This window comes from Hypomesus nipponensis, chromosome 13, assembly GCF_054491055.1.
Source record: "Hypomesus nipponensis isolate SF chromosome 13, ASM5449105v1, whole genome shotgun sequence".
Classification (NCBI taxonomy): domain Eukaryota; kingdom Metazoa; phylum Chordata; class Actinopteri; order Osmeriformes; family Osmeridae; genus Hypomesus; species Hypomesus nipponensis.
In genome coordinates this window covers 3,923,892-3,995,980 of record NC_140373.1, presented here as the reverse complement: position 1 = coordinate 3,995,980, position 72,089 = coordinate 3,923,892, and the positions used below count along the sequence as shown (strand labels likewise).

General features: G+C 44.6%; 2 protein-coding genes across 2 annotated transcripts; both read right to left on the bottom strand.

The window, feature by feature from the left end:
• Positions 1 to 36,946: 36,946 nt before the first annotated feature.
• Positions 36,947 to 41,724, bottom strand: sost (sclerostin). Its single transcript, XM_084671170.1, has 2 exons — positions 41,381 to 41,724; positions 36,947 to 39,125 (listed from the first exon to the last, which is right to left on the bottom strand). Exons 1-2 carry the CDS (start codon positions 41,610 to 41,612, stop codon positions 38,707 to 38,709), a joined length of 651 nt encoding a protein of 216 aa, XP_084527296.1. The 5' UTR covers positions 41,613 to 41,724; the 3' UTR covers positions 36,947 to 38,706.
• A 10,328-nt stretch (positions 41,725 to 52,052) lies between these two features.
• Positions 52,053 to 62,919, bottom strand: dusp3a (dual specificity phosphatase 3a). The gene is made up of 3 exons (XM_084670260.1): positions 62,645 to 62,919; positions 57,219 to 57,451; positions 52,053 to 54,658 (listed from the first exon to the last, which is right to left on the bottom strand). The coding sequence occupies exons 1-3, from the start codon at positions 62,812 to 62,814 to the stop codon at positions 54,429 to 54,431; spliced, it is 633 nt and encodes a 210-aa protein (XP_084526386.1). The 5' UTR covers positions 62,815 to 62,919; the 3' UTR covers positions 52,053 to 54,428.
• Between the last annotated feature and the right edge of the window lie 9,170 nt (positions 62,920 to 72,089).

Genomic DNA, 72,089 nt, shown 5'->3' with positions numbered 1-72,089 from the left:
CTAACTGTGGACTGTTTGTGCCTGGGTTTGTCCACAGAAATGATTTATTAAGCAAATACCAAATTATTTGCCTCATAGTCAAATGTAAATATTAGTTAAATCTGTATGGCACTCTCTCAAAACTAACAAAGTTAAACAATGGGCCCAATAGCTTTATCAGACTGAACTTGTAGAAATGTCTAAGAAATCCTTCATACAAAGGGTTGTTGATGTTTCAGCCCTTTAACATTTACTGAACTGGGAAGACAGAAAACAAGACTGGTGAGAACACCAGTTCTGTAGTTTATGTTTCTTATTGAAATATGTACATAAATACCTCAAAATGATTACTGGGGAAGTGTGTGGAAATCAGTTTATGAGAACTCAATTAAGAGTGCCCGAGGATTAGCTTTCCTGTGTTTCTTAGAAGTCCCTAATGTTACTGGTCACTTGGGAGAGATGTGGAGAAACACATTGGTACAGAGAAGAAAGCGTTTCCTGGAAAGCCTGCATACCATTCTGAGTCACTTTCTGAGGCAATAACAGCAGCCCCATAATATGAATAACATTCTATGGCTTCAAGTGATGATACAGTTCTTATCTCATGTTTTGTTCTGACACTTAGGACTACATACAGGGTTGGAGAATGTAACTGGGGCCTGAACTGGGTCTGAGGCCGGGGCTGAGGCCAGGTGACAGACAGCGACTGGGGCAGAGGCCGTTGGGGCAGAGGCCGGGGCAGAGGCCGAGTCGGGCCCACGTCTATTCCTGTAGCATGCGTGTGCTCTGCGTGTGGAGCTGCAGTCACTGCAGCCTATGGGGGATTTAGCCATTCAGCCAAATCATGGCACACTTATCTCTTTCAGCTCTTTATCTCCTTACACTGTAATTGCTGACTTCCAATCATGCTGTTTACCCTGATGGGCAGCGAGCAGGGCCTTTTCTTTCATCTGGTTGGTTCATTGTTGTTTCCTCTGTTTAACCCCCATTCACCACATTGGCCTCAGTCTTTACCTAGACCTGGAGGAAGACATTAGACCTGGAGGAAGACCCTAGAGAGGAATACTGTCGATTCGCTCAGCTAGAAACCTGGTGTCTGATCACATATGACGATCAGACACTGCTGTGTTTCAGGGACACATGGATTGGATTTAGGATCAAGTGTGTTTGAGTTGCGCACTGCAGTATATACAGATCCCCGCCCCTTCTCTTTATCTGTCTTGCTGGTCTTGTTTGTGTGAAGAGGGACCACATTGTTAACTTACCATGTCCTTGGTGGGAATGGCAAACCCCCAACATAAAGACCATCAAATATGTCAATATTTCGTGTTCTCGTGTCTCTCTGTAACACATGGCGTCAGCCACCCAAGCCAGTGCTTCCCGGCGGCTCATGGTAGAGCCTTGGCTTCGCGTTGTTGTCGTGGTTACCCAACTGCCGCGCCACCTCAAAGGGGGCTGGAATAACGCAAACCATCTTGAACTAATTCTCTGGTGGAGGATCAAGCAGGGCCTAACAGGGCAGATTGATTACATTGGATCAACCAGGAATCTGCTGTGTTCAACCTGGGCTTGTCTCATAGGCAGTAGACCACAGCAGCCAAAGCTACAGTTACAATGTGAACATGTAGACCAAGGGCTCTGGAGTCAACTTTAGTTTTGGTCTGGTCTGTAACTACCGGCAATAGAAAAAAGCATATGTGTCTAGACAGATGACTAAAACATTTTAAGAAAAGCTGCTTAAGTCTGATATTGAATACTTTCATGGGATGATAGGAGTTCAAATGTGGGTTGCCAGCATTGTGATGTGGCAACAGCAAAACAAAAACAAAACTGTTGGTAGAAAAAACTGTCAGTTGGATGTTTTTGCCTCATTGTGTGGAGGAGAGTAGGTGGTGTTGGGAAGTAGGTGGAGTGAAGATGGGAAATTGGAATATCTTGTGGAATAGGTGAGCTCACGGCACACTGTGTGTGTGTGTGTGTGTGTGATTAGCTGGGCTGGATGTTGATACAGCCAGCCCTAACGAAGCCGGCTCTTGTCTGACAGTCAGTGTGTGTACGTGTGTGTTTGTGTCTGGGAAATAACAATGTGATGTGGCATCAGTTTGTCATTTGAAATTCTAACTGAAGTGAAGTGTGACCCAGCACCATGGTTTCAGAGTTACACCCAAAACAAACAAACAATAGCGCTTGGGTGGTGTGTGTCTGTCTGACTGTTTTGGAAATTCATTTATACTGATCAAGGAAGAGAGACTGAATGATTCTCAAGCGTAGACCTCTTCACTGCAAATGCAGTATCAAAAAGTTTAACTCAAATATGTTGTATTTTTTTCGTTTCTTTAGTCTTTAGGAAGTTCACATTTCTCAAGATCACATACGTCTTCTACTTCTGCTTTGATCTGTCTTGGCAGCATGCCAGATCCTGTCATCCCTGTCCGAATACACACATACGATGGCAAACATTTAGACTTCTACAAATACCCGCTAATTCACTTACTTACAGCAATAAACATTTAAATGTTATTTTCCATTACGACGTAAAACAAATTGAGAATCCCAGGGTAGTTTTACCTCTGTCACTCACCACAATATCCCCATCTCTTCTCTCTGTCTCTTCCACTGTTTTGATGGATGGATTTTCCTTCACAGAAACCGAGACGGCGCATAAGGAAACCCCCATGTGACTCACATGGAAATATACCTGCTTGCCAAATACCTAATATTCCACATCATGTCATCCTGGGTTTAATTTTCATTAAGGTGAGCATTGGATGACATGGGATTGTCAGTTAGGAAGGTTTTACAGAGAAAGGGTGTAACTGTTAGGGCAGAGTGTACATACCAGAAGGAATTGTCATTGTCACAGTGCCACTCCCTGAAAATGTTCCTTAGAAGACCTCATTTCTGGAACCTGCTTCTAGTTCCACTGTGTGGTCTCTCAGGTGATTGTGATGGAATTTGTTTATTTGTCATACACTGTTAACTGGACTGTGAACACGAGTGAAAAACATTTGTGTGTTTAGATCTGTAGTTTTTGCTTGGGTTGGGCGTTGGGACTGCTGCACTTGCTCCAGATTGTAGTCATCTAAGGTTTCGCGAGGTTAGCTCATTTGGAAAGCTGAATCCAGAGCTTGCTTCATCTCACATGGTTTCAATACGACCATCTCAGAGACCTCAGGCCCTCACAGCGGGACGCCCCAGACCAGGGCAGCCTGGCTAGCAAGGGAGTGAAGGAACAAGGGAGGAGAGGAAGGAAGTGGGAAAGAAGGTGGGGTGGAGGGGTGGGAAGGGCCGTAAATGAGTCTTCGCTCACCTCCCTCCTGGTCCTGTCAGTCCCCCCCCCCCCCGCCCCCCTCCTCTCCCCCCTCGCTTGTTTTTATTAAGACTTGCAAAATGACATGACGAATCACGAGGGAAGTTTTTAGCCTCACTCTCCTCTGGGCTGGGGCGCTCGATGAGAGAAGCTTTGCGTATTCTCCAAACAGCCCTCTCTCTCGTCTTTGTCTCGCTAAAGTTGGAGGACGACAGTCGTTTTTCCACTGGGGTCATTTCTATTCAGTGTGCCGGCAGGAAGAGGACATTTGACTTGTTTGTTTTCGTTTGATACCCAGAGTAGTGGAGAGGGAAGAAGCAGGAAGGCATCGGTGAGAACTGGCACGGAATGCATCCAGTGCATACCTTTGTAAACAAAGGGCTTTTCTCCTACTTCGAGTTGGTTGGAAGGAGCTTGTCTGTGAGGGATGCCCCCTGGGCTGGTGTCAGTGCTGGGATCTGTGGAGACCATGTGTGTTCACATGGATTCTGCAGAGAGGAGGGGCCTTATGGGGTCAGGCGGGGTCACTGACAGGCACTGCAGGAGGATGTGACTGCGATCCAAGCAGGTCTGCAGATGCGGGCTCACTGATTGTGTCTGTCAGTAGAGCTAGGCTCGGCCACTGACAGGTACGGTGGGACAGCTATACAGGAGACTAGCTACACACTGCTCGCTGTGTGAGGCACCAGAGCTGCGGGGTTCACCATGGTTAGTTTGGTCCTTGTCAGGACAAGTTCCCTGCTCCCTGTTTTCATTCCCGTTGAGGTGCAGAGTGTTATTTGGGTTAACATTTTGAGGGTATTTTTTTTAAACAGAGCTTCGGTTTTGTGGGAACCAACTGCAAGGCATTGTTTGGCCCCAGGAAAACACCCTCATTTTCAATACATTATTGTGTTTCTTTGCAAAATATAGTCCCCATGAATAATAAGCCGACGTGATTAGCTCGTAACCTTGAAAGTGCCCAATGAATCCTCACTTAGGGCAAATCTGCTAAGAAAACAGCACAGCATTCTCAACTGGGACGTGTATAATTTCAAGGGGAAAGCATTTACAGCACACGGGAGGAAGCAGAGAGTTAAAACAAACAACAACAAATTGTCTAACAACCAGACTCCAGAACCAGCGCTGAGTGGCCCAGGCTGGGCCGGCAGGGTGGCTACAGGACCGTGGTGGAGATAAGATCTGGAGCAGAGCTGCGTTCCACAACAAACATGCACCCCGATAAAGGAGTGGAGGGATGTTGTCCCGGCGCTGCAGACACACACAATCCCTCATGTGTGACGGAGGTCATTTACCTCAACCACCACTATTGGGCCTATTAGGGTTCAGTGCCTATGAATCCACAGGGCTTTCCCTGTTTGGCAGACTAGCCATGAGGGGAAAAGAACACTTCAATGACCATGTGGCTGACAGGAATGGCAACTGAGATAGCAGGAAAGTAGGAAACAGAGGTGGGGTTTCACCAAACAGCTCAGGAAATCTGTGTTTTACCTTTCTAAAAACGGCTCCTAAGTCGGCCAGAAAGCTAGAGTTGCAAGGCCAGTGTCAGGTTCTCAGGCATCGGTGTTATTGTTGGTTACTGGCATTTTTGACACAGATCCCCCACCTAGCTTAGCACTGATAAGACATCTGCTGTTACTCCCTCTCTGGGTCAGGTGAGTGAACTGTATACAGGTTCACTGTGATTGAATGTCATTGCCTCTTTGACGACGTTAGGCGACCCAGCTTGTATGGTCACATTTAAGGGATAGGTTTGCATGCAGAGAGATCCCGAGGCTAAATGTGTCCTCTTCCTTCACTTATTTGAGCCTCAGCTTGTCTAGCTTGGAGACTGTTTATGTTTATGTTCAAGTAGTCAAGCGCTCGGCAATGTTTTCTGAATTGTTTTATAAAGTCGTTTTTTAGGTGTGGTTGCTCTCATGTGCACTAACTATGTCCTGTTGTACTTACGCGAGTTCTCTAGCGCCAGATCTACTGGCAACAAGTAACAAAGGCGGTAGTCAGCTAGCTACTACTAGCCGATTAGCTAAATACTTCATTTGAGGCTGCCACATATCACCATTCCCTCTTGCAAGTATGTCGTTATTTAAAACATACAGACATCAGTTGTACAGTACACCCATGAACAATAGATTTGTCAGCGATATAATGAAAAAAATCTAAACTGCTCTAGCTGCTGCGGCCGCATGAACACCTCAGAATTTCCCCCGAAATCGCACCCTGTCTAGTTTGTATTATCTTTTTTGTCATCAGCAAGTTTACCTTCCGAATTCCATGCTATTTTACCGTAAATGCAATCCCACCGTGTTTTTACGCATGGCTGTGAAGCAGACACGGCTGTAGGCTGGTTTGGGAAGTGTGCCTGATTGCCAACGGCAGCAGGTCATCCTTGAAGGAGCCAGCCGCCACTTAATGAAGGCCCTCCACGCTGGCACCATTACAGGCTCAGACACAATTGAAATAATTAGAGGGGAAACTGCTCAGGAATTTCAAGGGTCATACCATCTTGCAAGACAACAGTGTAAAAGCATGGTTGAAACTGTTGGCCTAGACCACTTTTATTTTTTAAAAGGTAAACTATGTGAGGCAAATTATAATAATGCAGAAAATGTCCACATTACATACTACAAAAGATGACAATGATGATTTAGAATAACTACAATCTTTAAGTCTCTTATGACTAGCGTGTGTATTGTACCGACACATCGCGTATTTCGAATGTCACTTCTGTAATTTTACAAACGTGTAATGGTAAGTGTGACATCTCTGAAAGTCAACTCAAACAGAGGCTGCCACTCACAGTGTCTGTCTCGCTGCATCAGGCTCTGGGAAGACGGCAGTCTCTGTGGCCTCATGAAAAAAAAAAAAAAAAAAAAGAGAGTCTGCAGCCATGTTTTTTTTGTGGTTATGGTTTACAGATGTCACACTGCATAGCATTTGCTCCGAGTCATTCCCCACACTGCAGCGTCAGGGAGGGTGTTCTGTTGAGGTGCCCCAGAGAAGGAGGGGCGGACAACAGCATGACCTCCCAGAGGTTAGAGGGGGGTGCATCTGTGCAAGGTGAAAACACAGACACACACACACACACCTTGGAAGAGACATGTGTTCTGACAAGCACTTAACAGACACCTTTTCACACGTGCGCGCACACAAAGGGGACACACGCGCACACACACACACCCGCACACACACAAACCAATAATCGCATAGAAGATGAGCTCAGGGAAGCCTGTGCAGGATGACCACCAGGGGTAATATCCCGGCCGATCATCACACCAACCCCCTGACACCTGTCTTTACGTCTGCAGTGAGACAGCAGCTGGAACACATACAGTATGCTAACGACGTAGACCTCCAACTACAAATCCGATGGAAAGAACATCAAGCTGTCAGCCTTACGGGCCCCGCCCGCCCCACATGGACCCCCAGGCCCCAGATCTCCCTGACACACAGCTCTGGCTCTGCTTCTGATGGATGGGAGCCTGGATCCATGGGCCGGGGCCTCGAGCTAGAGGGGCCCACTCACTGATGTGAAAAAGTAGTCCCATCTGCCGCAAGTCTCTCCTCAGTCTTCTGAGGAGTATTTCAGGGAAAAGCGAAACGTCTCAGCATCACTTCATAGTACATGGCTTTGATTTGGAGGCTTACTCAGGCCAGGGACCAAGACAGGATGTGTGACTGAGGGACTGTAAACTAATACTGGAACACAACATGGAGATGGCTTGCACAACGGACATTAAGCCTCATTTTAAACACCCCCGCAGAGCAAGCTTGATTTATTAGCGCCGTGTGTGTGTGTGTGTGAGCGCGCGCGTGTGCGTTTGGGTGTGCACTTGCGCATGTGTACTTGTATGATGTCTAGTCATGGATGATTCTCAATCCTGGTCCAGGTTAGGCTTGAGTGGGTTCATGTCTTAGCAGTAGTTGCTATTCTGAGCCTAACCCCTGGCGCAGGACCAGGCTTTTCTCTCATGATGGTATCAGCCATGATGGCCTGCTGCTCCTCTGTCTTTAACCAGTACTGGATATAGCAACCCACTGCTGCCCCCAGTCACCGGAAACGGCCCTGATCCAATCAGCTTCACCGGTTGTTTAACTAAATGGCTTCCTAAAATGGCACAGATCATATTCTGGATGATGTATCACCCCTTTCCGCTGGACATCCAAGGGAAGTCGTGTTTGACGAATAGCCGGCACCTATGCTCTTATTTTAACGAGGTAATAACGACAAGTGTTTTTACCTCAACTGCAGGGCAGTTCCGTTTCCTCCGAAGCAGAAGGGCGGCAGGGCTGCTGACATATTCTCTTCGCACGTCTGACTCTGGTCGGAAGCGCTCAGCCACCCTCCCCACCCCCCCTGAGTTCAGCTCCTCCAGTCGTCCCTGGAGTCCATCAGAGCTGTGGTTGTGTGTCCTGGCTGGATGTCTGCGTCAGGCTGGAAGAATGGAGATGCTGTCAGTGGGGTCTCTCTGTGGCCTCTGCTCCCTGGAAGACTCCGGGGATCTGGTGTGGAGATACAAGCCTTGCTTCTCTGATCCCTGGAATGATATCTAGCCTGTGGTGTAGCCGTTCGTCTTACCTCTGTTTGACACAATGACTCTTCCGTGACTCCTGCGTGGATGCTGAGTGGAGTGCAGTGGTGGGTCATGTGGTTTGGCAGAGGTTCTTGTGCGTATGGGCTTTAGAATGTGTAAGAGGCCTCCCACTTGGATGATGTCACCGGGGTCTTAATGTCTGTATCTATAGTGTACAGTTTATGTACACTATAGAGGGTACATTACATTTTACATGCCACACACAATGTTTTCCTACACAACATGATTTATTTTGTAGAAGCTTTCCATTGTGTATGGAAATGTGTTGTAAATGCTCAGGTTGTTTTTGATGTTGGACGTTACAACACTCATGTCTTCCATTCTATGTAGCTTATTTCTATGTCAGACAACAGTAACTGGCAGCTTTGGCAGTTCAAGAAACCCAGAACCAAATCTCCCTTGAGCTCTGGCCTTTGTTTATGTGGGTAATTAGTTACTTGTGTAGTGTGGTCCTGGAACTGTGGTGTTTTTCTGCGGTGGTGGTCTGGTGCCCCAGAGAACACCTACACTGAACCTCACCTACTCTGAGTCCTTCAGCCCTGCCAGCTCCAGCTACACTGTGGGAAAACGTCTTTGTGTTATTGTACGCGCAATGAATTGCTTGTGACGCATTTGTTTATGCGTGCACTCAAATAATGGGAACATTAAATATTTGGCTCAAATGATAATAATCCATTTCCCGCCCTCAACCCAAGAATGACTAATCATTTAGAATTTAAAAAAGCAAACAAGCTGTCGAATTACTTTATTTTGTGGATGTGATAACGATCAGTCTGCACACCCTTTTATTTGCAAACATTACCTCAGGTCTGTGTACCCAATGAGGCTCCACCAGTGTTCGGATGGAGGACACAGTTCAAAACAAAGACAAATATATTTCAGTACCACCCACTAACTTTTCAAAAGTCACACTATGAAGTCTCTGCCTCTAACTGTGACTTTGAAACCCGGGTGGAATCTGTACGAATTCCGAAAAAACATTCCAGCGCCAGTCTCTCAAACCAGCGGCGGGTACAGCACATCCTGGTGTTCCTATGGAAAGTCGGCACATTTGGAGATCAAACAAGGGGAACGTGGCACTGTAAACATCCCACGTATGTGGAGACGTCTGTGTTCGCAGGACGTGATTGACAGAGGCTGGCGGTTGGCATGCGGGACGGGCCCGTCTCGTACGGAGGACGGGGAGCGGAGGTCAGGCCATTCATCGGCTTTCCTGTTTATGTCATGGCGTGGTTTTTCTTGGGCCACGTTTGGCGGCTGGGAGGGAGATGTGTTTATAAACGACTGACTGGCAGAGGGAGGGGGATGAGGCCACTGTAAGGAGAGGAGAGAGGAACTCTATTGGACGAATGGGATTTGTTAAGATTTGCCTGTTAGACTCAGGGAACAGGCAAGTGTGACAGTTGAACATGGATGTGGAGGCCGAACATGGATGCAAGTAGGTTGGAAACCGAAGACACAGACATGGTGGCGCATGGGTAACCTCACAGCAAGAAGGTCCCTAGGTTTGATTCCGGCCCTGTATCCTGGGCTTTGTGTGGAGTTTAGCGTGTTCTCCATGGCCTAACACAGGTTTTACATTGGGGCTCACAAGAACCCCAATATGAAACCATGAAGAACAGATCAGTGTCCTGTCTCCAGGCCAGGGCAGAAAGAGAATTTCATCTGTGAGCTTTTGTATCGGTTGGTGTCTTCTTCTTTAAGAGAGGGAGGTAAAAATGAAGGCCTTAGCAGACATGGATGCCGGAGGACTAGGTGGTTTGGAAGTGCCAATGCTGTTAGACTGGGTGTTAGTTAGACACGTTAGTTAGCAGTTAGACAAGCATGCAGTACTGCATGCTAACACATCACTGAGGAAAAAATAATCTGGAACGTTGTTCAGAAGCCCCTAATCCTCCTAATGTGTATCAGTGAGAGTTAAGCGATATGGAACCTGGAGTCACGGTTGTAATTCTTGTACACTTATTCTTGGACTGACTCCTCTGAAATGTTGCAATACAGGATATTTTCCTACATCTGTAATGCATCACTGTCTTGAGGTGAAATAACTCATATGGTTTGTGTATCTTTGTCATTCTTCATTCAGATCAACCCCCAACATTGGTCTGTAAATGTTGGAATAATCTACATACAGAAATCTTTGGCAAAGGTTCTGTAATGACCATAACAAGACCCTTGCAGCTTGGAGAAATAATCAACATAATGCATAGCTCTGACAAAAAGTCAACTTGATTTGCCTTGGCCCTCTCCACCAGAACTTCATTTAAATCTCATCTCCTTGGCTTGTCCTTGAAGGTGATAAATATATTCTAATTTAAGCTTTGTCGTCTCTTGGGATGAAGAGTGTAGGATAGGGTCAGGTTAAGACGTATCGCACCAGACGTTCCTAATGAAGAATATCGTCGAGGGATTTGCAGTGTCAGCCCGCCTTCCAGGATGTACATCATCACATTCACGCACACACAGACAGACAATCAAATGGGATTTGGAAAAGGAAGTTGAAAGTGTCAGAGACCATTAATTCCGAGTTTTCATCCTTTGTCTGATGCACAGAACAGTAATTGAGGGTTGAGGGGGGGTGCCTTTTATGTCTTTACATCTCTCTTGAACTTCTGCAAGTGAGTGTGCAAGACAGGGCGTCAACGCTGCTGAACGCGAACATCTTTTCATGTCGAGTGTACATCACAGTGCAGCGCATGCCTTGGGGAATTTGAGGCATGTAAAACCTGTTATCTCAACATTCAAACTCAGACCACCAACACAATAAAGTATTTATATATTTAATAGCAGGCTTTTGCCTGTTTGTAAGCCTCGTTTCCGTTTTAATACAGTAATGATATCCTGTTTTACACATCGCTGTCTGAATGGGACACAGGTAAGGGCTGGGTGGGTCCTACCGTACGATGACATATTTTTGTAAGTGTTTGTAAGTCTTTTCTTTGTGGCTTCACATGTAAAGGAGATGAAGTTTTAAGGCTGGGTGTCAACCTGCCCCCAGTCTCAACTCGATGCCTCTCACACCCCATTTTGTAACTTCCTGTAGCATTGTTGATAAGTAAGGGTCAAGATTTGGTCTGATTGGTTGTTCTTGTGTATAAAATGAATTATGAAGCATTATTCTGCAGATTCTTGCGAGACTCCTGAGACCTTCTCCTGAGCTCTGGCTTGTTTTTGTACTCTTTCTTCTTCCTCACCTCCTGCTTCTGTTAGATCTAGTTCTGGTTTACAATAATCATGGTAGAGCTGGTAAGAGTGAACCTTCATTTTGTAATATGTTTGCCTTGTAATTGATTTCATTCATTTGCAATGTTATTAGATATACATTTAATTTAACCTTACTTTGACCATTGTTGCTGTGATTTAACCCATAGAGTCAAATAACTATAATTATATTTGTGTTGGAATTGTTTGGTTAATGGTAATACACTGTTCAGTTTCTCATCTTCCTTAAAACCATAGGGGAACTAGATTAGGTTTGGCCAATATTTAACCTCCTACAAAGTCTACTCTTTCAAGTACTTCCTACTCAGACGCTGCTTATAAGCGCTGGTAAAAGAAACCCAATATACTTGAGGTTCTTTGGAGCCTGCTACATTGTACTCATAAAGTTATCAAAGCTTCAGTAACAACACATGCAAGCATGGGTTATCATGTTACCACACTGTGTAACCTGTTTCAAGAGCTGATGTTTTGCATAATTAATTTTTTGACTTGACATCATTCAATTACTGTCAGTTCTAATTACAGTTTTAATCAATTATAATGTTGCAAGAATTCTTTTTTTTATTGTCCTGTGCATGCAGTATGATGTGGTTTAATTCTGTTGGACTTTCCTCATTCATTGTTTTGTAAACAGTTCCTACATGTTCCTACTGTGTCCTTTCTCAATCAAGTTTAATTCTGCCCAGGGTAGCAGGGTGTTTGAAAGCTGGTGTCACTGGTCATTGCAACCGTAGTGTTTACGTTTACGTTTAGTCATTCAGCAGACGCTCTTATCCAGAGTGACTTACAGTTAATACAGGGACACCCCCCAAGGCAAGTAGGGTGAAGTGCCTTGCCCAAGGACACAACGTCATTTGAAACAGCGGGGAATTGATCCGGCAACTTTCTGATTACGAGCCCGACTCCCTCACCGCTCAGCCATCTGACTCCCTCAGTGTTTACCCTGTTTTCAGTCTGAAGTATAGAACAGGTGTGATATGACTGAAAGGCATGTTTAAAATAATACTTAAAATGTTTTAAGTTAAGCTAAGAACCCTTTTCAAACAACTTGCTAGATCTTTAACGGCCAACAGAAGAAAATAAGCCACTCCAGACCATGGCCTGTTTCTTTGACAAATATTGAGTCTAACAAGCTGGACTTACTTATCTCTGAGAGAATACATACTTGTAGCTTATTATTGTCAACCCTTGACATAATATTCTCAGGATGTCATTGCAATTAGTTGATTCATTCTGACTCATTCCGAAATTGCTTTACCCCGCTTTGAAATCCAGGCTGTTCAGCCCAAAACATTTGAACACTTCAGCTCAGAGCGGGCGGAGACGCACCCATTGACGTGATTTGGACAACAGACACACAAATAAATCATCACACAGGAAATGCGGTTGTGTTTCTCTCTATCAATCTGTCTTTCTTGATCTGATATCTCACACAGTTTCAGCCACATTTTGGACACAGTTTCCATCTTTGTGTTTTATTTTTATTTTTTTTCAGAACAAAACGTCATCTGTTTAATCAGCGATCTCCTTCCCTCAGGCCACACGTTGTCTGAACTTTGCTAAAAAACCGAGCCCGAAACAAAGGGACAAAAAGAAAGAGATCTAGAGAGAGAAAAAGATGGAGGGAGGGACAGAGAGAGAGAGATGAAGACAGCGAGAAAGAAGAGGTCATGGTTGAGATGAGAACAACGTGTGTCCTTTAGTTTCTTTTTTTCTTTTTCCCTCCTCCTCTTCCTCGCCCACCTGTTCTGAGGATGCTGGACAGATTCTGTGGGATGTGAGCACACTCAGTGAACCTCTGTCCATCTTTAAGAGGACAGATGTGAAGGTCTCCTCCAAGCGTGAGATCTTTGCCTGCGGGAGAAAAGGGAAAGCATCATCCCTGGCTCTTCAAAGAGGAACGTGAATGTGGATGAAGTCATTCGAACTGTACTCGTCCAGATCAGGCAGACGCGAAGGGTGGGAGGAAGAAAAACAGAGGTAGCCCATTGGAGGACACAGATCTTCTACCGATGTGTCCTGCATCCTCTAAACATGAGCTCATTTCCTCTTGGGCATCGTTTGGCTCCGTACCCTCCTGGCCCAAAACCAAGCATGGGCCTGAATGATAGGGTGCCATGAAGAAAGGGCAGATTCACTAATGTTCTGCTTTTTATTGCGATGTGGACAGGTTATCTATGCATGTTGTCTACACCTACTTCAGTCCAGTCCCCAGATGGAACAGGACCAGGGCAGGCGTCCCTGGTTATGGTTGGCCCACGATGAGAGACTTGCTCCGGGCCAGATGGTTTCTTGATGGCTCCTTCGCAGTGGTTCCCCCACATTGGCTCATCATGGCCTGTCTGCATGAGACAAAGAAAAGGAAGGAAGCAAGGAAGAAAATTAAGAAAGAAGGAAATTAGGAAGGAAAGGAGGGGAGGTATGGAGGAGGAGGAGGAGGAGGAGTGCATTGGAAGCTGTGGGTTATGCTAAACCCGTAGCGGGTGCGGTTTCTGGGTGTTGTGAGATTGTTTCCAGAGCATGTGAAGGCTCTGTTGCAGCTCAGTCCATAGAGGTGTCATCCCTTTCTGACAGTTCCATTGTCGACCGACGGAATGGATTAAGGCCTCACTTCGCCCCAGAAGAAAGCAATCAAATTAAACAAAAAGAACCTTGTCAACAATGATGGTTTCTCTTTTTCTCTCTCTCTCTCTCTCTCTCTCTCTCTCTCTCTCTCTCTCTCTCTCTCTCTCTCTCTCTCTCTGTCTCTCTCTATCTCTCTGTCTCTCTCTCTCTCTCTCTTTCTCTCTTTCTCTCTCTCTCCAACCCCCCCCCCCTTCCTTCCCCATCCCATTTGCTTTCCTCCCTCTCTCTTTCCTCCCTCTCTCTCTCTCCCTCTCTCTTTCCTCCCTCTCTCTTTCCTCCCACTCTCTCTTTCCTCCCTCTCTCTTTCCTCCCTCTCTCTCTCTCCCTCTCTCTTTCCTCCCTCTCTTTCCTCCCACTCTCTCTTTCCTCCCTCTCTCTTTCCTCCCTCTCTCTTTCCTCCCTCTCTTTCCTCCCACTCTCTCTTTCCTCCCTCTCTCTTTCCTCCCTCTCTCTTTCCTTCCTATTCAGTTTTATCTCCCTGGGATCTCCTCCACCAACAGCCTGTTACCTGACACACACTGGCCCTCAGCCACAATGCTGGGTTTTTTTGGCAGGGGGGGGGACAATAGCTGTGTTCAGGGAGAGGTATATCTCTATAAGTTGGTGGGGCTGTTCTGTTACCCAGAGTCTATTACCTAGACTTTACAGTCCGCTTTTGTTGCCCACACAATACCGCTGCACATCCCTTCCTTTTACAGAACGGAGCGATTGTGTTCTAAACGGCCATTCAGCCTCCCCCGTGTGCCAGGGTGATTTCCGCTCGCGCTGTATCACTTTCCAGGTTATTGATGTCTTGTTTTGTGGTGGGCTCTGACACAGAAGGTCAATGGTTCTTTGGAACACACCGTCCTCACTGTGTGTGTGTGTGTGTGTGTGTGCATGTCAGGCCGGTACCTGTGCAGTTATACAGAAGCATTCAGCATTTCACTCCCTCTGTCTCTCTCCTTAGTGTCTTATGTTGCCCTTGAGGGAGTGAGCACATGTAGCAGAAAGCCAGGTACGCTGAGACCTTACACCTGCAGTATATATTTACATTTAGTCATTTAGCAGACGCTCCCCTGAGGCAAGTAGGGTGAAGTGCCTTGCCCAAGGACACAACGTCATTTAGCACGGCCGGGAATCAAACCTGCAACCTTCTGATTACCAGCCCGATTCCCTAACCGCTCAACCACCTGACTCTGTGTATACTTACACCTCTCATGCAAATGTACTGTGCTCCTTGATCTGGTTACTGAGCACTGTGCTGTGTGCCTGCAGGAAGTGGCTCCTCAGTCTGGTGGCTCCTCATCCCCATACAAGGCACAGTACCGCACAAGTGGCTCAGGTCAGGTGGCTGAGCGGTTAGGGAATTGGGCTAGTAATCTGAAGGTTGCTAGTTTGATTCCCGGCCGTGTCAAATTATGTTGTGTCCTTGGGCAAGGCACTTCACCCTACTTGCCTCGGGGGGAATGTCCTTGTACTTACTGTAAGTCGCTCTGGATAAGTGCGTCTGATAAATGACTAAATGTAAATGTAAGTGTGAAGTACTCTGAACCTGAGAGCGAGCTGGGAGCAAACGTGTCTCCGAAACCACTCAGAATGCCCTGATTACCAATAAACACAACCTACCCTTCAACTTAACATGGTGCACTGACAGACTGATTGACAGTTCTGGGTCCAAAATAACCAGCATTTTACAATTTAATTGTGGTTTACACAATTAGCCCCCTCCTAACCTCTTATGTCTTCCCACCATCCAGACGCCCCTTGGCATGTCTGCTGGGCAGAGGGGACAGCCCCCAGGGCCACGCCAGCATGCCCACAGATGAGAACCCCGATGGAGGCAGGAGGGGGTTGAGGACTGGGAGTCTGAGAACCAGCCGGCCCTGGTAACCTCTGGGAGGCTGTGGGACCTCAGTCCTCCCCCGCTACTATCCCCCCGCCCCCCCCCCCGCCCCCCACAGACCAGCCTTCAGACCTGCCAGGGAGCCAGAAGCACCGGCGGAGGGGGTTCCAGGAATTAAAAAAGGAGTCTTCCCCTCGAGCCTACTCAGGGTGTGTAATTAAAAACATCGCATTCCTTTTGAAACCAGGCACAAAAAAAAAAGTTTAATGCAGGCGTTTGAGAGAGAAGGCTAGAGCAAATTTGGTTCCCACAGCGCTGAGCCGAGAAAGGGCAGATAGACAACTCCATCTTTGCCACGGCAAATCTAAATATTTATTGTCTGATCAAAGGCCTGGGCGAGGCTTTAATCTGGTAGGTCTCAATGTTGTTGGATCATTAATAATCCAAATGCCTTAATTTGGCATGGTATCTGAAAACAGAGGCAAGCTTACTCAAGCTTTGCGGTTTGTTTGGATAATTAACACAATAGGAGGAGGTCAGACTTATCCTTTAATCTTGTTTTAACAGAGGCACAATGACTTGACATTTATTTGCTTCTGAGAGACCCAAACATCAATTAAGATTTATGGAGAGATCTAGGACTTGGGTGACCTTTGGGAAGGCAAGAAGATACTTTTATTGACTGTAAATGGCAAAGCAACAAAAGGCATAGGTTTTCTTCTGCTGGTAGAGAGTCTAAATAACTCTCCTTGTGGTGTCATCATTGTGGTTCATAGTTTCATCATTTAAACATTCAGGGACATTTATTTCCCATACCTATTTCAGCACATCTTGTGTGTAATAGTTATTGCATAATCCTTTACTCTTTCTACTGGTGAAAAATTACCACAGGAGCCTTCAACAACTGTGCGACCAAATTTGATGTGATGATATGCATAGAAATTAGGTACTTCTTGGCTTTCAGCAACGCAGGAAACCCAGGACAATCACCAAGGAGTGCAGTCAAGAGGTGAAAGCGCAGGTGGGGAGATATGTCTTGTAGAGATTGAGAGAGGATAATGTTGTTGTATCGTTTATATCCAACATCTCACATGAGGCAAATGAGCCATAGCGGGGATCTCTTCAGGGAAGGAGAAAGGTAATAAGCGAAAACCATCTTACTCTCCTCAATTAGAAGAGGCTGGATGTTTTCCAAAACACACACTGACTCGATGAAAAAGTGATCACAGTCGCTCTACCTAATATGCTACTTTTAAGTGTCCTGCAGTGCAGATTGGCTTGTTTTGGCTGATGTTCTATTTATTGTCTCTTAACCCTCCCCCCCCCCGCCCCGCCCCGCCCAACACACACAAACTGATCAAAAACTAGTCAGCTTGCACTCGTTTGCCTCTAGTTTGGTGTGTTGATGGTTTCAACAGGCTGCTCGTGTGAAGGACGCTTCTTTTGTCCCCTTCAGGGCACTGAACCATAGAAGAAGGTGAGGGAGGGAGCAGTGAAATGAATCTCCCAGGTTACAGGAAAGGGTGTGCTCTCCAAACACACACCATTGACGGCTCAGAGCAAACACAAACACACACACACACACACACACACTGGATGAAGTGGAATAAGTCATCCAGAAAAGGAGACACATCTTTGGGTAGGGACAGTAGCCTGTTTGTTCTGCCCCGTTGACAAGTAAACACAGCTGAAATATAGGAAAATAGGATTCAGGTGTCCTGAGACAAGCTAAGCTGAAGGTTCCTCCACACAGAATAGCGGGTGTGGACACAGACAGAAACAGACCACACCAAACACAATGAGGGGACACAGGTAGATATACAAGCACAAGCACTCAGGAATAAAGAGACAGACAGGATGGGAAACAGGCAGCCAGGTAGGCACAGAAACCAGTGGAGACAAGCAACTCAGAAGATGAAAAAGACACCTATGATATTTGAGGTCATCTAGGTCCGCAATTCTCTCAGCTGGCCATACTTTTACAACCTATACTCCACAACTCAGTTCGTCTCTTACAACGCACCAGACACTTAATACTAATTAAGAAAGGCTGTCTGAGAACTGTTTTCACAGGGACCAGAGGAGCCGAACGTTTTTTAACTGGCGATGGTGTAAAGTAACATTGTTTACGTGCGGCGATGCATGATCTGACATCAGCTGTCTGTAAAAACAGGCCTCTTGGTACCCCTGATTACGCAAATTAATACCAAGCAAGAACACAGTCAAGCAGTCCAGAAGTTAACGCCACAAAGCTGGATTCCTGTTTCCAAAAAGGCACTTTAAAAAGCACACTTATTCCAATATTAACAGAGCTCTTTACCTCTGTAATCATTTTAAGATGTCAAAACAGTCTGTTGGAGCATACGATCTATTGCAATTTACATCTGCGGTATTCCAAAGAATTTTAAGCTGAGATGAAATTACTGTTAAAATACCTGGTTTTGATCAAGTGAAGTTGTGTGTTTTAACAGAACATTTTCGTGAAAAGTTTATTAATATTTGTAAAAAAAAGAGAAATGTTAGTGTATTTTTAAGTAACAATATTTTGCTGTAATTTTAATGTAAATATATAAATTTTCATTTTGCCATTGTCTTTCTATCTTTATTTCCTGTCATTCAAAAATACAGAAAAAACACATAATTTACAGAAAAAGTACTGTAATTTAATCTTTTTTTTTTTTTTTTACAGTGTACCATGTTAATAGTCATTATTATATATTTCAGGGGCCAGTTCAAAGCACCCAACGGCACCCCACAAGCCATTCTAAGTATCTGAACTAGGCACCACCCGTAAATACATTCAGTTCTGTTTCAGCAGCTGCCAAGAATGTAATTGATGAAGCTGACCAGTAATGCTTCAAACACAAACACTTTGAGAGACTTGTGATGGTTCAACAGCATTTCAAGGAAGGCCCAGCTCTTAGGACAGCTTACTGGCCTTCTGGAACCAATGGGAGAGGTGAAATCAAACCTTGACATGTAATGCTTTTTGACAATACACCCTGGTTTTCATTTGGACGAGCATTTACTAAATTTTCCCCTATTAAGCCTCAGAAGAACAACTAAGAATCAACCGTAAGCCCACACCAGACCAAGGGCCTTGCTTTATGATTATTTAAACATATAACATTAGGATTTTTCTTCTGCACCAAGGCTTTGGTCCTAAGTTGAAGACACAGTGTACATTGGCATGCACAGAGAGGACCCTGGCTTCAAAACACAGCTTGGACTAATTAAGCCAAAGCACCTTGAGACTTACACTAAAAGCCCCATCTGTCAGAATAAACTAATCCCCAATACATATAAACCACATCGGTAGGTACATACAAACACCGATGACCACAAAGGCAGCATGACCAAATATTTATACTGTCTGTCTGTTTCCTGTAGGTGTGTGTGTGTGTGGGGGTGTATGAATGTGTGAGCCAGGAAGAGAGAGAGTACCGTCCCCGTGTTGCCATGCCAGTTCGGGGCGACGGACAAGGAATTTGGGGGAGAATTTGCAGCGGCAGCGAAGGTCCGTCCCCCTCCATCCATCACTCAAACCAGGCCCTCCGCTCCCAACCGCCCCCCTGACCGATGCCTCTCACAAAGGAATGCTGGGAGATTGATGGCCGCCATTGTTCCCCTTCCTGATATTGATAAGCATTAAAAGCCAACCCCTAAACGTCTCTCCTCTGAACTTTATTAATCACACATAGTGGGACAGGCTTACCACCAAGAATAACTGCAGGAAACACGAGGGGGTGGGTGTTTGAAAACAACCCCCAGACAAATACAGGAAGAGTACAAGTGAGATGTAACGGGGCAGATCTTCTCATGGTCCGGCAGTGACTTACGGGCCACCGCCAAGACCCTCCAAATGTGCTGGCACTCCTAATCTGCTCCTCTCTCTCCGCTCACGAAAACAACTCATTGAGGAATTTCGGTTACACTCCCCTTTATCAGATAACACCGCACTTGCCAAGAATACCTTCCGTCCCTCCCTCCCTGCTCTTCCCTGATTTACGAGTGTCTCGATATTCCTGAGTGCCAATAGACTCAACATGCCCTTATTTAGAGAACGAGTGTGTGACTGTGTGAAAAGAGGGATGGCGGGGCGAGCTGGAGGGATGCTGATGAAGGGCTGGAAGATAGGGAGGGTTTTATAGGTTTGGCCGTGACCCCTTGTGTTTCTTGGGTCCTGGGAGTCTCAGGGGGGGTCAGTGTTGGCTGAACCCAGCTATGGAGCTCTGAGATAGGGGTCTTAACGACACCACCACACGCCTCTCTCCTCCCTCCTCACCCCCCAGCCCCAGGGAGGGAGTATGGGGGGCTGGGAGGGACAATGTAGGCGAACAGTATCCTGGAGCCATGTGAAGATTCTATACAGGGTGTGTTCCTACTGAACCTGATGGACTACACACACACACACACACACACACACACACACACACACTGTAACCCCCCTGTCCTGGCAGACATGTGGGCTCTCATAAATGTTAACCGAATACCCTGGGCCCCAAACTGAGATGGTTCAATCACAAAATGTAAAGTCTCCATTTAAAATGCCTATCGAAACTTTTAACAGGGGTCAAAGGGCAACTGCCTCCTCTGTACTTTCATGACTCATGTTTTTTCATGGCTGACTGGTACTAGATGGGAATGATTTATCGAAACATTTGAAGTAGCTGGACACCACTGATTTATTTGCATGTGAACCTTGTACTGAGATTCAAAAATTTGAATTAAAAACCCAATAGAGCTCAGATTTGACCTTATCAAGATGTATTCAGGCAAGGAAAGTTTCTCCACTACTTCTGTATAGTGTATCATCCACCCTTTCTAAGGCTGTACGGGCTTCTCTGTTGTTAACATGTTCCTCTTGAAAAGGATCCTTTCCACTAACACACAATAATGTCTAGGACCACAGGACTGGGATGGTGCTCTTTTCAGCCAACACATGCTCCTTCCTTCTTTGTCTGTCCATCACTCTAATGGTCCTAACTGACAGGCTCACGATAACATCAACAGCGGTCATAGCAGGTAGTCTGCTCTCTGCCATGAGTAAGCAGCAGGTTCTGCTGGGCTCCAACTCACTTCTTCCATGGGCGTGTGGAAAAATCTGACTCAGTGAGCATCCATAACACACACACACACACACACAAACAGACACACACAAACAGACACACACACGCATGTGTGTACTGAACCTGGCTCCAGGTTCATGGTTATTAGATTATGGCCATACCTGCTCGCCTTTCAACCCGCAGATGAAAGTGGTTAAGACAGTCCAATTAGAAAATGACAGTGCAATGTTTCCAATCAGGACTCTGGAAGAACAAAGAGGTAGGCAGGAGGCAGACGTAGCCCCAGGCCCGGGGACACATGGACAGCCTGGGTCTGTGTTGATGAGCTGGAGGATCAGCGGTGGGTTTCCGAGATAGGACGCATCTCTCCAAGCATTACAGCTGAGTCATGGCTGCTAGCATGTTGTCGGGAACATAATATACTGTTTTTATAATGTTTCTCTTCTTACAAATGAGTGTTTTGAAGATAAATATGGTACCTATTAACCAATTATTTGAAGTTATTTATACATGCAAGTGAATATCTTTGTTACTAATGTTGTTGATTTTTCAGTTTTTCTGGCTTTTTATTAATATTTTCTTGTTTGAAGGCTAATTCAATTGCAGATATTATGTTGAACTGGGGTCCTTGTGCGAAACTGTAATTCCTAACATGCTCCAGGACACAGTACTTTCTTTTTTCTCTGACCTGGGTGCATAGTTGTAGGAACAGATCTTTAAACTGATCTGTAAACTGCCGAAAAACAGCTGACGTTCAAACATTAAAGCAAGTTAGCCGGTCGTCCAAAATATTGTAACACACCCCAATTACACCCCTATTTTATATGGTTGTAAAATAGCCTTTTCAACATCTAATCACTCTCACTTTGAGTGCATCAGAAACAGATACAGACACCACATACGTAAGATATGCATGTTTAATTTTAATTAAACTGTGGTCACATACCCTTAGATCACAGTTATGGTTTTCTAACTTAAAACACATGCTAAATGCCCCAAATCTATAGATCATCAGTGATGCCAAAAACTATTGGTCTAATAGAAAACATGTGATCTGACCCAAACTAACATTCCTGGGATCCATGCCCTTCTATGTAACTCTGACAAACAAGGTATACCATGTGACGTGGAGAGTGAGCTTACAGTGTGAGCTATGTCAGAGAGGTGTGTACACGAAGGGTCACTGTTAATATCCTCTTTGGGAGGACAGACATCACCCCTGCTCCAGGAGAGGGTTGGAGGGGATGGGGTGGTTCTGGCCTGGGGCCAGGAAATGTCAACTTGTCATTGTTTCGCTTGGTTTCTCCACGTGAAGAAGTGAAGAAACACAGGTCAAAGCGAAAGCCAGGCTTATGTTAAGTAGACACTTTGTGCATGAACATAATTATGTTGTTGTGTTGGGTGAGTTATCAAGCCTCCTTCTTCCTCCTCCCAGCAGTCTTCTCGTTCTTTATCACCTGCTCCTGCTAAACGTTGGGTTCCTCCCAGTCGGCCGTCACCCTATCTGCCTCCCAAGGGACCCGGCTCTGTTTAATGAATTTGTAAAACTTGACTTTGGAAGCAGATCACAGGCCAGGGTGGAGAACTGACCCGCTGACTTTGCCAAGATGAACAAATCAGTCAGAACAAGAAGGAAGCCTTGTTTGGTGGACGATCCAAACTGCATTTACCTCAGGAAAAACATTCAGGTTCTTTCAACTGTAGACATAATTAGCATTTTATATATATATATATATATATATACTCTATTTGCTTGAGCTTTTTGAATTTGCATTCATTAAAGGCATAAATGGGGATGACTAGTCTTGGATAACATTTATTTAGATCTATATTAATCGCACTTATTATTCAGAGATGCAGTGTGATGATCAGAAACTTTCACAAGACGGATGTGTTAACACTCTTAATCAGCTGGTTGTCACCCTGACTTCCTGAGAGCTGTCTGTACCTTCAACATAGTTTCATGGTAACCAGATTTCTATGTGGAAGAGATGATCTGTTCCACATTCAGAACATGAAATGATTGTGTAGGCGAGACTCACACTACTGGTCTGTCCAAGGCCAGTATGAAGAGGCCTGTAGTCCAAGGCCAGTATGTAGAGGTCTGTATTCGTGAGGGGAGGGCTTCCCCTATGTTTGGCTTGGCTGTCATCCTCCCCTTACTATCATGGGACTGGGGTCCTTTTATTCAAATGCATCGGGTTACATGTGATCACAAACTGACTCTAATAAATCATTTGCGATGGAAAACTGTGTCCAGTTTGATTTAAATAAAAATAAGATCAACATCATATGGATTTAAAACTGTGGTTCAAAACTTCTAGACCATGTGGTCAGTTTATTAGCTTGTTCCTTGCAAAAAAAAGAAGATCTAGAAGCCAGAATGAAGAACCCACTGTTTTCCTTGTCTAGAATATGTAACCTCACAGCTAAAATAATAAACCTAGCTCCTCACTCAAAATACGCAACAAAGTTTTTGAATGTTGTGCGCTGGGTGAGTGAAGACCGGTGGAACTTGTGAGTCATGAGCTCTGAAGCCAGTTGCATTTCCCCTGTGGACTTGTATGAGTTTTAAAGCCCGTATGATGATGTTATGGGATTCTTTATTCTGAATAAAAACTGCAGCATGCGGACACTTCTGTCTTTGCCGCCATGAATTATTCATCTGCGCCTGTCGGAATGCACAGCGTTTTATTAGACAATCCAAGAGGGGGATGCAGGGATTCAACACCGTGGGCCTTTTTATTCGGCACGTTACCTCAGATTATCTTTTGCCGCCGCCAGGATTTCGTCCTGTGTGAGTTGTTTCGCTGTGTGACAACATCGTTTTCTCCCTCCGTCTCTGTCTGAGAAGTTGTCACCACTCTGTGCTTCAGTGCCCGGGTGCTTGTCTGAACACTTGGACCCACTGAAGGCTTTTTCTTCTTCTTCTCAGTACATGAAGACCACCAGGGCTGGGGGCAGGAATCCTGCCCGAGTGCCAATACCTGAAACACCACAAAGACAGGGAACTCCCACAGACAGGTATATTTCAAGGCTTTAGAAATGAATAAAGTGTTTGTGATTTTCCACAACAAAGTCATTAAAAGCTTGTCACCCAAAGCAATGCGTCAACACTAGATCATGTGTGTAAGGGTAGCTGTGAACAGGTACAACTGCTTCAAAAACATTTCTAGACGTCAATAAACCCAAGAAAAAAAGGGTAAATCTGCTTGCACCATTAAAATGAAGAACGCTTCAGAAAACATTACTGCCTTGCTACCGCAGAACACCAACTTCGCCACATTTGGCACACCACGCAGAGGGAATCATTATTTTCCAGGACATAAAAGAAGTAGTCTTGTCTTGGGTGTGCCATAAAATGGCAACCCTGTCTTTTGCGTCCAATAGCTAGTCCACATGAGGCAGAACAGAGAGAGCTTCCATTACCCAACACATCCCAGCTTCTTCCCAACTCCCAAAATCAGAGCTCAGAAAAATATAGGGTTACCTCTAAGCAAATCCCCCCCGAAATGGAACACTTGTACTCCCATATGCAGTCACTCACTGGCATTAAGTTCACTTACGTCTTATTTTCATTTTCTCATATGAGTGCTGATTTCAGTTGGTTTAGCTCACTGTGTTAGATAAGTGGCTCTGCTTCTCATTTAAGAGTAAGGAAACCCACACCAACAAAAGCAGTGAATTTTAAATGCACCATTAATGAATAAACATTTTGCAGGTAAAACGTAGTGTGTAAGGGTAGAATCAAAACCACAAAAGTATAATTTCTTAAAGTTATTCAAAAACATGTACAAAAAAGAATGTTGTTGATTTGAAATGGATAGTTTAGTCATGACTGATGTCAGCATAAAAATTAAACGGATGGTAAAATATAGGTGCAGACACAACAAAAGGAAGTCACATACATTCACTTTCACGCTCACTTCCTGTCGCTCTTCCTTCTCTCCTGTCTAGCCTCACCCATATGACTTCGCCCAGAATTGACCCGAATGCTCAGAATGGAGTGATTAGTGACTCATGCTAAATGGTGTAAATCTGCAACACCCAAAGTGTTGGGCAGTTTCCCCCCAAGCAAATGTAGGCAATGATCACGTGGTCTGACCCTGCCATGGATGTTCTACGTCTCCTATCGCCTTCTGATCTTGAACTCTGAAGGGAAGTAGTATGGAAGGTTCCCCCTGGGCTATTCAGTCACTAGCATATCCCTGCTCCAGAGTTGGGTGACTGAAATTCATCAGTGCATAAAAAACCTTGATGATTTAGTGAGTGTTGGATGAGTCACGATCTCTGGACTTAACGGACAGCCAGTGGCAGTAAAAATTACTCCCCATATGTCCCCCCCACACACACTCACACACACACACACACTAATGACACCCATAAACCTGGTTCTGTTAGACCAGCAGGAAACATAGCTGAGTGCGCTGGGCCTGTTTTAATCGGGCCTCTTGAGAGAGACACACACCTAGGAAAGGACCCCCAGACACTTGAACATACATGAGGCGCGACAGGAAGGCCCCCATGCATGGTTTTAACGGTGACTGTCCCCAAGGAAGCAGGACAGGTGCACGGACGAAGGTTAGCAACACAGCTCATGACCCCCAGCGGTCTAAATGAGGACTGACAGGGCAGGTTCTGTGAACTAGATTTACTTTTCCTGACTGTGTTGTCTACTGATTGAAGGAGAAGGAGAGCATTCTAAAAAGAATTTAGGTCCCATTTAGGGCAACATTATTTCCAGTGTTACAGCGTTAGCATATTACCAACCAACTATACAACTGTCCTTAATATCGATCGGAAGGTAGTCTACTTCAACATTTGACAGAAAACCTTGATTCCTCTCATCGCAGTTGCAAATCAGTCATTGCGATAATTTTGAAACACAATGTCCATTCGCTGTCTGATATTCTTAAGTTTTATAGTATTGGAGTGATTTTCAAAATAAAACCATCAATCTTTCCAACTAATCGAACGGGGTAACCGATTTCACGTGTTTCTCAAAGTCATTTAGGAAAAGCAAAGCTGCCAGTTGGAAAATGGAGGAGCAGATGCCGTACTGCTCCAGAGTGCCAACCGAGGGTTTAGTGGAATGATTCCCTAGCCTTTTTTCCCTTGTCTTTCAAGGAAAATAAAATCTCCTCTTGGCTGTAGATTAAGCATGGATAGGGGGTCAGACCTGCTGATGTCTTTTCATCCTAATTTATGTACCATCTGCCCGCTCAATCAGCACCTTGGAGACACCCAGCTCTATTTGTCTGCCGAGCCTTCGGTTCTAATGGATATCGCAGCACCTTTCAATCGCTTCCACTCTCTTCAATGCATGCGAATCCACCTGGTTTTATCCACGGGATCGACGAATAGCTTCGAGTCTCCGAGATAAGGTATCAAATGACATCCTGTTCTGCATATCCAGATGCACTTGTGACAGTTCATTCCAAAGGAAGAGATGTGTTTGTGAGGAGGTCCTCAGTGTTCTTAAGCTGCTCTAGGGTTTCAGGGCTTTAGCCCATTTGGAGCGCGCTCTGTTGATGTTCTCTGAAGGAAGCTGTTTTAAATGGCCCACACACTTGTGAGTTCCTGTCTCCTTTGACTCCTTTCTCTTCCTTGCTGAGATTACAGATTTACACAGTAAATCTTTGTGTGTTCTAAGATGATTTCGTTGAATGTTGACTCCTATGGTTTGCTCTTCATGTCTGCTGTTCAAACAATCTTATTGTGTCCTGTAAAGAATGAATGATTCAAACTGGGACAACACATTCTTGTATAACAACAAGCGTGTCTACTTATCAAACACATTTCCTCTGGCCATATCCTGTTACGGGTCCCTCTTGACGTCCTTCTACAGATATGTTATAAGGGGTTTACGAAACAGTTCACCGTTCATTAGTAAAAAAAAAAAAACTTGAATCGAGACAAAGGCTTTGATATTAGTCTCTTTTAACAGCAGGGTTTAATAATAAAGATGATTGTGTTAAAGAAACACTGTTGGTGGCTTATCTCCGTGCCAACACCACCCTGGTAACAGTGCCCATAAGCATTTTACTCCCCATGACATCATCTGGAATGAGGCCAAATCTGAAGAACTCCAGGAAAACTTGCAAGGCCTTGACTACAGAGCGGGTCACATAATTTACCTATACAGCTTTATATTTACATATAGTCATTTAGCAGACGCTCTTATCCAGAGCAAATTACAGTAAGAACAGGGACATTCCCCCCGAGGCAAGTAGGGTGAAGTGCCTTGCCCAAGGAAACAACGTCATTTGGAACGGCAGGGAATCGATACGGCAACCTTCTGATTACAAGCCCAACTCCCTCACCGCTCGGCCATCTGACTCCCTTCCCTCCCGCTTTCCAAAGAGGAAAAGCATTTTGTCCTTTTTAATCTATTTGTACGGACTGCACCACTTTCATCAACTGCCTCAAACTATCCAGGATCTGTTTGTGTTTTAAAATACTGCCTCGCACTTTCTTGCATGCCTTGTTCGTGCAATGGCTTTTTACAAACCTTTTACATGTTTTCCTTTTTGACAAGGGATTGTTTGTGTTATGAAAAATGAGATTTGGATGAGATTTATTTCACAGGCCCATTGGCCTGTACGGAGAAATGCCTCGCCAGCATTTTTATCAAGTAAATATGTGTAGTCTAGGAGCGTCATAAAATACAAAAATTGTTTCTGAGTGTCAGTTGTGAGTTATGTAAGTGTAATCATAGCCAATCATGAAGAACAGAATGAAATTTGGGCCTTGGCTTTTCATAAACACTGATTTGTGTACACAATGTGCTCAAAAAAAGGTGTCTGTTTCTGGCTAGTCAATCATGCCATAATATTCAGCTCATCAGTTCAATTTGTTCCTGGACCTGAATAGCAAACAAAGCTTGAAAAAGACATTGCCACACTGCATTGCAAACCGGTAATGTAGAACAAAACCTTTGGCTGAATTTTTCTCATTCGCACATTAAAGTCGGTGAAGTCCGGTTAGGGTTTCCTGGCCTTCAGACTTCAACTGCCTGAGGGGAGATTAACATTCCCCTCCACAACCTTTCTGCAGAGTGAATAATGGATGTGTGTGTTTCCCATCGTATACTCTGTTGGATTGAGAATACTGTATCATAGAACAGTCTGAAGCAGCTATCTCCAAGTGGTCACACTCTCACAGGCAATGACAGAACAATGTTACTCCCTCAAAGTCCTTCCGTGCCTGTTGAACATCTCATTGAGCAATGCTTCGGCTTAGTTGGAAGTGAAGGGGGGATCAGAGAGGTCTGTGTGCTGTTGGACCGGACCACGGCAGGAACTGAGGACACCTGTGTAGAGTCAGACGGCCTGTCTGGTCCAGGGGTTTAGAGACTTATAGAGGCTGTCAGAGGACCAGGGCCACGTTCTTTCTGTCACACGGCGTGACAGGGCCCAGAGAAAAGCTTTCCAGCAAGGCTGTCTCCCTCGCAGACGTCCTGCCAGGTTGGTTTTCCGTCCCTTAGTGTACTGCAGCCTGCCGGCTAACTTTCTAACCTTCTTGAGCGGGTAGTGCTACCTGCTGGCGCTGCTGAGAGTTTAGGGGACCTATATGCTGTAGGATAATGATTTCCTTGCAAGCTCAGATATAAAAAAAAATAAAAAAGTTTTTTCACTGAATGTTTGGGATCTGAATTTTACTGTTTGAATTTGAGCATGAAGTATTCAATCCCTTTTAAATTCCAAAACATGCTGCCATTGATTTGCTTCTATTGCTCAGTCAGGTATTTCTTCACACCCAGTTCCACGGTCAGACAGAATTCCAGGCTTGTGAAGTGAAGATGGGAGTAACCTCCTCTTCTGTTAGTCTGTGAGTCATACACAACCACAACTGCTCTCTTAAGAAACCAAGTGGACTATGGAATTGCTGCTTCAAACCCATGGAAGCCTTGTATCAGTGGCGGTCTGTTTTAATTATGAAGGGAGAGGCGAGATCAGAGAGCCGACCACGGGCCCTCCTACAGCTGTGAAGGGCAGGGTCTGGGTGCCTGTTGTTTAGAAGATCTTGGAAAGGCTTTGGAATGTTTGTTCCCAGGACACGAGAGACCCCTGTTTGTTTCCAGACTTTGTTATTATGTTTTTCATTTTAATTTTAACAAAGTGATATGTGATGAGAAGCACTGACTCGCATGTCGGGGTCCAGCCTTCTCTTTGTTAGTTAGGTTTATTAGCCAGATGCACGCATTAAAGTTTGGGAATCGACAACGTCGGTCTGTGAATTTCAACACCTGCACTCCGCTCCCCCATAAAACCACCATGCCTCATTCCCAAAGATGACTTAAGGGCATGTAAGGCTCTATCACATCCCAACAGAATTGGAATCCAGGTTTCCCTGACTTGCTGACATTCAATATTAATCTGTGTTTAGCGAAGGATAAACGTTGCCATGGTTTTGTGAGGAACTCTGAGGGGTTTGAAATTACCTCACAATTACTGTCAGAAATGGGTAAAGTCTAGAAGTAGCAGTAGGGACTTGTTAGAATTGCATAATGCTGCTTTAGAGATGAGTGGTATTAGATCAATGACAGTGTTGCATAGTTCTCTAATACAGTAATTGGGGTAAGCACTCGGGGATATTTAGACCAATGTGTTCCATACTGGCCTTACTCATACTGACAGTATTACCCAAATAAATAACACAGGGAATTAAAAGTCACTGTTACCCTCAATGTTATTCGCTCCCAACGATAAAACAGCTCCTAGACTGTGATATACAGTGTTTACTCTTCATTTGAACTCATCTTTCTCTTTTTTCATCATATTTTACATCTGACTTCAACACCCGTGCAGTTTGAGAACCTAAGTGGCCTGATTTCTCTTATATCAGGAGACTCAAGTGCCTTAGAAACACGCTAAACTTTAAATGAAAAACCTGTTGACGTGTCCCCAAGGGCCACAGGAGCCCAGAGGAGGCCTGTGGCCCTCAGCTGGACCAATCTGAGCTGGCTGCCATGAGGTGTTTAATGGCTGAAGGAAGTTCCCCAAGGGACGCTGTGCTAGGAACATGGAGGATTCCGGCCTCCATGCTCCCCTCTGCTCTACAAACAGCCTGGGCTGTGATGGATGAAACAGGCAGGCTTATTTATGGGAGCAGAAAGCTCTCTACACACAGCACAGTGAATGTCATTATAGAGGACGAATAAAAAGAACACCTGACATTGAGATGAACTACATGCTTGTAACTGTTATTCTGGAAATGGGAAGTGATGGCAGTTTGTAATATGGACATTCCAGAAAATGGAAGTAATGCAGACCACCACAACTACTTTTGTCTGGTCTTTGAATTATGTTCATATAAAGATGGTGATCCTGGCTTTCTGAGCGTGCCCTTGGACTGCTCGCTCTGCAGCCTAGGTACCTGCTAGGCCCGGGAAGGGATGGATGGGGTATCGTGGTCTGGTCCTGAGTGAGCCATTGGAGCTTCAGACTGTGAGATGAGCTTCTGGAATTCTAGTCATGGAGTCTTATGCAGTTCTGGGTAGTTGGACACAGCAGGGTTTTACAATGGAGTTTGGATCATGTTAGACTCGACTATAGAATTTCACTACATACTGCAAGAAATGTTTCTTGGATCCTGGCATCTATTGACACACGGTAAAAAAAAAGAAGAAAAAAATGCCATATATAAGAAATTGCATATTAACATATATTATCAAAAAAAAAAATACAATTGGAAACTGCGTAGGGCTACCAGAATAATTTACAAAGAGTATTTGTTTTACTGTATAATAGGAAATACTTGTGTTGCTTTTGCCTCAGTTCAATAATATTAGCAGTGTTTTCTTCAACTGTGAAATTTTATTCAGACCACTGATATCAAAGGCAAAATAGTTGTGGATATTGGAAGCTTAAACTGTTGACAAAACAAAATCAGTTTGCATCGAACGAGTATATTTCTAAATCTACCTCAGTTTTGCCAAAACTGTAAAACATGATCTAGGACATAATAAAAATCTCATCCCAGATGATTTAGCCATTTATCTAGAAAGTGTTTGGCCACGATGGGTGTTCTGCAATCATATTGTATTTGGCAAGGGTTGAATTCCATAACAAAAGCTACATTATTCAAACTAAACTGAAAGTGAACAAAGTGCATTTGAATTTGCAAAAATAAGTATTTATTTCCTGCCAAGGTCAATTACATGATATGGTTCCTATAAAACAGTCTTATGACCTTCAAGCACCAAGGCTACAAACAGTAGCTCTGTATAGCTTACAGCCATAGTTAATTACCCTTACACCCCTCCTCTCTCACCAGAGCATCTGACAGGCATCTGCTTGAATCATCTCTCCCTCCCTCCTCTGTGGAAGTATTAAATGGGCAGTTTGCCCCTTGTTCCTTCCTGCTGGGTCAGATATGAGGACTGAGGGAGCCATTGCCACACGCCGTGGAGACAACACCAAGTGAACCAAGTCTGGCTCTGAGTGCCTGTGAAAAAGCCAGGGAGTCTGGCGTCCTGGGGGCGGAGGGGCAGGAGAGACGGGATTTAAGTTGGTGAGGAGCTGGAACCTTAACGTCTCCAGCGTGGAAAAAGTCCTCTTCAGTAGTAGAGTGTGTGTCATAACAAGAAGTGCTTCTCCCACATCAATTTTATGAACAATTAGCTTTAGCTGTCATAACATGGTAATCCTTCCACGCCCAGCTTCATCCCCTAGTCTGCTTTTCTCATCCCCTCCACAAGGTTTGGAGAAGACGCTCTCTCAGTGAGAAAAGAAAGACGCTGGAAAAACGGGCCAGTCATCTATCATTTCTTACATGTGTGGAGAAGAAAATGTCTTGAAATCAGGCTGACCACACATATTATTTTAGATATTATTGTTTGGGGAAAAAAAGAAGGGAACAATTTGAGCATTAAATTGTTTTTAAAAGGGTTTGCGGCAAAATATGGCCTGACTTGTTCACCCAATCAGAACGATTCATATCACTCCAAAAAGCATGATGAAGCTGCGTGCCTCACCTCGATGGAATGTTGGAATACTTACCCTTTAGAGTCTAGAATGTTAACGTGCACCAGGGTTAGGCAGGAAACGTAAGCGAATTACTTCTACAATTCCAGAGGCTTTCTGTTATCTGATAAGGGCTGGGGAGCTGAATTGATCCAGATCTTAAACTCTCCTAAGCCAGGGAGATTCTGTAGATATCTCCCCCAGTCTCTCCAGGGCTGTTCACTAATGGCCACACGGTGAGGAAACAATTTCCCCTGCACTTTCGACTGATTGCGTTGCTTGTGTTGCTTGAAGCGGGGTTCAAAAAGAGACTGTCTAATCAGAATAACCAATGGGCCCAACATTAAAACAGCTTCCATGTGTATTGGACAGCAGGTTGTGTGTGATTGAAAGAAGAGTGGTTGGGTGAGAAGAATGACTCTGGCCTCTTTATCTAAAGGGAGCTGACATAGGCACCGGACTGTCTGACGAGTCAGTCATCAACTCTCAGGACATTGTTGTTCTGGGAACCACAACACCAGTGTTTACTTCAAAGCTCTGGAGGCTAAGGACTGTTTTGTAAAGCCAGGGAACTGAACTGGTGTTTGCGGTCTCATGGATATCACTCTGGGGAACGCAGCAACCCTGAGAGCCAATGGACTGGCACTTTACTGAGATGTGGGGGGAGAAGCGAGGACTGCAAAGGCTGTGTTGCTGAGTAGTGAGGTAATGCCACAGAGACTTATTAAAGTCCAGGACAAAAGTGTGTCGTCATAGGCCAATTCCAATCCAGAGGGCTCTGTCATGACCAAAATCAACTGCCATGCCCATAAAAGTGATGCGAAGGGGAAGGGAGTTCCATAGTTATGTTCTGTTTGGCAGACGACCACAAGTCCATCAATAATGCTGTGGCGGGCAATGGTGACATATAGGGATTTGATTTGAATCATTCGTAACTGTCAACTGTTTTCTGTATAAATCTTGGGGTGGTTTCAGTTAAAAAGGGCCGCTGTAAATATTGTTCTCATGGGCTGTGTAATCCCTAACATACCCTGTCTACCACCCACTCAAATACTTTGCTCCCGTTTCAGAATGTCCCTGTGGATTCATTGATCGGTGTGTTCCAGAGAAACAAGCTTTAACAATAATTTCACCAATTTTACAGTATAATTTGTCTGCTGAGTTCAGTCGACTTATTGAAAACATGCCTGAACTCAAGTGTATTGGGTGACCACTGTGTGTGTGTGTGTGTGTGTGTGTGTGCGTGTGCACAGAATGTGTGTCCATGCAGACGTGCAGGTGGCGTTGTGTGGGAGAGAGTGAGAGAAAGACAAAGGGAGGCAGAGATGGAGAGAGCACGACACAAAATTGCAGTGATATTCTGTCCATCACTCAGTAAGTAGAACCAGTCAGGTTTCCTCAGTCCCATCTGCACACGACACGACTGCAGACACGTCTCAGTGTCATGAAGTGAGACAGACATATTTTAGAGATGATGAACATGGCCAGTTATTACTAAACCAATCCTCCCCTCTGGTCAGGGAGGGGTAAGCCTGTTCCTATGACGTTCCTGACCTTGGTAGATGTTCTCTCAGCAGCTGCTCCCCCCTTCTTCCACATGGGGTCAAACTGCACCCATCGTATGGGCTGATGTCCCATCTGGAGGGCAGAGGAAAGACTGAAAATATGGTATGATACAACTGAGACACGAAGGGGTGTTTGACAGCGGGGGTAAAAAAGTGAAATGTGTTAAATGCCTACAGATAGTTTTAATTACTTCTATGCTCAGAGCAATTAACCCTACCTCACAAAACCACCTGTTTATGGACCCCCATAAATCCTTGGATGATATCATACATTCAAATCACTCAAGGCTCTGACATTACACATTAGGTGGCCTCTACCTTGCCCCCCCCCCCCCCCCCCACACACACACACACACACACACTCCAGACGCAAGGCCCCAACACATGCAGCTTCACTCCCTGGCATGTTTTTCTTGAACAGGAAGAATGTGAAGGGTGTCTGTTTGAATTGGACACGTTGTAATCTTTTACACAAACAAAGCACAGTCAGAGGCCAAGACTCAAAGCCCAGCTGGCCATGTTTGTTTTGAGCAGTAATGGTAACCTCAAACATCTTCTGGCAGTTCTTAGAATCGTGTCTGACTGTAGGCTTCATTTATTAGTTTTTGGTCCAATCATATTTGTATTTGGCTTTTGGAATCATTCAGAATCCAAATGGTGACAATCAAACTAAGAAGTGCTCTTTCCCTGGAGTACTGCTGTCTCCTAATTGTGTGTTGCTGTTGTTTAGAAATGTTTGTTTCTGTTACTCTCCACCTCCTGTTGTCCTCTCCACATATGGTGGACTCGCCTCTCCTCATGTTTACCTCTTGGCAGGGACTTGCATGCCTCATTGCAGGTCCCTGACCCTCGTCATGCTACCGTCCATCTCTGGAAATCTGTTCGTACTCACCCGTGCCTTGCTTCTTTTTGATGCTTTTCTGAACTTCCTCTGCCCTTGGTAATTGTGTAGCCACTTGACAGCCGTGACCTAGCGTCGATGCTAATTCCTCACCAAACTCAACTCGTTAACCGCTGCACCGTGCATGTTTGCGCTGAAGCTAACTTGGGAGGACATCTCTCGTCTTGCTTCTGCCCTTATCCCAGCCTTCCCCTCGCTGCTCTCCATTACTCTTTAAGCTCTCTGAAACAAAATCCTCCTTCTCCTGCAACTGACCACAGACAAGGTTCAATTAGTTAAATTAGTTCTCTTCCTTTCCATCCAGCCCAGTGCCAAACGCCTCTTCTGGTTTACATTTGTTTTAAGTTTTAGGTCACATGGCCTGATGAGGGAGTGGTCAGCGAAAACACAAACATCCGTCTCCGAATACATCTGTCACATTCCATATGTGCTGGACTTGAAGTATGAAACAATATCCGTTCCCGGATCACCATTGATGTTAGGGAACACAGAGGTGAATTTGATGGGCTGTAATGGAATCTCAGGTTCGTGTCCTTGACAACAGTCTGAATCCTGTATTGCATTAGCCATGTTCTTTTCTCGGTAAACACGTATCCCTTATTTAAAAATGCTTCGGAAAAGCATTGAAGGTTGTTGAGCAATTGTGTTCCGGCAGACAAACAGGAAACGTAATTTGTTTAAGATTGTTTTCAAGGAGCATTGGTGTCTAGCATAGACCTAATGTTCAGTGGGGCCTTGAGGCTTGTAAAACCGAAATATGGTCATTGCCATGTTAAACTTCCGGCTTGTTTGGTCTTACACTGTGGAGTGGCTCACTGTGCAGCAAAGTTCAGCAAAGATTCTTCTCTGAAAGTTCTATTATTTGGACCCAGGTTCAAGAACAGAAAAAAAAGGAAAGGATAGTTTTGGATGTTTTGATTGGAGTTAATGGAATGAAATCACCGGAACTGCTGGTTGCCAAAACGTAAATGCAATACCTTCAAGATCCATCACAGCCTTCGCTTCAATTAGAGGAGCTGAGAGCGTGGGCTTGGTGTCTAGCAGATGACTTACTGTAAAGGTTCACGTGCTACAACTGTCTCGCCAGCTTCATTTTCGTTTTGGTTGTCATCATGCTGGTTGACTGATTGCTGCATGGGAGACCACGAGCAGACATACATGACTATCACTTCAGCATCTTTATAGTGATATACAATCTATTTCATTTGACTTTTTCATTCTTGTCTGGCAAGACTTCAGTGGGATCTGTGTTGACAGTGAATACGATCATTCAACTGAGTGCCATTTCTGAAGCACTTTCTGGCACAAGTTAAACAACAGTGCAGCACACTGTTGAAATTTGATATTTTACTATTCCATTATAACGACATCAAAGTGGAGGCCGGGTCTTAAACACGCAGTGTCTTGAGTTTTACATGCGTCTTCTTCTACAGTCAGCAAATGTAAACATGCCGAGGCGGCACAATGTCGAGCGGTCTTGGCTGATTAGCATTGCCAGTCGAACACGCAAGTCAAGAGAGCCCTCATGTTTGGGAACATAGAGATTAGCTTGAGAAACGTTGAGGTTTGAAAGGTGAAGTAAACACAGAGTGTAGAGTGCTTCTTGAAATTTATTTTGTACATTTTATGTGTACTGTAGATATCAGCTTTTCCTCAACATTGTGACTTGGAGAACCAGTCATCATTTCTAGGGATTATAAAACTCTGTCAGTTCTATAAATATTCTACGTACATGCCATGAGGCAATCAGGAACTATCTATGAACCCTCTAAAGCTGATTTGTGTGTAGCAAATCATTGCCTGTCTCATGCTTTTTCAAATAGGGTTGGTCCCAGTAGAATTTTTGCACCTGGCGTCAAAAGCCTCATCAGCGACTTTCGTATGGCAGTTCAGCAAAGTTACTGTAGACGTCTTCTATATTCAGGGGACTGGATGAAGTTTGACCTTCCTTCCACCTCTGTATTCCCAGGGCCTACACGGGTCATTGTCAGGTTGCAGTGGAGTAATGACCTGTATGAACACAGTAACGCAGGGCAGATGCTTTGTCCGCATCGATATATTTAGGTAGTACTCATTTACTGCTCTGAAGTATCTGTTCTTGAATTACTGGGAAACTTGTTCCCCACTAACAGCTTGAGTAAAAACATATCATGCCTGTTCTCTCTTGGACATAGCTTGGCATGACATAATGAGTGAGTGTTTTGGATGATGTAGTGAAACCAAATATCACTTGTTGGCCATTGGCACTCACTTGTTTTCCGCTGGGTTTTCCGTTTTGTGTTTGCGCTTGTGTATATTTGGTTCCCCTAAGAGTTGTAGGTAGTGCAGTATTTGCCAGTCACAAAGATAAAAAATTATGTTTGCCGATAAAAATGATCATAAACACCTCATTTAGTTTTGTTCATTTCAGCGTCTGGATCATGGAACTCCTCGTTGTATACCTTTGAGTAAATAAATGTGGTATTGTAGTTTGCTCCAGATATGACAAACACACAGAGGGCCTTGAGGTAATGTGAGGAAAGACATGTTTTCAACTCCAAGTTTTTTCAAAGTCTTAAGCTCAAGTCTTGAGCGAGGCGAGGCAAGGGGAAAAAGGGGTTGAATGATGGCTATGGCTAGGATCCACTCCTGAACAAAGCGATGTTGCTATTGTGACTGAGCCACGAACAACTCATGCGTGAATTTCTATTTTTGAAGACTCCTCTTCCTCTCCTTTTGTGCACCCAGACAGACATTCCAAAGAGGTACAAAACCTCAACTTCCTAATTGCTTCTATTTGCTTTCTTGAGACTCATTGAGAGATATGCTTAGCGTGCAGGTACTGACAGAAAGAAGAGAAAGGCTCTTTCAGAGTCCTCCATTCAAAGAAGAATGACAACAAACACGTCTTTCAAATATATCTGCCTTTAGTTTATTCATGTACTGTACAGTATTTCATTTGGTTTCAAAGTCACTATCATTCTATGTGACAATAATGGCTATCTTTTACTACAAAAAGTTGAATAAATAATTTAAATGTGGAAATAAAAATAAATATGCAGTTCATTCTTTGTAACAGTCCTTCTTTGAGTGGGTGTGCGTCTCCCTTCTCCTAGCACCCTGTAATGTGGGGTCACTGCTCTAAAAGACCACACAGGTACACAATTTACAATAAGACTACATGTGGCAACTCTGCTTGCATGACAAAATCAATTCCAGTTGCTATTTCAAACACACAATTGAAAAAGAAGCAAACATTGTCGGTACAGTTTATCAAACCAAAACAAGGAAGCAATATGAGTGGAAACAATGGAATGGAAATAATAGACGGAAACATTTTAGTATTTCTTCATTATGTAAATATAAGCAAATCCATAGTATAGCTGAGAAAGTAGGCATTGGATCTTTTGATCCCAAATATAATTTCCTGTCTGCAACATCTGAGATATTAACAGCCAAAACAATTCAGATTTCTTTATTTTATTCCTATCTTTCCTGTCTGTGCTATTCAGAGAAGGAGGTCAAGTGAAGTGAATGCTTCAGGCTAACATAATGGATTGGGCTATGGGTAAATGACTGCCAATGCTATCTGACAGAGAATGTTCTGCCTCAAGGTAACAAACCGGCCTCCTCCACACATGTGGGCCTTTTTGTGTTATTTCCAACAAACAGGAACTAAACAAGTCTAGAGGAAATGGCTTTTTTATGCTCAAATCCTAAACACAGGAATGGGCTAATTTAGTCATTAAGACAAGTCACAGGAATGCCCAATGCCTCTCTGACCGCAGGGACCCAGGCCATGCGAGTGCTGACACAACTTTTCCACCTCTCTCTCTCCCTCTCTATCTCTATCTCTCTCTCTCCCTCTAAGTCCCCTCATTTCTCCTCTCTCGCTCCTGCCCTCTCTCTATCAGGGCCAGTGGGAGAGAGGCCTAGCTAGCTAACTGACAGATGCTGTGAGGCTGCTACAAACTGCGGAGCGCTGTGGGAGAGTCCTGCTGAGTGAGGTGCTCCCCAGCCTGTCAGAGGCGCTGGTTGCTCCGGGCTGGAGCGCAGGGCCCCTCTGGCCTGTCAGCAGCCTGTCTCCAGAGCCTGAGAGCCCCCAGGGTCGACAGGTGCTACCCTACACCCAGCCTCACAGAGATGGATTACAACTGGCTGGAGCTGAGATACACCTTCCACCTTTAACAAGCGCTGTGGTGTGTCCTCTCTGTGTTTTCACAGGTGGATTTAGAGCCTTTGGAACACCTCTCACTGCGCTAAAGCGGTTTCTATCCGTGTTAAGAGACCAACAGGACCTTCCCAAGACCTTCACGTGAACTGGCGCTGAAAATTCAACTCAAGTCTTCTGACCAGTCACATAGTTTTGCTTGGATTTCTTGGCCTCCACATTTGGTCATGCTAATAAAAAGTTCTCAAATATCTATACAAAATTCTAAAAAAACAAAAAAAAGGGCAACAAAAGTATAGTGCCTGTCTCTTGATAAACACGCATTTGTTTTTCAAATCAGTCCAACAAAATATTTTACAAATCCCTTTTTTTGTTGAAACGTCTTTGCTTCTCCTGCGTCCAGTGAAGGAGTTGTGTTGGAGTGTGTGTAACGTGTACTTGTGGTGTGAACGTGTCTGCTTTGGTCTCTGTCCTTGTAACCAAGGGACTGAGGCATCCTCAGTACGAGTTGCCTAGCTGCGTCGGGGTGTTGTTCTCGTTCCGGCTCTTGGCGGCCAATCGGGAGTGTTTCTTGTTGCGTCGTTGCGGCTTGGGAGTCTCCTTGGCGTCCGATTGGTTGTGATGGCGGCTGTAGCGCTTACACTTGCAGGAGGTGACCACGCGGATTTTGTAAGTCCGTCTGTTGCCGTTGGGACACTGCAGCTGAACCCTCTGGGTCCGGGAGTGGGCGGGGATGCAGCGGTAATCGGAGGCGCTGCTTCGCCACCATTTGCCGCGGACGATGGAGTTGGGGAGGAGGTGGGCGGGCATGCACTGGCCCGAGCAAACCAGCTCTCTGACGGGCTTGGCACTTCGGCAGGATCCGTCTGTGATGTAACGCGTGGAACGCAGCTCTCTGCAGCTCAGCTCCGAAGGACCTGGGGGGGGGGGGGGGAGGGGGAGAGGGGGAGAGCAGGGTTACAGTCGAGGACTCGCTCCCATGCATACGGTTCCCACCAACCTGAGGGGCTTCAGTCTTAAGCTATTCAACAACTACAGCTGTGTCTTAGTGGAATAAGTGGCAGCATTTGTCAGAATTGTGCTTACATCCGCTTGGTTTTAAGTTTCCACGGCGCATACCGTGATTCATTAGAGTTTAAGTTTTGGTATATATTTCTGATCTGAAAACTTGCACTCGAGAGCAAGTTTAATTCATATCAAATGTTCCCAGGCCCATACAGCCAAGCGCACAGCTCTGCAGGGCATTCTGGAACACACTGAGCATGTCCACACACAAGGCCTCTTCACCCTAAGTATTTACGTACTGTAATAACATGTACCTGTCATGTAGGGTTGATAAATTTATCTTAATATCAATATTTGCACATTTGTTTAAGGCCTCGCCCCATGAGACTCAACACAGACTTTGATGCATGATTTGATTGGTGCACGGCGATTAGGTTTGACATGGAATTACAGCTGGTAATAATCAGCTGATAGAAAAGCCAGAACAGAATGCCATGAAACGGCTCAATCAAACCTAATGGAGATTTAAATCGGAAAAAAAGCTGGTGTACACAATGGGCAAGCATGAGCAAGGATGTGAAGACTGGATCTGCGTCTCTGTTAGCATTTGGTAATGCAACATTTTGACAATATTGGTCATCAGCCAAATTATATTTTGGAGTTGGTATTCAGAGCATGACTGGTTATCCAATGCTTTGCCACAGGGCCTTTTAACAGCCATATGCATGAGTTATCGTCTCCCTTTTTACAAGCAGTGTGTAAAATGGCAGAGGAAGTGTCGGTTAAGAAACGATACACTCTGAGAGGGATCTGTTTTCCTCAGTGGCTTTCTTTGCAAAAGGGCGAACAAAGGATTTATGTACGATTACTTCCTTTTTTTTCTGGCCAAGAGAACCTGATCTTGTGTTATTCTGTGGTCACAGCAGAAGAGTTGTCCTCCCTCGCTCAGAGAGGTGTGCCTGGGGAGGGAGTTGGAGGGAAGCCAGACAGGGGTCACCGTCTCTGCTACGACCTCAACAGGACCATGGGAAGACTCAGTGCCCCACAAGGATAGACTGGTACATCAATAAAGGCTCTTATCACACTGACCCAACAGAAGTTGTTGTAGCATCTCAGCGATGCTAAATGGGGTCGTACTCTGCACTGGCCACGATTATACAAATACATACAAATACATGTTCATTCAAACCCACTGAGGATTTACTGTCGTTGGTGACAACAATTACAAGATGTTTGACAAATAACTAATTAATTGAATATACGAAATAATTTTTATTTCAATAACTCAAATTATATTTTATCCTAAAGCAGTATCTAGTAGTAAATTGTATCTACTTTGTAGACCGTAATTCTTTAGCCATTATAGCAACGTGCATTGAAATATTGCTAGCTGGACGTGATCCAATAAAATAAATACTGAGGGAATATTTCACAGTGCATGTTGAATTTATGAGGCAAGGTAGATATTTCACTCAAGCATACAGTCCACGCATTACTACAGCATAACCCTGACCAGCCACAGGTGGGAGACATTTTCAAAAGCAGTGTTGCGTTTAAAAAAGCAATTTCCAAATATCCCCTAAGAACAGACTTGCTTTTTTCTGTTGTAGAGACATGTTGTTGCAATTAAATAGTTTTTGGCAGACCTTGATTATTTGAACGAGGAAGAAATTCCACAGAAGACAATGTTATCTCTACTTAATGTCTATCACCTCAAAAAGTGTGAGGATGAAACCACGAACATGTGTCTGGAATAGGATGTCCTCGTGATTAGCGTAAAATTCCAATAAAACCAATCTGTTCCACAGGTTCCGCAACACTGAACTGTAAGCATTATAATGCCATAAGCAGTGAGGGCTACAATTAAATGTCTTAAAGAAATTGCCTACTTGGTATAAACTATCCATATTACCAATTATGCCATTTTATCAATTTTCATTCCCAGGGTGATACTGATTTCTTTAAGAAATTAAGCAAATACTTTACAAACTTAAGACTTAAAGTTTTTTTTACACCAAGCGTGTGTGCGGGCATTATTGGGCATCCGTTTTTTTCTGTGGCTTGACAAAACATATATATTTTTAAGCAGTTAAAATAGGTTAAACATCATGGATATGAGCAACATATATTTCAGATATTGAAAGTAAAAGTGTAATATAATACTCACTATATGTCGGTGTGTTCACAGACGATCTCCTTCCCCCGTTTTTAGCTCTATTCATTGTATTATTGTTATATGTCTGTATCGGCTCCTTGGGTGTCTGTGTCTCTTCTGTGAATTCTGGTATGTTCTCCGTGGCATCGTTCTTTAGTACCCTCCATCCTTGCACAGCCGTACAACATCCTTGTAGCAACAGCAGCATGGAGCTGGAGACGAGAAGCGCGAGAGACACCTGCATCCTTATCTGTAAGTGTCGACAGAATAGCGCTGGAAAACGTCGGAAAGATGCTCTGAGGGACAACTGTGCCCGATTCCAACCGTCCAAGAGGCGTTCACGCTATTTAAGTACCACGGTTTTCAAACCTAACAATTAAAGTGCTTACACCAAGTGGGAGGGGTCCAGCATTGCCAAATTCATTGAGAAACTGTAGGGGAGGTGGGCGCGCGCTTGGAGAGGTGCATCTGCGCGCGGTTTGGGAACGCTGAGAGAAAGTGCATCTCTGTCGCTGTTTTATCTTGATTCATCTGCTACGTGTCAAAAGTATTCCTGTGTTTTCGAAGTTGTTTTATTTGGATTGTGTTGAAGTCATACTTTCCTTTAACACAGTTGCCACTTCTAAATGCCAATACTTCTTGTATCCTTTGATGATTTAGTAAATTCATCGGTAATCAGAGATTTTGTATGGAAAACGGAATGCATTGACCAACTCTTTACAGCAAATAATTCTTCGATTTATAGCACTAAGTTAACGTCTCCTGGCTTATACTTTAACTATAAATGAATGTCCAATGTCTGGTTTGCATAAAAACTATTTGGACGGAGCGAGTCTTGGCATCCCTGAAATCACAACCTTGATTGTGCTGAAAGATTGAGGCTCCTTTTGTACAAACACTGCCCTCTTGAGGGAACACACACTGGCCATCTCTTCTAAGGAAGCTGAAGGATTATACCTCTGATCAATCTGACATCCTCAGTACTGAGAGGAGATCCTTTTTGAGAGGCTGGGGAACAGGCACCAACATGCCTAGAGAACAGTACACAAAGGCAGGGTATGAAGAATGCATTCAGGGGAAAAAAGGTCTACACTACCTTATCTGGTAGATGTTGTGACAGATTCTTTGACACCAATTCATTTGAGATCTAAGAAACAGCTAGTGTCATGTTAAGACCTTGTAGTTTGATCTAAACCCGACATCAGGATTTGAATGGAGGAACCCACAATACTTCCTAACGCAGGTTGTTTTACCCATTTAATGAAATAATTTGAAGTCTATCTGCATAGATATACATTGACTCCACATATCTGTCATAATGCATTTGTGCCCTTGTTTTCTCAGGCCCAGATCCATGGAGGATATAATTTAGGTTCCAGTTCAGGCGGTTTTGAGGACAGCTTTCCCCTCACTGTCCTTACTAACTCTGCAGTCCACGGGTCCTGTCAGCGTGCTCGTGTGGAAAGGCCACTGTGTCCACCACAAAGCCTGTCCTGATTACACCCTTCTCTCCCTGCCCGTCACTCATTGTCTCCATTTAGACCTCTCTGGCCTTCTTTAAGGAGCTCCCATGTCTCCAGTGCTGTTTTATCATGATAACAGACCAGGCCTAAATGACAATCAGATGCTCACCAGATTCTGTGATGACTGCCAGCACTGAGAGCGAGAAATACAGACAGAGAGAGAGATTCTTTCAGTGTATGAGAAAAACAATGTCCGAGCCACATAAACAAAGCCTTTTCTCCTCAGGGGGACTGCACAGGTTTGAAATGCATGGTCATTTCCTGTCAAATGCATGGTCATTTCCTGTGAAATGCCCCATAATTAGGGGGCAGTAAAATAAATAAGGTGATATCTGTATGATATGGTTTGCCCAAATTCTGCAGTGTTTACCTCATGCATTGTTTGAAGAACGTCTTTGTCAACAATGGTTAGGGAGAGAATCACCATGCTGCACATATCTGGCACCCATTCCTCTATTCTTGGAGAGGCAATGCTGGCAGAAAATCTTACATTGAACATCTATTGTGGGGTCATTTATAGTTTAAACCAGTGCTCTTAGTAACATTGTAAAAAAACAAAGGCGTATGTTTCATTTTATGTCCTTGACATAACTTTATATTGTGCACATTAAACTTAATCTAAAGAAAACAGAATGAGAAAATAGATGAGAGGAGGATGAGGAAAACAGGGTAAACCTTATCTCTTCTAAAAGCTATATCATATTGTCTGACTAAGATTGAACCTTGTGTCCACAAAAAGAGATAAATGTGTTTGAAGTTTGACTTGGAAGTGCTATGGGATTTTAAATAGGTGTAGTAGCTTGAAAAATGTTTCAATGGGTAACAGCCAAGCTACCTAAGGGAATGAAAAGGTTATCAATTCCCACACGTAGACCTTGGATATGTTTAAAAGTTTGACATCATTCTCCAAGGCTCTGCTTAGTATCATTGTGTATATCTCCAGGACCACTTTTCTTTGCTTTCCAGCAGTGCAGCCACTTGATTTATCAACAGCTCATATATACACAATTCATTCTAAACCACATCTGCACATTGTCACACAATGGAAATGATTTATCAACATACAGTACAATGTTGTATGGCCACAGTCATAAAGTAACACCCTCCACAGTATTAGAGTACATTTCCAATGCAGGAAAAGCCTTTCTGTTTGCTGATTTCAACTGGACAACACTCAAGCTGAAAGTAAACTGAGAATGTACGTGTAACATCAAAAACATGCCAGGGGGGCTCAGATGGCTGAGCAGTTAGGAAAGCGGGCTATTAATCAGAAGGTTGCCAGTTCGATTCCTGGCCATGCCAAATGATGTTGTGTCCTTGGAAAAGGCACTTCACCCTACTTGCCTTGGGGGGTGTCCCTGTACTTACTGTAAGTCGCTCTGGATAAGAGCATCTGCTAAATGACTAAATGTGCATGTAAACATCCAAGACTGCCTGACTGCTGTTTGCAGAATGAGGCTAGAATCTCAGCTAGCCTTTGTCATAACTTAAATTATTACACTTTTACTCATCTATTTTGTTTTTTACAGCATCCTGTGGTACAGCGCTTATACTTCAAACACAATCGAAACTCGGGGCTAATTATGCTTCTCCCACACCCTCCAAACCTGTTCATCAGATCATTTAAATAAACTCAAGAGAGGGTTTAGAGACCACAAGGTCCCTATCCCTTTAACCAAGTCCTCTCCAGACTCAGTAGTACATGCGAGACAGCTGAACAGTGGGAACTGTGGGAACGTCAGCTGTGGTTTGACTGGGCAGGGTTGACAGACCTCACAGGCCACAGTGGGCCATGTGCTAACCAGCCTTTTCTCTCCACATACCCCTCACCGCACGGCCTGCTGCAGGTGCTATTCTTAGCTGCCTGAGTAATTACCCTGGAAATGATTCACTGCCAATGTAGACATTTCTCAATAAGCTCCTTTTCTTTACGTTTTACATTTACATCACGTTTAGTCATTTAGCAGACGCTCTTATCCAGAGCAACTTATGGTAAGTACAGGGACATTCCCCTGAGGCAAGTAGGGTGAAGTGCCTTGCCCAAGGACACAACGTACTGTGGCATGGCTGGGAATTGAACCAGCAACCTTCTGATTACTAGCCCTATCCTGTAACCTCTCAGCCATCTGACTGACTATTATTCGCTGCCTGAGTATGTAACCCTGGTAATGATTCACTGCCAATGTAAACCTTTATCAATGGGCTTCTTTTCTTTACGTTTTACAAGATGCACCTCTCTTGCATGGTGGTAAGTTATGAGGAGGATAGAACAGGTCTGGTTTTTAGACTGACCTGTCACCAAATAACACACAGCTTAGGCAACATGGGAATTGGGAAGGAGAGCTGCACCTTTTGCACATAACAGCCACTGTGTAACCACATGATAAGTACAGTTTGAATGTAATTTTCCCCATTCCAAAAAACAACCTTAATAGCAATACATAAATCCTACATTCTTCATGCACGGTGTGTTTTTCCTGCTAGTCTTTGTGATGCAGCTCTGCTTTGTTGCCATCTAGATTGCTACTTTGGAAACACTTATCAAATGGAGACCAGGTTTACAAAGCAAAACGCGGCAGAGCAACTGCACAGTCATTTCCCCCAGTCTAACCACCCGCATGACTCTTAATGGGTTTGGCATTGTCATTCTCCCTGTGACCCATGTTTGCCATTGATGTTCACTGTCGATGTTCTTCATTAGATGGAAAAACTACAAGACTGTATTCTGTATAGGCCGTAAATAATCTTTGTGTGGTGTTTATTCAACCCTGCATGTGTAGCTTAGCTTGAAGTCTGCGAGAAGGATTGTGGCCATCTGGTTTGTTCGTGCACCTCTCTATGTGTGTGGCTCTGGGTCTATGAGTTTTACAATGGCTGGACATGTTGACATGTAATGTCTGGTGTATGTTGAAGGTATATGTTTGATAGAAGAAGTGTGATGGCAGATGATTTCTATCCTGGTTGATGGGTCAATGCCAGAAAGTGGAAGATTGCAAAATAGTCTTTCAAAACTTTAATTTTTACATTATAGTGGACCCCACCAAGTAATTGGTCATTTCAAACCACATCATTTTGATTTACTGCCAATGTCTGGATTTTGATTTTCTATTAGTTTGTCTATTTACATTTTCTATGAGTACCTATAGTAAGTTAGAAAGTAATTACTTAACATAATTTTGCCTGCAGCAAAGAAAATCTTGTGTGTTCATCATGGTTATTTTAGTGAACTACAATTTCCTACTTCAGATACTCTGACTTGTATGATATCAAATACGTCCATGTGTACGTTGAGGTATTTTCAAAGTATCAGATATTCACCGACAGTGTTTTTGCAAGTGAACACTTGACTCTCCTAAATCCGATTTTTGCGCTAATAGAAAGCACAGCCTAAGCTACTTATTGATGAATTAACAAAATTTAATCTATCTGGGGGAAGGCAGCACATTCTTCAATTGTGTCTCTCCCGGAATACAGTGCAAGGTGTGCTAATTACCCATGAAAGCGCAAACAGCGTCAGCTGCTGAGACAGGCAAGAATTTTCATTAACTCTCCGGGCGCAGACAACATCATTTTCAATAGGTGTTTTAAGAATCTCTCACAAGTTCGTTTTTTATGGGATTAATAAAACAAGATAACAAGCATGTGAAAATAATCTTGAGCCCTGTATCAAATCCAATAAAGTCTAATTATATACAGGGATAATAAAAGGGGTCATGCCACAGCTTGTCACGTAAAGGTAGCTGGTTATCACGCCGGAGACGTTTTTGGGACCACCCACCCAGCAGCTTCCAGAAAAGCCTACCTCTCCAAACCAATACTGACATATTGTGTGAAAACAAATCTGATGCGGGTAGAAGCAGGTTAAACAGAAGTTAGCTGGATTAATTTTGGGTTTCCTTAGATTTGATGTTTTCTTTTCAGCCATGTAGGCTTTCAGGGACCGTTGTCATAACAGCCCGGTAGCATGTAGTAAATGGTCTCGGCGTAAAATGGTCATGGCTGTGCTTGTGATATAACCGCTACATGCTAACAAACGTCCCTTTGGTCATGCTGTAACTTTGAATATTTCTGCTGAGAAGGCTGCCTAAAACAACAGGGCGGAACTTCTCTCTCACACTTGGAAATGTAAAGGCAATGTGAAAACACTGGATCTTAGCTGGCGATGAAGATAAATAGCCTGTTTTGTCATTTTCGTCATGCAGCCTTTCAGAAGCAGGCCTAGCCGAATGTAACCTTGTGATGTTAACAATATCAAGTTATTCAGCCAAGGCCACAATCCAGATGCTTCTGTTGATGGTTCATCCATCAATAGTATATGAAAATGTATTACGTAATGTAGCAAAGTGTAGCAGTGTGTTTAGCGGCATTAGCAGACGTGAGCAGTTTGAACCTAACGTTTTTGTTGAGGGCATGTAGGCCTTGTATAGTGCATGTCTATCAACATCTTCCACATACATGCGTATTTATTGCAGTAGAGCGCAGAAAGCTTTTCATGTGGAGGTTATGTCTGTGGATAATTTGACTTTATCTGCTGTAATATTTAAGCAGTGCCTATGAAGTTACTGCATCCTTCCTGCCAGTCTCTGTATGATTATCTTTTCACTGCATGTCTCCACCACAAATTACATGAAAACAAAGGAGAAAAAATACTGACACACCACATCTAAGATGGAGGTAAAACATTTGTCTCCCTCTTTTGAAGAAAGAAGAACTTTTGTTTTTTTTCTTAGTTGAGGGTCTACCTCTTTTATTTTCCTTAATGCCATTCATATGTTGGATCCGATGAGGTTATTTCCTCCAGGAACACAATGACACTTATTGAGTTACTTGTAGCACTTGTTGGTTTGTTTTTAACTGATTTTTAACTACTTTTACTCGCTGTAAATTATATTATTGTTGCTTGCTTTCCTACAGGTAGCCTACACTCCCACTTTTGAGGTTCATGTTGTTTAATAGGTAATTTGTTTAACTACATGCTCTTATGTTTCTTCCTATTGGCACTTATTTGCTTTTCACAATGTATGCTTCATGTTATGGTTACCCGCAATGTTTTTGGGGCTATCTCGTTGTTTATGATCATTGACCTTTTGTAAAGCTCTCACTTGGAAGTCGCTTAATTAAATGTAAAATGTCACATTAGAGACTCAAAAACCCAGGCATCCTGCAGGAGATTGCGGCGGCCATCTTGCTCCAGTCCTGACATGACGGTTTGTTAATAAACATCAGGCCTGTGTTTGGCGAGGCCCTGCAGGAGCGACAAGGCACTGTAAAACAACAGAGCAGGAGGAGATGAAACGAGCAACACCACCACGGGCACAGGCGCTTGGAAGAGGATCTGAAGGCCATCCATTCCACAGCCCATTCTCTCTCAATATTTCCCAATAATTAGCGCTGCGCCACAGATGTGCATTTCCCTCCTGCCTCCTCCCTCCCTTCCCTCCACCCTGTCCCTTTTTCAGGGATGTGAGAGTGGATTATCAGGACGAGGAGTTAAGGGGAGCATCATGTGCTTTCAATTTGATAAAGTCATTCAAAAAGAGGACTAAGATGAAAGTGGAAAATCCTTACATGGAAAGGACTGTGAGGAATTAACATGATAACTTTTTGCTGTTCGGAGACTGAATTCAGTTGTGAGACTCTCTGTGAACTCTAACATATGGGCTGAACCCAGAATGTTGGTTGAGTATGGGACTTAAACCTCTCTGGTATTTTTGTCTTAAACTTGAGGGGATAAATTAGTCAAAGTGTCAAACGTTTCAAAGACTACTGACACCTTTATTTTGTGAAATTATGTGAAAGGCACTACACCACTGAATCACTTGAAAGATAAGTTTTAACTTCAGAAATTTCAAAAGATAAAGAAATCTAATGCTCTGCTGATTTATGGATAGTGTTCTTTTGATTTGAAAAGAACTACAGTGTCTCTCACATTCCTTTTTGAGACTGTCCTCGAAGCTTCACCTGTGGGCGAGACATGGAGGGACTGTTCTGTGCCTGCTGCAGTTGCTGTCCCTTAGTCAGATTCCTACACATCCTAAACAAGAAAACCACTGCTGTGCATTGCTGAAATAGATGTCACTTCATCACACGCCTATATATACACATATACACACATCGTGTGTATATTTACATAGGCCTATTGTATATATATTTAAATATACACACACAGACATGTATATATAAACAGTATATACCCACAACATGCATACATACACACATACACACACACTTTCAGGTACACATAAACACAAATACAGTACATACACCTCTGTGTACATCCGACACATACTTTAAAGTTCACACACATGTTCACACACACATACACACACACATACCCTGATTCAAGAGATTATGGGTCTGAGAGGGCAGGGAGGAGGCCCCTGCACTCAGGGGTCCACCTGGGACCCTACAGCTGGCCTGCAGTAATTGCATAGCGCAAGGGGCCATGGAGAGAGAGCTGCAGTGTCAGGCCAGTTGACTAGAGCCTTTTCAATGGTCCACCTGACATGGGTGGGACTGTGCATCCCAGAGCCAAGTGTGTGTCTCTTGATGTTGTGAAACCTAAATGAGCATTTACATCAAAATGTGTAGACGTGGGTGTGTATTTGCGCGTAAGAGGACGGAAGATGTAGACTGAGACGGAAAGAGAAGGGGGGGGGAGAGAGAGACCTGCTGAGGTCCTTTGGAGCAGTTTGTCTCCATCTCATGGCCATCAGACACAGCACAGAGGCACACAGGGCGAGGATCTTCAATGCCCAATATTGAAGCTATTCATCAGCCAAGGAAAGGCTAAACAACTTCTCCTTCCTTACTTCCTTGGTTTGCCGAGTGTAAATGTATGGAATACAGTGTGCAGACACTTGAGTGACTCTGAGTTCTTCCCAGACTGGTTTGATCCAGACTCTTCACTTTGGGCCACAGTATATATCTAGTTTTCAAGCTGTCATTCTTTGTTTTCTTGTTGTGGTTTTTTGAAAAAAAAATGATGTTCTGTTTCACAAATGCATTCTTCCACTCTGTTGTAATCAAGGCCCATCTAAACAGACAAGGGGCTTTCAACGGTCTTTGGAAAAATGCTGGGGTAATAGACGACTGTCATGCAAACTACACTGCTGCACAGTAAAATATGAGCCATTCTCATGACTGGGTCTGCTCAGGAAACCAAAGCATTGTGGGATATCGCAATAATGACCATATTAAAACGAGCTACTAAGTTTACAGGTGACTGATGGGGTAGATAGAGTGGAAAACAAAGAAACTGGTGATTTAGCTGTGTCTTTGTTACGTCAAAAGACAAGTCTGTCTGTCTGTCTGTGTGTCTGAATAATACATCAACATACAACAACCACGAATGTCCCAGACAGTAAGCACGCTCTTTCCCAGCTCAGGTTAACATCTTTAGCCATTTATTGTATAACATAAGAAAGAAACACATTTCCAAAGGTAAGAAAAATAACATTGCAAGTTTAAAATCAAGTGCACTTCCACAAACAGTGTAACCTCCTGAGGGTTGCTGTCCCACCCAGTGTGTGAAGTGAATACACAAATCAAAAATAGATCCAATCCATCATCAGTGTAAGGCTTTAGGTGGGATGCTGTGTCATTCCTGTCGTGAAGCGTTTTCCTTCTCCCCCATTTCCCAGCAGTGTGAGAAAGGACCCCACTGGATGAAAACCCAACCCTTCAGCGCGCCATGACAACACGTAACAATGCCCCCACAGAGGTGCATCCTCAGTGACATCACAATACAACATAAATGGAACGTTGGGAGAACGTCCGGTGATGACGTCGACAGGTGGATGGGTAGGCAGTGGAGTCATTTGTGCTCTATCTCCCGCTAGTGCCTAAACAGAGGTGGCACGGTCGTCATGGGAACGTGTTTGACAGCTGACAAGGGTCCATGTGGAGAGTTACGTGAAAGAGGCCTATGTGGGAGGCCTCTATGTTTTTGAAGGTTTTACAAGAATAATAACAAGAGCAGCATTCATTGGCACGGCAAAGAAAGCACTAGCAGAATGGATAGTGACTTCATACAGTTGGGGCATCTGATGCACACAAGTCTTACCCAACATTCAATGTCCTTGTCCAAAACAAACAAACAAACAAAAATGTTTTGCAGCGTATATTACTAGTGGGCTGATGAAAATACCTAGTAACTGTCATCATTGCGTAATATGATTCACAATAGCCACAGTGCATGTAACTTACCCAGTATATAGCATTACACATTACAGGAAGGTCACAATTGACATTCTTGACAATACAGCACATACCAAAAACATAACCACAAGATAATGTGTTTAAACCTTAGTACAACGTATAATTTGGATAACGTTTGGATAACGTTGCAAAAAACATTCCAAAGAACAACATAGTCCTGCCTTATGCACAGTTATTGGTTCACAATACTGACAATGTTTATCAGGTACTGCAGAAAATGTATCTAACAAGGACTCAAAATAGCCATGAAATAATTGACAATTTGTGCAGATCACTGGAATCATGAAAACAGCAGGTGGCAGTATTTCTCAACATATGAGAGGGTGAGCGTACAGATGATGTTGCTCAACAACTCTGTCCCATGATCTTTCACTTCCTGATCACTTGTGTTAATTCAAAGTAACCTTATTTGTGGAAATCAGGTACTGACAAAGTTCCCTGTGAATCACTTCTATGGGTGTAACTGTAGGCAGTTAATGCTTTAAAAGAAATACCCTCATCTTGGACCGTTTGGAAGGTATTATTCATACAAAGGAACAGTAAATCGTAAAAATTCAGTTGTTGCTTTTTGTGTTTCGGTAGGATAATCACTCCTACATTTGACACAAATATTAAAGCAAAATAAACCAGTGTTTTGAGTCTCAAAGCCAGTTTAAAAACATTTAAAAAGACCTATTGAACAGTAGGTTGCAGAGCAGATAGTCTTCTATCGCAATGGTTTGTTGGTGGGATGGTACTGAGTTTGTCCTCTGTGACTTAAGTTGTTAGTTAGAGGGTTATTCAAATTGGGATTACACAGGAACGTTTAATGATAGGTTCAGATTATCCTTTCATTCTCAGATCGACTCTCTGCACAGGACTGCCTTCTGTAGTCTGGTAAAGGGCCAGTGATAGGCGGTTGGGGGGGGGGGGGGGGGGGGGGGCGATGGGATTATGACTGGTGTGCAGAGAACACAGAATAATGGTGAAAGTGAACATCCTTTTCCACCTGCTGTGACTCACAGAATCAATACATTCTACTCACATCTACAATCCAAACCCTATTCTGTGATTACTACAATATTTCGAGTTCTCCTGAAAACTAAGGTCAACACAAACACATGAAAACTGTTCTAGCCCTGATGGACTATACAGCACCAACAGCTGGGAAGGAACGACGGGGGTGGAAGGTGATGTTGACATGAAAGCTGTTTGCCAAGTGTAAAAGTTTGCAATGGCGTATAATATCTAATTACAGAATGATACATAAGGACTAACACATGTACTTACGATACCTACACATTATAGACGCATTGCTGTTACATTCATATATGTCAACACTTAAATATGTATATACAGTACATGTATATATTCATATGTATATAGACACGAAAAGAGGATTAGATAGTGTTGTATGTCACGATGTAACCTAGTTTCTTAGTGTCAGTTTTGTCCTCCGTTGGGAGAAGCGGAGCCGGCTCGTTTTGTGGACGCAGACGAGCCCTCGGGCGTCGTAGCGTGAGCGCTACGAGAACTGACTGGCTGGGGTGAGCTGCACGCACTAGCGCCCTCTTTAGTGCACGCCGTGGAGTCTAAAGTGATCTACGGTGGGTGATGAACTCTCTCCCCTCTCCTCGTTAGTGTGACGGGCGAGGGCTGTCTGATGTTAGGGCTGGCGGCTCAGTTTGAACCTGAAGTCGAGACCCAGGGAGCATCTAAGGGAGGGTTAACGTCTCTTATGAATGTTTGAGGGGCGAACATCCTTGATGTGTTGAAGTCGAGCGAGCTCGTCGGTTTCAACACAAAAGTGCGAGTTCTTTACAGCGCCAACTTTTTACTTACACTAAATGAAGTCCAATCTGAGGTCTACCATAATACAGACTGGACTACTAGCTATTATAGTATGTGTCTATGTAACATACAATACATACATTGTGATGTTTTGGGCATTCTCGTTGATATATCATAAACATAGTGGGATGATTGACATATTGACATATACTCCAATGTACTATTACAGACAAACAGAAAAGCCTTGTCATTCAACCCTGCGTCTGTGTACTAAGCCAGATTCTGTCTGACGTTAGTACACACAGGAACAAGGCAGTGGACGTGAACAGGCCTAAGACAAACGACTGTGACGTTGTTGGACAGTTGGAACGACGGTGGGTGTCACGTGTGTTTGGCAGTGGATAACTGTCTGGCATGACAAGTGCGTCTTTGTGAATGGGGAGATTCCCGTGTAAATGCACTTGATCCGCTAGAAAAAGGGAGAAGGTTGTGGGCTGAGGAAATGAGAAAGGCTGCGTTGCGTTAGCGTGGATTGGGACGGATGCGTGCGCACACACAGGGGAACAAGTATACTGGATTGTGGATTCATTCAGTTTGTGTCTGCAGGGGTGGACAGGTCATCAGAGGCTGGAGTGGCAAAACTCAAGGGGCTGTATTCTCTCTCTCTTCATGGAATGTTTAATCTTCTTTCTTCATATAACATTTTGGCAGCATCTTTTACAGGAATTGCCATGATATCGCTTTGATATCCCTACACGACTTCCTGTGTACTGCCTCCTCCTAATGTCACAGAATATCCCACACTTCCAGGAAGAGCGGGGAAACGTGTGTTTTTATGCTATGACATTATTTGTCACCTCTGACACTGAGGTGCAGGGCAGGGACTGCAGGGCAGTGGGGAAACTATGGAATGGTTACAATCCACTGGGAAATGATAGTTGTGCTATAATCTATGATTTAAACCACATTGTCAACCTCTTTGCTCCAAAAGGGAAGCGTGTAAAAGTAAACTACGCGTGTGGTTAAGGGAATGCTTCACATCTCAGGTCAACGCGGACACTTTGGGGTGTGTTCGGGGTCTACGGGTCCAGTCAGAAGTCTGTCTGTGTGGAATGAGGAGACAGGGAGATAGAACAGGAAGGAGAGGAGAGCATTGAGCCGTGTTTGGACAAGGCTCCAGTATCTCCTTGCCTAACCTCTCCTTCAGTGTGCCAGCAGCTGGATATCAGGCAGAGGTACCCTCACAGATCTGCAGGGACAAGCGATGGTGACAAGGGGGATGGCAGCGTGACAGATGTGTGTAGGGGTCTGTGTGTGTGTGTGTGTGTGGCACAGGAAGAAGAGGAGAGAAGTAGAAGTGTGGGACTGTGAGTGTTTTTAACTTGTAAGTGTGTGTGTAACGTGCGAGTGAGTGTGTGTGTTGCAGTGGTGTGGTGTGTCTGAGTATCTGCTGGTTTGGCTCGGTCAGGTGTCGTTGGCTCTTCCGGGGGCAGCTGAGACCTGTAAAGGCAGAATGGAGGAAGGATTTGTGTCTCTCTCAATCCTTGTCATTTGGTCTTTAACTTCCCGACCTCTCCGTTCAGCTTGCCCTCCTTCGCCAGCTTCTCGTTGAGTTGGCACAGCTGGCGCAGGAAGCCGTCGTTGGGGCCGATCTCTCTCTTGTGCCTCACCGTGGCGACAGCCTGCCTGGCAGACATTCTGTGGCGTAGCATGAGGTACGCGATGACCATGGTCGGCGAGCGGCTGTAGCCTTCTCGACAGTGGACGTACACCTTCCCTGTTGGGGCAAAGATGAAGACAGAACTAAGGCTCATTTCTTCCCAATAGAAGGTTCCTACCATAGCTCCTGTCTTTCATTGTTCCCCACTTACAAGTAGAGGCAGTAAGATTCGACTATCCTGCTTCCACCTTTGAAGTCATTCGTGGTCTTCAATGAAGGAAGCCATTTTACATGGCTGGGGTCTTAGGGAGGAGACTGAAGGAGAGGGAAGGAGGGGGGGGATTCCAGTAGGGAAGGAGGGCTCTGGAACATATGCTCAGTCCAAACCTGCCTAGCGAAGCATCTCCCCAGCCAGGAGATGCTAATCAAAGGCCTGAATGACCTCTACGACAGACATGGCAATGTCAACCATGTACACTGCACCTAAACAACGCCCTACTTTTAGAGCCGCGCATGTGCGTGTCGTTGCTGTGAGACTATGTCTCCTTGTGAGTGTGTGAACTCTCCCATATTGTTTATGTATCGTGTGTGTGTGTGTCTGTGTGTGTCTAACCCCAACCCTAACCTGTCTTACTCATACATTCATTATCGACCTGAACATGCCCCGGGAGACCTTCATGTTGCCAACTTCTCACCGTGGAGGAGATGTGCTCACCGTCAGGTCAGATCTGCCGACTCTGCAGCAAGCTTGAAACCCGATGCCACTCCTCTCCCCATTACTCCTATCCACCCCCACACTCCTCCTCCCTCCCTCCCTCCCTCCCTCCCTCCCTCCCTCCCTCCCTCCCTCCCTCCCTCCCTCCCTCCCTCCCTCCCTCCCTCCCTCCCTCCCTCCCTCCCTCCCTCCCTCCCTCCCTCCCTCCCTCCCTCCCTCCCTCTTCCTTGTCTACTACTCTCTGCCTCTCCTTCCCTCCTCTCCTCTTCCTCCTTTCCCCCTCTCATCCCCCTTCCTTTCCCCTCCCTGCTCCCCTCTCCTCTATCCACTCCTCCTCTCCTCTCTCTGCTATGTTCAGTCCAGGCACTGTACTCTGCCATCGAGGTGACCTCTTCGATACCCAATCACCAAGTGTCTTCCTGCAGATCGATGCAGAGCCCACTGTATCTTCCTGGTAGATCCTCCCAGACTGCAGCTCCCGCACATCAGTCAGACACATTCAAATCCCCTCTCACTCATCCACACACACCCACTCACACACTCACTCACACACACACTCACACACACACACACACACACACCCACTCACTCATCCACGCACACACCCACACCCTCACACACCCATACACTCCCCCACTCACTCCCTCCTTATCTCTTCATTCTTCCTCTCCTTCTTTATTCTCTCTCTCTGTCCCTCCCCTTCCCATCCCCTTCTCTCAACCCCCGACGACTGGTGACCTTTTCCTCTGCTCTGGAGGAGGGGGTCCTGAAATGTCAGGGGCAGCTTGTTGACGTGTTCTAGGAGGACGCACTGGGAGGGCGCTGATGCAGTGCCAGGAGCTTCTCAGGAAAGATGAGTGTCCTCCCTGTAGCCAGCTGCAGACGTTGCTGCTGATTTACCGCAAAGCCGGGCCGTCGTGGCCAAATTGGTTGGGAATTAAGATGCTTTATAATTGCTCCTCAGTGTCAAAGATGACATTAAATCCATGCCATAAAACACAGAGTTCAAGGCACCAATTAAATGCATCGCCTGGGTGTGTCAAAACTAGGAGGACGTTTTGGGAGGTGGGTTCCTCGTGCTCGGCCGAGGAGATAGACAAGTTTTGTTATTCTGCTGGGGGTGGAGAGAGGGGTGGGGGTGCTGTCTGGAGGCTTGTGAGGAGTTATAGTGTTTTGGCAAAGGTGGGAAAAGTTTTCTCCTCCCCGAAAACTCCCTTTAGTCACTTGAAACTGTCCTATTCATTTAGCCCATACGCTGAACATTGTCGCAAATGAAAATTTCTGTCACTTTATAAAGCAAACGTTGGGACGTGTCTGATTTGAACCAACGAGGCGTCTTATCTGAGGCAACGTTCTGACAAGAGACCTGAGACGGAGATCTGACAGTAGAATGTGGAGCAGGGCTCAGGAGTGAGTCAGATTTAGCCTGAGACGCTGCCATATTCAGGTCTAACTCTTCCTGTTTGGTATCTTCAGCCGGAGGAACGATGACATGGCGATTGCATCACTAAAGCATGTCTTGTGTCTTGCGCCCTGAAGGAACCGGCTCCCTCCAGCACACCCTTTTTGTTGTGAGTCAGAAAAGGAGCTTTTTAATGTTTGAATACCCTCAGTGTCACTCCATCTTTCATGACTGCTATGTGTACTAACACAGTATCACACTGTACTTTTCAAACACTGCAAATCAGACTGACCAAATAAAGACTGACTGCAAGGAAAATCTAAATCGTTCGTCCATTCAACTCGAGTTAGTTCCAGTTACTCTGCATGATCATTCAATTCGTTCAATTAAAGGCCCTTGAATTTATCATTGGGGGAACTGGACCCAAGACTCATCACTCTGCTGGATTAAAAGTCAGCACACCTTGTATCCCTCTGAGACTTTGGGTGAAGGTTTAAGAGGTCAGGAACAACGTGTGGTCAGACCTCTGAGTCCTCGTCACGGGGAGACGTCCCACTCACCTTTTCCGTTATTGTGCGCCAGGGCCTTCTCGATAAAGTCCGCCCCCTCCTCGAAGAAGGCGCAGAGGTTGAACTGTTCCGTGTCGTTGGCCTTGATGCCGTGGTAGGTGATGCCCGTGCCGGAGTAGAACCCTGCGCTGGTGTTGACGTGCATGAAGGAGTTTCCCTCCGCCGAGTTCAGGATGTGAGTCACCCCGAGTTTCTGCAGGCGCATCACATTCTGGGCTACAAACCTGTGGACGCACACCGAGGAGGCACATTAACCTGGGATACAAGTTCAGCCAGTCAGACGCACAGAACGACACTCTGTGGACCCTGTGCTAAGACATCGATGTTGATAGAAATCACAATGATGTACACCTGCAGGTGCCTGCTTGTAGTGTGGAAAAGTCAAATCGATGGGATGACGGAAAAAGGTTGGTATTTTGACAAGAAACCATCATTTTCAATAAGACGCTCCAAAAAGAGGTCTAGGGGACCGCAGGTTTGAGGAAAACCCCCATGACTTGGAACCAGACCAGAAGATACAAGTTGTCCAGCTGACACTGTGCCCACCAGAACCCTGGAAGACCTTTACACTGTCTTGTCAGAGCCCATAGCTTTAACTCCCCATCTTCCAATCTGCCAGGACAATTCGTTTTTTTGTGCTTTAAAATCTTTGAACCCAATCCAACCCCCAACCCTCGCCCTTCAAGACCCAGACCACTTTCTGTGGCAGCTTGGCCTGGCTCTGCCATGCCTGGTTGGAGGATGACGGAGATGATGGGGAGAAATAGTGGAACTGCATCGAGACAAGAGGAGATGTCTGGCCATGTCGGCGTGGCCCCAAGGGGACAGGGCAGGATTCAAAGCAAAAACAGACACACCAAGGAGACGGTTGGCTGGCAGCCAGGGGACCTGACGGAGAGCCATGGGTGTCCTGCTTGATGCCCGAAATAGGGCTCTGATAACAAGAGGGGGGGGGGGGGGGTGGAGAGATGCGAGGGGAGAAAGTAACAAGGATTGTAAAAGAATAGGATCCTATGAGAAGCTAAGAATGTGTTTTGATCTAAGGGGATTAGACAGAGAGAGATGTACAGTATGTGAGAGGGCCAGACAGAGTGGTGGGCAGAGAGGAAGACAGAGGAAGAGCTCTACTCTCTCCACATACAGTCAACTCCTGTTGACTTATACTGAACATTGTACCAAACCACCATTACACTCCACTCCAGCACATTGCCTACATCCTCATATCAACTTCCCTGAAAGAATCAATCTGATCCTCCCCCTCTTCGTTTGACCTACCCAAGAGTACTAACATACACTTATTGTTACAAACACTCTACGTCCATAGCCATGTAGTGCACAGGGGCTTGAGGTCAAGGAGGGCATGAGTTATGTGAGATATCCCATGGTGCAGGCCATGTCAGACTCCAGAGGCTGGGCTGACTGACCCAGTCAGGGTCTCTAGGGAGGATGAGGGGGGGGAAGGATGGGGGGGAGGACGAGGGGGGGGGGGGACGAGGGGGGAGGACGAGGGGGCGGAGGACGAGGGGGCGAGGACGAGGGGGGAGGACGAGGGGGGAGGATGAGGGGGGGAGGACGAGGGGGGGAAGGATGGGGGGGGAGGATGAGGGGGGAAGGACGGGGGGAGGATGAGGGGGGGAGGATGAGGGGGGAGGATGAGGGGGGAGAGACGAGGGGGAGAGGGGGAGGGGGCGAGGACGAGGGGGCGAGGACGAGGGGGGGCACTCCGCCCACGCTGGCTGACTAATAAAGATGAAGTCTGCCACCATTTTGCTTTACGACAGCATGATGAGGCCGCCCATCTGTCTCCATGTCTGCCTGCCCCTGGGGCCAAGGCTCCTGAGGTGATGCAGCCTGAGCCTGGTGATGGGCTCTGGACATGCGCTCACATTAGCTCTCACACACCCATAACTCACACACACACACACTTGTCTTTCCTCTCTCTGTTTCTCTCCCTACCTCTCTCTCTCCGTCTCTCTCTCTGTCCCTCCCTCTCCCTCTCTCTGTCCCTCTATGTTTCTCTCTCTCTCCCTGTCTCTTTCTGTCTCTCTCTCCCTGTCTTTCTCTCTCCTTATCTCTCTCTCTCCCCATCTCTCTCTCTGCCCGTCTCTATCCCTGTCTCTCTCTCTCCCCGTCTCTCTCTCCGTCTCTCTCTCACTGTCTCTCTCTCTCCCCGTCTCTCTCTCCCTGTCTCTCTGTCTCCCCGTCTCTCTCTCTCTCCCCGTCTCTCTCTCCGTCTCTCTCTCTCCCCATCTCTCTCTCACTGTCTCTCTCTCTCCCCGTCTCTCTCTCCCTGTCTCTCTCTCTCCCCGTCTCTCTCTCCCTGTCTCTCTCTCTCCCCGTCTCTCTCTCTCTCCCCGTCTCTCTCTCCCTGTCTCTCTGTCTCCCCGTCTCTCTCTCTCTCTCCCCATCTCTCTGTCCCTCTCTCTGCCCCCCTGTGATGCTCCGGCCTGCCAGAGCCACAGCAGATTGCGGTCATATTTCTCCTGCAATGACAATGACTCACTGAGTGTTATGTGTCACTTTGAGCATGTGTGCATGATTATGTTGTTGACTGTGTGACTACGCAGGTCTGTCGACATGGTCTGACACACATTCAGCGTGTACAGGGAAAACACATCAGTTTGTAAGTCGGTTTGCTTGTTGTCTGCTTGCCAAACACCCACCCACAAAGCAAAGTACGGGTGTCAGTGTGTTTGTGTAGTTGTTTGTGTGTAGGCGTTTGTGTGTTTGTATGTGTTGGGATTGAGGTTGAACTCGCTCCCTTCTTACCTGTCCTGTCCTCCTCTCCTTGCTGTGATCTCTACAGTCCCCTGCCATACATTATTAATGCCAGCCCCACAAAGAGCAAAAGTGTGCAGTCAACCACAGGTCTAGCCAGCGCTTAGCAGAGCGATACTGTACTGTACGTCTGCTGGAAAAACAACCCCTAATGACTGGGGAAGTGACTTCCGCCTTAAAAGAATGCTTTTAGATGCAGGCCTGTTCTTTAATAAAAGCATTTTAGCACGGCTTTCATCATAGATTCCATCAACATTGAATTCCATTGAAGGTGCTGCTTTCGTCGATGGAATCTATGATGTAAGCCTTGCTAAAATGCTTTTGACATGCAAGGACAGAAAACAAACTTCAGCAGATATTAGCACCGCTGAAAACAAACTTCAGCAGTGCAAATATCTGTTAAAGTTTTATTTCTGTCCTTTGGCTGAGATTTGGCATTGGCTGAGATTTTCCTAGGGAACCTTTCCATATACAGCATTGATACGCTGGCCATTGGAAAACCCATTCTGTTTGTATCTAGGTCTTTGTGTCCCTGTCCTATATGTTCAATGACAATTTGTAGCATATGGGCACTAACCCATTTGTTGTGGACAGACAGTGGTTTCATACATCGGGACAATACTGAACAAGGGCAACACTGGATCTAAACCGCCATGTCTCCTTCCTCTGGTCCCAGAGGAGAAGAGAGTGGTCAGATTAGCGTGCAGAGCTTGATCAATAGTGAATCCATATACCGCCCATCTCCCTCTGCTCTGACATCACCTCCTGTGAGACGGCATGCACAATATGGTGCAAAAGATCTTTGCAGACATTTGTAACAACAGGTCAAAGGCACCACGGGATGTGACCGTGTGTCAGGAACTACTGGGGCAGGAAATACCGGGGCTCGATGTGGATCAATGTTCTCTATCAGACAAACCTTTATAACAGAAACCTGGAGTATTTCACGTTTCTCATTTTCAACAACAAGCAACTGCCTGGAGAACCTGAACTCCCAATGACGACATCTCAGTAAGCAGAGCAGAGCCGAAGGAGAGTCAACAGCAACAGTCTTCGACTTGGCTCAGAAGAGTGGCATATTCAAATTGATTTTGTTGTAGCACAGAGTTAATGTGCTTGCTTTCTGTCCTGCTCACCACTGTACAGATCTCTTAGCTTTGTCTGGAGCCAAGTGATGGATTAGGCAGAAATGCTTTCCGTTCATGGCTCCTTATATGGGAAATACTGACAGGTAGACAGGTAGTCTACAGTCTGTGCGATATGGTACTATACTGTAATGTACATCTACTTCTGAGATGAAAGAAAATGATATACTTTAATCATCACATCGGCAAAGTGGGTTCTTGTCACTTGGTAAACTCCCCAATGTTACAGTAAGTTCAATTTGCATTGAGGCTTAATGTGATGGATATGTTTATGAAATAAACCTCTTTACATGCAAACCACACCTCTCCCACACTATCAGCATACAGTGCAGCAATACCAAGAACTGACCTTACCGGAATGTGGACCGTAAATTCCGGGTGAGTCGGCATGTTCATTGCATAGCCTATAGTACCCAGTCAACCACCTCAGATATATAGGTTGGGGGAATACCATAAGACAGTTTGCCTAAGCCCACTAGACTCCTTTAATTGGGTGTATGCGTGAGTGCATGTGTGTGTGCGTGTGTACGTGCGTTTGTTTCAGCAATATTTGGGTTGTGTCTTGTGTTCCTTCTATTCAAACACAATAAAAGTGACTAACACCAATCACTATAAATATGTTCAATTGTTTTGTCTTAAGTTGTTCTATTTGCATTCGTGTTTGTATTGTTTAACAAAACTAACACAAGGAGAATGAACAGTAACAACATTTACTACATATTAATGTAGAAAATTCCTCAAGATCCATTTTAATCAATCGCAGCCAGGCTGCAACTTATTACTGGTGAACCTTGCACATGCGGTTCTGATTATTTTACTCAATTGATTTATAGGCGTACTCACGTCACATCTCGTTTTCCGTAAATCCTGATACTGTAGCCTAAAAGAATGGGTGGCGCTGAATAAAACGGATGAGAGAAGATGGCTCAGATAATGACCTATGGAGTCGTTTCATTGTGGAAAAATGGGTCTTAGCATCGCCCTTCAGATTCGAGCATCAGCGTGCGGCAGCATCAATTTTGACTCGCGCGTCTATTTTTCTTTTCGTTTCGAAGCCACAACACAAATGCCCACGTATTCCAAATTATAGGTTATATTTTACAAATAATCTATCGATGTAGGCTATAATACTCCACTAATAATACTAATATTATACTTAATTATAGTCAATCGTGCCTATAAATATCCTGAAACACTTTTCATTGAGGAGTACAGGTGCAGGGTGTCTCGGGTGAAATATGGAAATAGGTAGCGTACAGCCACTTGTTTTGGCAGACAATGAGGCTAAGGGATTGTTATTTTGAGAAAAATAAATAACAGGAAAGACACTACAACATTTAAAAAACAAATGTTGTCTTCGTCCCTGAACATATGTCCTGTATTACGATAAAGTAGCATACCTGTTCATGTCATCTGATGGACATGGGGGCTGTTTGGAGGGAAAAAATAGAGAGAAACCCATATTTGAATTTGGTTACAGACAAAATGACTTACGCGTTACCAACGTATATTCTGGGGAAGACCTCGTTGAAATGTTGTGTTGGTAAACTGTAAAATCCACTGCCATTCGACAGAAGCTCGTTCAGTTGTTGCACAGTAACCTCGTTGTCTGGTATGGTGACTTCAGCTGGTGGTTGTTTTGCCGGGCTCTGGTGTTTCTTCATGGTTCCAGGCTGTCTCTTCGTATCGGCGAACAAACAAGTGTCAGATTACTGCCAGAGCACGAGTCGTGTCAATTTCTGATTTTGCAGCATTTTATTCTCACTTGAGTCGTGTGGTGTCCAAGCTATCTGAAACGCACGCTCCCTCCCTCCCTCCCTCCCTCCCTCCCTCCCTCCCTCTCTCTCTCTCTCTCTCTCTCCCTCTCTCTCTCTCGCTCGCTCGCTCGCAGACACACCCCAACTCGCCCACCGCCGGTCAGACGCCCTGGAGATAGGAATTGGCGGAGGACAGCGACACGTACGCGGGTACAAGGGTTGCTACCAAGGACCGATCAACAAAGCAGAGAGGGCGCCATTAGAAAGACCGCTCAATTACGTTTGTTTTGTGGTACGATAACGAAGTCGGCTACATTTCAGTCTTCCTTCTACCAGACTGAAACCGATGCCTATGGAACAGGTATGCTCTGGATACAAAACTGCTGGCCAAAATGTCTCTCAGTGGCATCTCTATCTTATGTTAAATATTGGGTATCAACCGTCAGTCAACGGTTAACATCATATTAAAATACAGAGATATCAAGTTATATAGACCCATTTAACACACTTCATGAAAACCTTGTTAGGTTTGTAATTTATTCGCTTTTTTTTGCTCTCCAAAAGACAACAAGTGGATTTGACGAAGCAAAGTAATATTTAAAGCCATACTGCATACAATCTGCAGACTTTTATCAAAGCCGTAATACTTACCACTTAAAGTTATGAAACCTTTAGTCACATCTGTATATTCTTGCAAAATTTGAGGATTATATACAATTTGGTCATACACATTTGCCTATAGAACTACATTGACCACAGATTCTACAGTACATTCATATAGCCTAGTTTACATGGCATTAAGTGGTCAAGCAATGACTGGAGAATTTAAATGAGATTTATTGTAGCCTTTCGTTGACTTAACAGCTAGCCAACAAATACATTGTTTATTTTCCAACGAATGAGATTGTTTATTTTCCAACCAAACGTTTTACCAAGAAACTCACCCTTGGTTTATGTGGCCTCACAGTAGCATCAACAGTCATAGCATCCCCTATTGTTGTTACAGGTGTATGAGGAATCGAATTGTGCCCTTTTGCTTAGTGTAGTTAGATATCTAACCACTGGGGGCAGTGTAGGGTGTTCAGTGGAGATACTGGATGTCTTGCTATCATCACCCTACATTTACCCCTCTAACCAACATTTCTTAATATAATGTGATATAAGACGTTTTGATTCAGTACAGAATTATATCAGGATTGAAATTCCTAGAATATGATACATTCGTTGTGTGACAACAATTCTTATTCAGTTCAAATTTGGTAACAGACTAAATATCCCGGTGTTTCAGCTAAATCTCAACCATTCAACATCACCACAAGATGGAGCCACAACACAATCCCTCTATCATTGCTTTCAAATCGATTACTATTATATTCTATATCAACTATATTATTATAATTCTTGTATATTACTATAATTATCTTGGTTAAATATATTAGTTGTTTGGTCCTACTCATATACTACTCATTTGGCATTTTAACAAAGTACCCTGGTCCAATCAGAATGTAATCAGAGATGGTGGTAGGAAACTGGCATCGTCAGCTTGGACGCCTAGCAACAGGTCAGCCAACCCTTGCCTTTAGCAGCATGGTTTGGCTACATAATGGCCATGTTTCCCAGATTCGTTAAGAAGCTCTTAACGCTAAGAGCTTCTTAGGAGCGTTCTAAGAACGCTAAGAGCTCTTAGAACGCTCCTAAGAAGCTGTTAGCTTCTATATCTGTGTCCTTCAAACACCTGAACACATTGTGTTTCTCATCACACTTGAAGGCAGAGGCCAGTTATCATTTCTCAGTTTCCATGGCAATTACAGAAAAATGCAGAGCAGTGCTATGAAGACAGACTTCACACAAAAATGAATTCCAATATTGTGGACAACAGGCCTACACCAGACATGTTTGTTAGTGTGTGTGTTTGTACATGTTTGTGTGCATGCTTGTCTTAATCTGTGCAGATTTCCATTTTGACTTTAATCTGAGTGAGGAATGATAAGGGAGGTTTGAGGCCCATCTGGCTGTCACAATGCAGGCAGACTGCTGATTTAGGGGCTTCTTTATTGACTCTTTCATCCAGGTCATGCAACACGCCGGCCTCATGATTGGAGAACCACCACCTGGTCCCAGCCTATAAATCCAAAGCTAAATCAGAGGCCAAGCTGAACAATAAAAATTGGAAATGTGATCAGGGAATTGACTTGAAGTGGCCTCTTCCTTCTCTATAAACACATGTGGTGTGGCCCTTTCTCTTCAGTATAAACAGACGTAATAGACGCGCTTTGGCATAAACAAATACAATATGGTTTTTAATATCTAGATGAAGCCTGACTGACCTGACCTCCTTGCTCAAAGGAGCATGTACACAGCTGAAATCTGAGCATAGGGTGTCCAGGTAACCCCATACCCTCCTTAGTCCCCTAAAATCTAATCTCCCTGTTTTTTTCCTCTTTTTTTCTCCTTCTCTTTTTCATCCATGGATTCCTGTTCTTTCTTTGTCCTTCACGTGTCATTGAGGTGGTTGTGCTGGGCGAGGACGTGTCATTGGTGCCCATGATGAAGCAGGAGCTTTCCCAGGGGCCGTGGTGTGACTTCTCCACACAGCAGAGTTCCTTCAGGGGGGAGGGGGTGGGGGGAGGAGGGGCAGGAGGTGGGGCAACATGGATCCCAGTGCATTTTGATTTGATAAAGCGTGAACTTTACCCCAGACAAGACACATCAGTAGCACAAGTCAGTGTGTTTGGTGATACGTCCTTTAACAATGGCATTCTAAACGGACACATATACTTCTGTAGGTAAAAAGGTAAAAAGGTAAAAATTAAACATCCAACAATCCATTGTTTAACATGTATTTATTTGGTTGATACCTAAGCATGGGCAGCATCGGGGTTAATCATGTAACATATCAGAAGTAATACCTCTCCTTTTTTATCAATGAGTGGGATGAATCCTATTTTCCTCTCAATCGTTTCCTCATTAAAAGGGGGAGAGGCCGACTTTACTGCTGTGGACTTACCAGTAGGGGGTGCTCTCTTCCCATGGGGTTCGCTTCCAGGACCCAACGTCCCAATGCAACACTTGACTGTGAGGAGCACTGGGTACAATTATCCAGATGGTCTCAGTGTGCGCTGTGCCCTGTCATTACATGCAGCCTCTGTGTGGTTATTCTATTGTAATGCATATGAGCGCTGGGTGCATTCTATAGCCCATTCTCCCATTCATGCAACATTCTGAGAATCTTCATCAATCTGAATCATTTGATCTCACAGTGCGCCACAGAGTAGTCTTGCTTTTGTTTGTCTAATGCCATAAGGGACATTCAGGGTTATTTATCGATAGCTGAACAAGGATGAAATGTGATTGCACAACCATCTGCTTGTTCGGTCTTCTTGAATACCATGGTGATGGAAAAATGCAATGTTGTACCTCTGTACAAGGAAAAAGAATAACAATAAATGCTGGTCTTAAGTTTGGAGAGTGACCTTGTTATCGTATCATGAGCAGTATTTGCTCATATCATGGTATCATGAGCAGTATTTGCAAAAATGTGTGTGTTTATTAGTGTGTGTCTCTGCGGAGATGTGTGTTTGTGTTAGTGTGTTTGTGCACGTGTGTGTAGTTGTTGATACTGAGGGATGAGACTGACTTACGGTGACCTCTCCACCTCTCTTCTGGGTGGGCAGACTGCGGCTGCATTCATCTTAGCGTTGAAGAATGAGGTCAGGACCTCTGGTGTTAGACTCTCAGGTCCACTTCGGTTTAGGTGCCTGCTTCTGATGCAACAGACTTTTGTCGGGAACTACAACTGCTAAACTTGAGTTGTTCAGATGGGGGACGGGGGATGGGGGGGACGTCGAATTTTAGGCTCTGTTGTTTTCTTTTTGTACAGACAGGCTATGTTAAAGTTCTCCCTCAAGGATAAATCAAAAGGCACGACTCACCAGGAGGGACTGCACCAGCGTTGTTTTTCTGCCTCCCTGTCTGCTAACGGCCTGCCTGTCTGTCTGCTAACGGCCTGCCTGTCTGTCTGCTAACGGCCTGTCTGTCTGTCTGCTAACGGCCTGCCTGTCTGTCTTCTTAACCCCTTGAACAGGAGCTGCCCCCAGACTGGACCGGTAAATACCTTGATATGGTTCAAATCAGTTCTCCCAAATTAAAATAAATGCTTCTTCAGTTGGTAGAAGGCAGTCAGTGTAGTTCTGTCTGTACTACTAAGTCTGAGTCATCATAATAGGAACCGGTCATTGAATTTTTCTGAAAAATGGACATCATTTAGCTTTTACAGTATTCACCCACATATATAAGAGCTGACTAAGCACCATATTATCCTTGTTTCCTTATTCTCTGCAAAAAGCTAAATTATTCACATCAAATCCAGGCACATATGCATTATTTACTGGAACTCTCTACATCCTGCAGACTTGGCAGAAGTTATAGCTACCTTCCACCTCGTCTTGGGCAAATTCCACATTCGCTAAACGTTCACTTTTTTATATTATAGAAAACAAGGTTATGTGTAAACTGTGGTCAATATATAACTTTCAGGTATCTGTGTATGAACAGATTAGATGACTCAATTTAGAGCTTTAGCTATTGACATCTGGGTAAACAGATAGTGCTCCAAAGACAACAGAACAAATAGGTCTAAATGTCATTAAGCAAATTGGCATGTTTGTGAAACGGATTTCGTCCATTTTCTGCAATGCAATTTACAACCAGTGTCGTTTGGGCCAACAATGGCCTTGTTTTCCAAGTCTGATTAGGACTAATGTTATTTCAGCCAGTTGGTGGTTATCTCTATACCCTGGTATTGCCTAAATCCTCTGTATGTGAGTTGTCAAATATTGACCTCAACAATAGGCTAGTAACAGACTAATTTGTTTATCATGACCAACAATGGCAGACAGCCATTCCTGAGTGTGAAGCAGAATTTCATTCATTTCGAGTCAATTTACTGTAGCACACTTGAACAAAATGATCCAATGTGTTTTGACATTTTCGGATAGTGATAAGAGTTATTCCACATCAGGCCAAGCTGTTCTCTTAGCGCCATTATCAAGACTTTTATTGGTCCCGTCCTCATTCTATCTCTGCGTATCGCACATCCTCCCCATGTGCAATTGTAATTTGTACATGTATGAAGGGATGTTTTGTATTCCCGGCAAAAAGGAGTCATCTGATTTTCAAGTTAGATAAGGACACTTGAATCGACTAGCTTACACGTTCAGATTTACGATGCACACATTTAATTGCCATTTCTAAGGTTGATCATGCTTTGTTGTGCTGCGTTGTTTTGCTCAGCCCTCATCGAGGGATTATCTTGTCATCCTTACAATTTCATTCTTGACTGCAAAAGCAATTTGAAAGATTTTCTCATCACAGAACGGCGTTTCTAAAAGAGTCATTGTGTCTTTCCTAGCCATTTCCTCCTGTCAGTCACAGAAAATGAGCCCTTTAGTACATTTCTTTATTCATCCATGACAACATCAGTGTTGTGTGGGCCCACCTAGAACTTAAATACCCTCATTTTAACCATGTCTCAAACAAATGTGGGACATCACAGCGTCACTGTAACATTGCAGCCAGAGAATGTCAAAGTTTGATCCGGAACTGTGAGTTTTGCAAGGTGTCTGAGCAGTGGCGTAACATAGTAATGACGGGCCCTTGTGCTGCACCCCCTATAGTTACGCCCCTGTGTCTGAGTAGCTTAGTCTGTCTGACGGAAGATTACCAGCATATCCAGCACACCACTACTGCAAGCACAAGGCCCACACTCTGGCAGTGATTATAGGTTTGGAACTGGGTCCCTTTTTAGAGCTGTTCACGAGTTCAGAGCTATCTATAAACACAAGCTTATATTCATGACCTGAATGTGTTAAACGTGCCGCCAACCAGAAATGGTCTCTGTGTGTCGTTTGTGTGGTTTCAATGTAATGGTACCCTTAATGCTTAATCTAAGGTGGTTGGTCTGTCTAATTTGTGAGTTGGTTCTGGTCAAAGCGAGAAAAGAGTCTGGTGAATTTCTGACCGGAATGGGTATTTTGTTGTCTGGGGAATTATATTCTATGAAGACGTTAATTAAATCGTGAATGTATCAATATGGTGGGAGGTCCAGTTACCAGCGTGACACTAAAACAGGTCGTCATGGCTACTTTCTACTTAAGTATATAGCCAGACTACTTTACTGTAACTTACGTGAAAAAGTGTTGTCAGGAAGTCTCTTTTTATAGTCTTTTTATACACGAGTATCTGTATCTCTACTTCTGTATCTGTACTTCTACTTTAGTCAAGGATGTGTGTACTTTTGCCATCTCTGTATTCTGACCATGGAAATCTACAGCCACGGATGAACTTGGAAGAGCCAAAGGCTTTGAATGTTAATGAAACAACAGATAGCTGTAGAGTAGATGACATACTGTGGAAAGATTTACATTACGTAAACAACCTCCCAGAAGAATAGCAGTCAACCATGTAAATTCAGTCATTCTGTTAAGCACCCTTTCAGCTCACCAGTTATTTCACTTTATGCAACTCAGTTAGGGCTCTCTTAAAAGCCCTATTCTGTTTGCCTTGGCACGGCTCTGTGCCTGTGTGTGTGTGTCTGCTTGTGTGTGTGTGTTCAACTTTGTGTGCTTGTGTGTGTGCTTGCCAGTGTGCATTTGTGTGTGTGCATGTGTGTGTATCTACTTGTGTGTGATTGTGTGCATGTTGTAACCTTGACAGAGCCAGGCTTCTCTGAGTGCCTGGAAGCACAGTGCTATCTTTAGCTCTTCAAGATGCCTCCACTGGCTTCCTCCTCCTTCTCCCACTCAAACTATCCACATCCCACTCTCTCTCTCTCTCTCTCTCTCTCTCTCTCTCTCTCTCTCTCTCTCTCTCTCTCTCTCTCTCTCTCTCTCTCTCTCTCTCTCTCTCTCTCTCTCTCTCTCCGTCACTCACTCACACACTCACACAAACTGTTACTGGGCAGATTAATAGAATAAACCCACTTCTGGGATAAACCATGTTTGTTTTTGTTGCCGAGTGAATGACTTGGTACAGTTCCCTCGCTAGGCTTGATCCCCACCAGAAGGCTGCTGGCAGCCTCCACTATCCAGCAGGCGGCCCATCCACTATCATATCCCCAATATGACTGACATGCAAGCCTATACATCTTGTGGCAGAGCCTTAGCCTTCACACATCCAGGCTGCACACACACATGTCGTGAGGGGAGTTGGATTGCGTGGGCTGGCTGATAATCGTTGTCTATCTCCCGGCTACTGGTGCAACTTGATGCCAAGCTGATTTGATTAGCTAGAAATTGAGAAATTGAGTATGTTTGCTGTGGTTTTCAATTATGAATAGGGTTAGCAATATAAATGAAAATGTTAGTTGACAGACTTACATCTTAAATTTGAGATGTTTGAGAGAAGAATTTGTATTAATATAAACAATCAATCTGGCCAATCTCATGGCTGGAGATTACCATAAGGCATTATCATATCAAGTTGTGTAAATAAAGCATCTGAAAACAATTCCTGGTCGGCATTTATTAGGATTCCTCATCCTACATTGTGTGTGAGGTGTTTCAGATAAGCTACGCTGAAACAGGCTGTGTGTAGGCCTTCAGGGAAGTGAGGCGAGCCTGACCAATCAGAACATGTCATACTAAGGACAGGTTCATGATAAGCTCAGCAATTGGACATCTCCTAGCTTCTCTCAGAGATGAGGTGAGGTCATGAGGGAATGGGATGCCAAAAGAGACTGAGATAAGGCAGCTGTGAGAGTCAACAAGAGGTTATCTTCTCTCTGCAAGCCCAGTGCCCCCAAAATGGTCGTTAAAGCCGGGGTCAGATCACGGACTGTGTGATTTATTTCCCATCATACCTCTCTCATACCCCACCTGGGACACAATGCATTGCAATGCCTATTGTGTGAATGTGGGCAGTTATAAAAGTCTGACATTCCTGTAAGCTCCTTGATCTTTTTCCATTAAAACGTCAGTCATACTTTCTTGACGTCCCTCTTGGGCGTGCATCTCACCGCAAAGGGTGGAGCGTGGTCTCCCTTACCAACGTGAAAGTGACCCAGGAACTATTACAAGACTTCCCCTCTGATATCATTTCCATCGCCGGTGTGAAATTGTCTCTCAGAACTCGTCTTGTGAAGGCATGCGGAGCGCGATAGGCGCTGTGCGTGAACCGTGCACCTGTGGTAATGTGTTCCTGCCTCCCTCTCTCTCTCTCTCTCCGCTCTGCATTGCGGCGGAGCGGGGAGCTGTCAGGAGAGCAGATGCGCGGACTTTCTCTCTGGCCTCTTCCTGTCAGCTGTGCCCTGGTCCAGACAGCACATCAGTAAATATGACACCCACTCCTCCCTTAACCTCACTGTCACTTCCCCTTTTGAGCAGCGCTCCCCAGGTACACAGGGAAAAGGACTGCGAGGGAGAGCCTTGCTTGGTGTTGCTCAGCTCTTGCTGGATGTGTGTTTCTACTCCGCGATGGATTCATCGCTCTGCTCCCATAAAATGTCTTCGCAATTTATCATGTAGTAAATATTCTGCTGACTGATCCGGTATCCGTTGAGGGGAGAGAATGTGTAATAGATCATCATTTCCAGCATAGATACACGAGAATGGATGAGATTTTACCCTCGTAAGCCACCATATTAGAAGGATCTTGCTTTTTAAATAAAGCGAAAACAACGCAGGTGCTGTACTGTGTGATCCACTGTAAAGCTACACCCTGTCATCCACAGTTTGAAGGTTGCCCTTGACAGTGGGAGTGTGTCTGGTTGCTAAGCGACATTCAGTGGTTGCCTGGGGGCACGTTTTAGTGTGTCACCCTTACACTTTCCATTCAGGTCTAATGACTTCCTAATGAGAAAGGGAAGGAAAAAAAGTTCATACCAACCTCATCACCGCAGTTACAGCCCACTGAGCCCTACACTTAAGGTCATGTAGACACCCGACTGTAGGACACTTTTATAGTATTCTCACATCTTTCCACCTAACCTAGCTCTCCTGTCCCATTATAGTAATGGGAAACAAACTGCAGGCCTGCCGAGGAGAGGAAACGTGACGGCGCTTTCCTCAGAAGATGACGTGTAATTGGTCTTTAGATGAGAAGCCGAGCATCAAAGCAGGAAGGAGAGCTGTTACAGTCAGATAGGTTTCTGAGAGAGCTGAAGTGCTGTGTTTCACTTGCTTACG

Coding starts and splice junctions, on each gene's coding strand:
- sost (XM_084671170.1), bottom strand. CDS start 41,612: ATGCAGGTGTCTCTCGCGCTTCTCGTCTCCAGCTCCATGCTGCTGTTG. Junction 39,126..41,380: donor TGTGAACACACCGACATATA/GTGAGTATTATA, acceptor CCCCCCCCCCAG/GTCCTTCGGAGCTGAGCTGC.
- dusp3a (XM_084670260.1), bottom strand. CDS start 62,814: ATGAAGAAACACCAGAGCCCGGCAAAACAACCACCAGCTGAAGTCACC. Junction 57,452..62,644: donor AGAATATACGTTGGTAACGC/GTAAGTCATTTT, acceptor GTGCGTCCACAG/GTTTGTAGCCCAGAATGTGA. Junction 54,659..57,218: donor GGCGCACAATAACGGAAAAG/GTGAGTGGGACG, acceptor TTGCCCCAACAG/GGAAGGTGTACGTCCACTGT.